At 35.6% G+C, this 72,089-nt stretch overlaps 1 protein-coding gene across 1 annotated transcript; it reads right to left on the bottom strand.

The window, feature by feature from the left end:
* Positions 1-22,096: 22,096 nt before the first annotated feature.
* On the bottom strand, positions 22,097-48,715 carry LOC140171846 (RYamide receptor-like). Its single transcript, XM_072195175.1, is given in 4 exon segments — positions 22,097-22,615; positions 47,478-47,636; positions 47,638-47,721; positions 47,724-48,715. Coding segments are annotated over 4 exon segments (1,209 nt in total). The 5' UTR covers positions 48,237-48,715; the 3' UTR covers positions 22,097-22,162.
* Positions 48,716-72,089: the final 23,374 nt, after the last annotated feature.

Here is a 72,089-nt window from a genome sequence, read left to right as displayed (position 1 = left end):
ACAGAAGAAGCAACGAGGACCTCAAGTGATATAAAGCTATATAAGGAAAAGGCATTCTACAACCCAGATATGAGCACAAGTCTTAATGCAGTAAGCTGTGAGGTAATTTGAACATTACATAGACTACATAAAATCAAGAAAAACAGTAAAAAGTAAGCTTCAAACGTCCAAGTTTGTCAGAAAGTTGAGCGAGGCAACTCAAAAAGTAAATGGGATTGACATCTACATGTAGTCATATATAAAGGCAATAATAAGTATTGATATGAACCAGAGAGCACACGTATATGTATTAGAAGACGAGAGGCAAATACGTAAAGAGGTGGATAGTCAATGGCACCAAAGAGCAAAGAATTGCATATAATAGAATAGAATTTGACGAAGGGATCCTCTCCCTGCAGTGTATTGAAATAAGCTAGACAGAAAAGGTTAAATGTTTTGTTACAACGACACTCTTATATACCATACCGTTCAAATCCCTAGGGCATTCGGATGTTATATATATTAAATGAAACGAGCATACAAGGGCATACTTTGCTTTGAGTGCTTAAGAACGGAAAACGCCCATGAAATTGACGTTTATGAGTTGTTTTGTATGGAGTGCAGGTTATCAGGAAGGAATAAGTATACTTAGAATTGCTCATTATATGGGTATTATAATCAAGTGAAAGATATCAATATTTGATGTAGTCAAAGCATCTGGGTTTACATTAGAACCAAGATGTATCTTAAATCTATATTTGAGGTTGATCAAAACACTCAAAACACAGGATTGTTGCCTTTTAAGGAGCTGAGCACATATGAATCAACAGCAGAGTGGGAATAACTTGCTACGCTAATACTCGTATAAGATTAATGCGATTAAAATGTGCAAACTAGCTCTAAGAACAATGATGGTAACATCTTTAAGACAATCTGGTGAGCTGCTCAACAAATTCAATTATCTTTTCATAGAATATTCCATATTCAAGATTAGAAACCATAATAGTGTTATACATGTAGTTCTCATCATATTATATTTTCGGATATAAATGTTGGCAGGTTAATTGTTTTTCAATAATTTAGAAATTCAATATGTTTCAATTATTGTTGTCATGAATTGTAATGTAACTAATTTGGTGTAATTTAACATGATAATAATTTGTGAACGTTTCTATAGGCAGTAGAGTGAGCGTAAAGAGCAGGCAAATATTCATAGATTTACCGAAAACATAAGGCAAGGATTTGTTGTTGATGAGAGAATAAACTATATTAGAGCAATCCAATGTTAGTACACCTTATACAGGGTGTCCCTGAAAGAACTGTATCGTCGAAAACTTATTTTTTGGCCATAACTCCAGACTGATTAGTCACAGGTAGGTCGAATTATATATTTTCTGAATCCTTGTGAGCTGAGAAATATTTTGGAATAGTTTGTAGTCAAATCAGAACAATTTTCAGTTTAGGCCCATGTGTAAACTTCGACCCTGAATGTTTTGGAATGCTCAAGGGTACCCACTGCGCATCCGTTATATCCAATGCACCTCAGACTTCAATATTACAGCAAAACATGTTAGTCATATACCGTAAAACCCCGTCTACAAGCATATATAGTTTTTTTATTTTTTTTTATAAAAGCTTAATTAATTCGAAGCAAGCGTTAATATACCAATACAATAGATCGATCTTAAAACATACTTGTTTGTATATGCTTGGATCCGTAATTTATTTGCTCAAACTCCATAATGGCGACTGGATTAATGTAGCTTTCATCAGAAGCACACTATATGCTTGTAGACGGGGTTTTACGGTATATCCCTTGCCGTACCCAACTTTACACTCCCAAGCAAGTTCTACTCGATTATAATATGCACCGTTGAATATATTTATGCAAATCGTACACGGACAACGTATCTTTATGGAGAGTAAGGCTTTTCATTTCTTGGTAAAGGTGTAACATAACTAAAGTATAGAAAGATTCAAAGAAGCCGAATATATAACAGACACGCGGACTTCGTTAAGTATGGAAGATCATACACGATTTAAACGATATGAGGATATAGACAAAATCGTGCTGCTATTCTTATTGCGTAGGTTAGTATTTTAAGGTTAAAGCATTCACTTTTATTAATGAATTTCTAGCGAGACTGAGAAGGTATAAAGAATTGAGCCATGTTTACCAACTTGATGTGGGGAACCAGACAATGAGAAAGAAAGATAAACACTGGTATAGTATGTAAACCATACAAATCTATACATCCGACGTTTCGAGCAGATATTCTATAAAAACAAAAGTCGGTTATATTCATAGTACAGACTTGACATTTATTATGGATTATTTCTTCACGAAGTGCCAGGGCTTATCTGAAAGGGGTCTGCATAAACCGCACAGTTTAAATATTTATTGGGGTGTGTCGAGAGATGTATCATTTAATTTTTGATAGAAAATGTGCTTTCCATGAGTCTACATTATGGTAGTGAATTAGTCTAAAATGGCACACCGACACACTCAAATAATTATTTAACCCGTGCGGTTTATGCAGACCCCTTTCAGATTAGTCCTGGCACTTCGTGAAGAAATAATCCATAATAAATGTCAAGTCTGTACTATGAATATAACTGACTTTTGAGTAAATTTACGATGTTTTGATTAACAACTAAAACGTGGCTGTTTAATCGCTTCTTTTATAAAGAACAAGAAGAATACTATAAATATGGCAATAGTAATTTGACAAACCAATTCGTGTCCAGGTACGACTGTTATGGAAAGTCACGACTCAACATTAAATAAGATCACTAACCGTTACTAACATCACCAGCAAGAAACACATGAGCATATTATCACCAATTTCCGTTCCAGTCTCACGATTCAAAGCTGTATTTATGAGGCATGGACAACATTAATGAGTAGTTGCAAACACAAGTGGGATTTTCTTAGGAATAACATTCTAAAGGATTTAGTTTCGCGTCTTGATACCTGTTCTCACAAAATAAAAGGAAAGTCGGACATTTTTAGTTTGACTTATGTCCAGTTTTATATTCTTTGGACTCACTTGGTCTTGGAAAGTCAATATTTCAATGAAGGATTCTTTTTTTTTAAATTTAATTTCTTCCCTTTACTTTACCCTCATTTTGTGAGAATAAATCTCATTTGGTCTATGCAGTCAGACGAAGCCCTGAATAATTTAAATAGTTTTTGTAATAATATGCACATCTTATTAAATGATCTGATGCAAATGAAACTCCGGTGTTATGGTCATTAACTTGCGCAGTAATTTGAGTGTACTGTTAAAATCAGTTTATCCCTACCATCCATATTGCTGCAAACATAAGTGCTTTTATATTGTGAACTCTTTTCTTGTGTATTTCATTAATTTACATATTTTCTCTTTATTTTTGCCTGTTTCTCATTTTTTACACGAATGCCTCCTTTGGTCTAGCTGGATCACGGCCGTGATTTGGTATTTTGAGATAAATCCTTATAATGTAAGGGTACTCTTTCAATAATGTGATGAACTCCCCAAATCAGCTCAGGTCTCCAAATCAACTCAGTATGGCGACAGCGAAACGCCTTAATGATAAAACGGAAAAACATTCTCAAGATAAGCCATTTTACCATATTAATGAGTCTTCTTATGTTTATTTTTTGTTTCGAAGTAAAACAATCCAACTTCCTAAAAATATTTTTATTTCAAAAATACAATACCAAATTAGCCCGCTTTGTGCAAATAATAAGATTTATACATTTTCTAAAATATTAAATGTGTTTAATAATTCATTTGATTCAAAAAGAAAGAAAGTCAAGTATTCAAACTATAAAGCTTTTTTCTCGAAACATCGATTTTCAAGTTAGATCATTTTACCAATTCAGGGCCGAGTCTGCATATCGCGTTACATATGGAAAAAAGTTGTTTTAATATTGAATAAAGGAACATTAACAGAAATGCGATCTCTATGTGCAAAATCAATAGCGTGGTGCTGTCATTATGTCATTTCTATTTTACTTAGACCTCCATACATAATATAAAGCCTTCTTTGTTTCGTTTCTGTCTATTATATATTATATTCGTACAACTTAGACTCACCGGTATTATGTTACGCCCTTACCAAGAAGTGTGAATCTTACTTTTTATAACGAAACGCTTTCCTTTCACGAATTGAGATAATAAAGTTGAATGCCAGTTCATTTATCCTATTCAAGTCAGCATTAACTATCTGTTGAGACTCTCTAAAATAAACATTACTGTTGGCTCATACATGTCTATTTATTTTAAGAAGAAGATAATGCACTTCAAGGACTGTGGTAGATCAATCTGTGCCAATCTAGTACCTGATCACTGTTATTTACTATGCAAGTACAAGTCCTCCTTAAGCCAAGGATGTTGAATTTCATATTTTGTATAGTTTCGAGTGTTCAAAAGTACACAGCATAATATTGCGGTTGATTTACACATTTGAATTACAGGTATGAATTGTTTTATACCTAAAAAATGCGAGTATCGAATAAAGTAATTATTTTTTTGCATTCTGTTAAGAAGCACCCTACAAAAAACTTTTCCCGTGATTGACAGGAGGGTAATAGCTCTGTAGTTGGCTGGGTCCAGTTTGTCGCCCTTTTTGTACACAGGGGTTAGGCACCAGGAACAAATTTGTTCGATCTTTGGATCGACCGTCGATGCTGCTTCGATGCTTCTTATTAATGAATTATCAACTAATTAATCAGAATTAACACTAAATTTATATTAGCCAATGTCACTACAGGTACAAATTACTATTTAATCATAATTAACAGTAGTAAATTAATTGATTTCATAAATAATAAGGATCGATCAAGCATCGATGGTCGATCGAAAGATCGAACTAATTTGTTTCTATTGCCTTATTAGACCGTTACTCCAGGCTGTGTTGATGATCTTTAACAACATTTGTTTCAACTTGGTTCCTCCTGCTTTCAACACTTCTGCTGAGATCTTATCCCAACCACAAGCTTTGTTGTTTTTAAACTTCTTGATGGCCTCTTCAACTTTATCTATAAAACATGGCAAATGTGCTGTAGCGGTGATGATAAGCTCCAGGATGGAGTTAATCTCTGGGGAATTCTGTATTCAGATGTTTACAGAAATATTCCTGCCAGCACTTCATTACTGCCTCTGGGGCTGTTTTCAGTGAACCATGTTTTGCCGTTGGCTACAGATTCAACTTTGAGTTTGTCAGCTGTTAGATTTGTAACTGTCTTGAAGAGGTCGTGGCTTATGTTCTTTGCATGAGCTTCTTCCATTTCTTGAACATCTTTTTCAGGAAGCTTTCTTTTCCACTGCTACACTTGATATTTGACCCCGTTGTTCAGCTGGGGGTTGTTTAACATCAAGACTCTGGCTTTTCTTCTTAAGTGGCACATTTCCCTGACTTCTTCATGCAATCCCTTCACTTGGCGAGCCTCCTAATACCAAGTGATTCTTCTGTAATTTTGTTTGCAGTGTCTATATGCTATATTCGTACAACTTAAACCCATCGGTATTATGTTACGCCCTTACGAAGAAGTGTGAATCTTGCTTTTTATAACGATACGTTTTCCTTGCACGATTTGCATTAATATAATAAAGTTGAATGCCAGTTCATTTATCCTATTCAAGTCAGCATTAACTGTCTGAGATTCTCTACGTGGAAATAATACAAATACTATCTACCTATTGATGTGCATCCTTATCTTCAATATATCTAAAGTAAACATTACGTTTGGCTCATACATGTCTATTTATTTGAAGAAGAAGGTAATGTACTTCAAGACTTCGGTAGATCAATCTGTTACATGTATTGGTGCCAATGTAGTAAACAAGGTATCTAGTTATATCTGATCACTGTTTGCTTTGTAAGTGCAAGTCCTCTTAAAGCCAAGGATGTTGAATTTCATATTTTGTATAATATTACACATTTCATCAACTTTGGGATTCCGGCATGTAGTTACTAAGAAATATAGCGTGTTGTTTTTTCCCAGGAGATTTTTTCCTCAATTTAGTTAACTTATTACGGTAACTAGGTGGTTCTTGCAGCGTAAAGTGTGTGGTTGGTTGTTTTTCGTGTAACATGCCTTGCCATGCTCTCACAGTGCCAGTTTCTGAAACATATATACTGGCAGGACCCTCATTCACATTGCAGTACACGTTTGGAATCAACGCTCTGCAGGGTCTATTGTTCTATTGTTTCCGATTAGAGCGCTGACATATTGGAAAATGTTGCCAATCAATATTCATGAGAGTGTACATTCAACGTCCAGTTTGCGAAATTGGGTGAGTTGTGTTTGGTAGGTGTGAAATACATCTGACTGGGCGTTTTAATTACCGTAACGAATAAAGGCATTGACATCGTCGAATGGCTGCCCAGTGCTGTTATGTGTTTAGTTATTATATAGGCCTAATAATAATTATTATAAATGTATTCATCATTCCTTTCTTTTCCCTTCTCTGTACTTATTCTTTCCTAGGCCTACATTTTATCACTCCCTCGCTCTCATTGTCCCCTCTCACCCTCCCTCTCTCATTCCCATCATTTTCCTTATATTTCTATTTAACTACTTGTCTTTATTATCCCTTCCTCCAGCCCTCTCTCATTCTCATTCTCCATATCCCCTCCTCCCCTCTTCCTCCCAAGACTTCTCACAGAGGTGAAGCTGTCCCTCCCCAACCCCCTCCCCTCTCTGGGTACGCCACTAGTTCTATACCAATCTCCTTCTTAAAATAAAATTAAATGGACATTTCTTAAAAACAACCTTTATAGGCCTATACTTTATTACTTACATGTATACGTATAGCGATTACCATTATAGTGTAATATAGATATATGGACTGGAAATGGCAGCCTTCATACATTCTAATGTGTAATCGATCACCAAGAGCATTCAATTTATTTAAATGAAACACCTATCGTCAGATGGGTGGTAAAGATGATTGCATCGACAGCTAAAGCCTCCTTATAGTCTTCAGACCCACACAAGCACACATTTGGGATACATTGAGTACAATGGTACCACTTTACACATGACTGCCCTTACACATGACTGTAGTGTGGTCACTTATTGATACTCGCCTGTTGTGTAGAGCGTTAATATGATGTCGGATCAGTGACCAATTTAATGGCGGAACCCCTTTATTCGAAACAATGGTACCACTTTTATGAATAGCCTGTCGCAACTTCTAATCGGCATCAAACGAACAAAAGATTATATAATCTATTGCGACTCTATTTCTATTTAAAAGCTCTTTGTTTGGAATAGCCTACCAGATGACGTAGTCGAGGACATTTCTGACAACGGCGCACCATCCTTCAACAGCAGAGTGCATACGCATCTCATTTCATGTGTCTGATGCTTAAGTTATTGTACCCCTTCACTTTTGAACAGAAGCTTAGGAACAGAAGCTTAGGAACACCTAAGCTTCTGTGAACCACTGATTGGCCCACGTGGTTGTCTTTTATAGTGCTTAGGTGCCTATCATACTCATAGTACAGTTACGTCCACGGCAAATTCACCGTGACCTTTCCAGCCATAAACCCGCTTTTTGCAGATTAAACCGATATATGCAGTACTAAACCATTATATAGTAATCTATTGTCCAATGCAAATTTATTACCACCTGATAACATTAATCCAATGAGCGACCGAATTGTCCGCTACGGACGACTAATCCAATCAATAATGACGCTATTGACATGTACGAGCGGAGTTTTGGGGTATTTTTCACTGGTTTGCAGCTGTGTGCTGTCATTTACTCATCAAGGCGGACCACCGTTATTATAAGGACTATATCAATTATTTAAAGATTGGCATGTAGAGAATAAGCCATACTTGATTGACAAAAAGTACTAAATTTGTACCTATGACGGTTTTATGACACCAATCTTCAAAATACGACCCAAAAAAAAAGCTGCCCGGTGAAGCAAAATGTGCATTGGAATAACACGGCGAGTTTGGATAGATGGTAGGATTTCTTTTTAATAAAAATGTATGTTCCCCCGTTATTAAAGCTTGTACCGGATTGAAGATTCAGATATTTGGAAAAGAATAAGTAATTGAAACATAGAGCAAGTACTAAAATCATAGCTTTTATACTTTTTGATATATGATGCTAACTAGTTCATCCCCTATAGCTACATAGCTGTGCATACATGTAGTTAACAATAACTGCATGATGTATAAGTTCTTGACTTGTGTCACTCTTCGTGGTCATATTTTAGGTGTCTGATGCTTTACTGTACCCCTCCACTCTTGTTGTTCCTAAGCTGCTGTGAACCACTGATTGGCCCATGTGGTTGTCTTTTATAGTGCCTAGGTTCTTGACCTGTGTCACTCCTAGCATTTTATATATAAAAAAGTGATAACATGATAGCAGATAACAATTTGTTTGCAATACAATGGGACCTAGTTCATTTTAAACCGTAATTATTAACCTAGATTTTGCTAAAAGAAGTTACTGATACACAGCGTCATCATCCCTATATATTCTTGTCAAAAATCGCCGTGATAGTAAGGCGAATCGTCTCGTTTTTCAAAAGCTACGCATGGCGATTTTGTTCGAGATAGGCCGAGCGACTCAGGCTAAGCATACCATTTACACGATATGAGATACCACAGAGCCTGCCGCAGAATTTCTATTCTACGATTTGCGCATGATCAGTAACACATATGGTGTTGCCACTATAGAAAATTCGATTTGTTGTCAGGGAAAACGCAGGTTTTGTTTCCAATACACTAACTCGAAATGCAATACACTAATTAGCGGGGCCTTGCTGTTTGCTGTGGATATATTTAACTGCATTACTCTGTTTGAGAAATGAATTATATAAAGGAATCCGTGTAAGATCCAGGTGCTGTATCTATAATACAATGTACATTATTGACACACTATACCACTTTCTTTATCTGCGTCAATAATAGAATATTGATTTCAATCGAATTTAATACATGTCTCCATTTTCAGTTTGTACTCCACCACTGAGCGATCTAGCGATCGATTTCTAGCCAATCAGATAGGCCCCCTTTTCTTGTGTTCTGTGAAATACCAATCGCCCGTCGCTCACCAATTTATAATACTGGGTGTCGACACTGTGTAATATATGTGACCCGGCAGCACAAATGAGCCGTAAATTCCCTAAATTGCATTCTGAGTTATGGTGTAAAATGTGTACGAAGGTCATATTCATCGGTAACTTAAGCTGGCCCGACATCCGTCTCATTTCGATAGTCAAAACTAATCAATAATCCTATTGTTGAAGTGGATAATAAGCTTCTACCTTAGATGGCTATAGAACTTTTAATAGCTCCGGTCTTTGTTTGCTTATATTGCTAAATCCTGTTCAAGTGGTGGGTGACCAGGCATGGTATTTTGTACAGGTATGCATAACCAACAATTAACAATGAGAGAACTTTCTTAAACCTCGTTGACTTGGGGATGATTTGAAATGACCGCCAATTATGACTGTTTGATATTTATTGCCAACAATGTGGAAAAAGAGACACATGTAAAAACGTAAAAGTTATAATTTTGTTGAAGGAGCAAAGTTTAACAAACCATAACCCCGCTTCTGGATATCGTTTGAAGTCAAATGATATACCATTTTTAAGTTTATGATGTTTATTTTTAAACGCGAAATAAAACAAAATTGACCGGGGGAGGAATTTACGGCTCATTCGCCGTGGACGGTCACATATGCCCAAGTGATCTTGCCTAAGATAAATACTAATTACCAAGAGCCTGACTGTATCATTTATCTTCAGTGAGTATTTCCCCAGGTATATGTAATGTGTTTTTTATAGTCACAATGGGTACGTGATCTGGGTATGTTGCATTGTGATCACTTATGATATTGTGTACATGTATTTTGAAGTTGCACTTGGTCATATTCGAGAGGAAGCTGCGTTGAGGAGGAAGCTGCAGTAAAAGCAAATAAAAACAAAATAATAAAAATGTGGTATTGACGAGAAGACAAAACACACACTCCACACATACACAAAGCAAAAACAACAACAACAACAACAACAACAACAACAAAAACAACAACAACAACAACAACAACAACAAAAACAACAACAAACAAAAACACAACCCCCCCCCCAAAAAAAATACACAAAACCCAAAACAAAACAAAACAAAACAAATCAAATAATAATTATTGTTTTTTTGTTGTGATTGCTGGAGTGTTCCTTTAAGACAATCTTATGGGAAACTTTCATTTTCTTAATCGAACGCTTGACGCCAGCTGTCAGTAAGTAGTTTTACGCCGAGGTCACTGAATCTGGAATATGTTATTTTGAATCCATCAATTCTATAATAGACGTGATAAAAGTAAAACTCTTCAGATCTAGAAGCGGGTGAAGCCACATATGCGTAAAATCACGTTAGCTGTTATGTACAGTGCAAAATTGCAACATCGATATGACACTCGTACATAATCGTTCTAATTTATTGGGTGTTCGCCTAGAACTTTATCATATCAAATTGGATACTGAATTAAAAAATCGACCAAGTAGCCGATTTCGTTATTCTTAAATTTACATTTGCAAACTTCTCTATTCCGAAGAACCAAATTTACTTCGAACTTTGACGGCTTGTATAAATCGATAGTATCGTATGACGCAGTTATCAATAAGTAGGAAAGGAAGAAGTAGTTAATAATTCTATTAAGAAGATATATATACTGCGCCAATAAAGTATCCTTACACTTGGAAAAATAACAACAATTTCCAAACTGAACAATATTGGAGTAAATTTGTTTTTTTAATAGATGCACTATCTAATCCTGCACATTATGACAAGAAGTAAAGTTACAAGCATTTGATTAGACGAAGATCCTGTTTCAAAAGTGACAAACTGGCCTATTCAAAACTCCACAGACCACAAATCTGGTTTGAGAGTTGTGAATGGCTAATTTATGCGTTTGGCTTTAATTTAAAACAAAAGGAACAAAAGAAAACTGAAACAAAAGAACTGACAAATAAAATGAAAGTTATGAAAAGTACAGAGAAGAAAAACTGAAATAAAAACTGCTTTAAATAACGCTTCATTGAAGAAACTGTGTTGTCTCTTGCGTTTGTTGCGTTTGTTGGAATCTTTTCTTGCCTTGTATAGGCCAGATGTTGTTGAGTGAATAGGCAAAAATCATCTATCACAGACATTCACAAGTCAGCTATCACCGACCACGTAGCTTCTTCTAATCATTCCAGCAATTTGGAGGACTCAAAAGTTATCGACAGGGAAGCTGACAAGACCACCAGATGGCTAAAAGAGGCTATCTGGATACGCCGAAAAGGAAAAGACACTCTAAACAAGGATGAGGGGCCTATTCACTCAACAACATCTTTGACCAACTCATCACGTCCTCAACGGCTACTGTTGACTATAAAAGGAAGCAGTCAAGATGTGATGAGTTGCAGTCTGAAGAAACCACTAGTGTAGTGGGGAAACGTCACTGAAAATGTGAGTAGATCAACATCATTTTGCACTGGAATTGTTCAAAACGAACCATGTTTACAAATAATAGGAATCTTTGAATGATATGAATTAATGGCATTCTCAGATTACTGAATCCTTCATGGATCTTGTATTAAGGTTAGATATCATATTTAAAGCTTTTGGATTCCATTTACTTTAGCCATTAAAGGTATGTTTAAAGATTAAAGATTAAAGATAAGTATTATATGCATGCTTTTGGATTCCATTTACGTTAGCCATAAGTCATTTAACTAGTTAAAAGGGCATTTCGTGATTCACAGCCTCATCCTGGTGACATGCTGGTACAAAAACAGTCTACGAAGGAACGTTTCTTAAACATTAAAAACACAACTTGACGTGACTTACTTGACTAAGCTACACAGGACGTTGTGCCCCCGTGCCCCTGCCGAATAAATCACCTCCATTCGCTTTTGTTCGCTGTTTATGTCGTTGCTCGTTGCTCGTTGGTCTTTCTTTTTTTTTTTTGCTGAAGTCATTTATAGGCTTGCTGGGGAAGACGATGTTGAGGCATCCTGAAGACATGCCCAATCTCCGGCAAATAACATCTTCTGAGGACACACTACTACCCAGAAGGAAGGACAAAGTTATTTACTTTGTTAATGAACATTTGGTTCAGCATGATATCTCTAGGATCGTTAGGCATGATCTTGAATTTTGTTGGGTTAATTCTCATTCCTCAGCTGCGGCATGAGTTTCCAATTTATAAGTGGAGATTTGCCAGTTCTCAAAAATCCATATCAATTAAAAAGCGCAGTGATTTATAGTTTATACGCACAGGCGCAATGCCTAGACGTTGATCCACAAGCCTCAGCACATTTTACAGGTTGTCACTGACCACTATGGCCCCACATCATTCCATACACCAATTAACAACAAATCAGGGACTTTGCTGCTACAAGAGCGCACATCCTAGATATTCCACAAATAACCATCGCAACCAGGATCAGCTCCCCGAGTTTCGTGCGGGTTACAACGAGACAATTAGCAGTAAGTTCCTTGTCCAGGGGAATTTCAAGCTAAGTAAATTTTTCGACGAGAGCATACTAGGCACCGCCAGGGTTCGAACCCGCAACTTCTCGCACCATAGTCGAACGCCTTAACGATTGAGCTAACTTGACCACCATTAGGGTGGTAACATCTGCATATCGGAAGTTGATAATGCACATGTCACCCATCTGCACTCCGGAGCCTAGATTTTGAATGTCCTTCATGATATAGATTGAAGAGGCATGTTGAGAGAAGAGACCAACTAGGACTTGGAACCAATCGGTGATCTTTCTATTTACCACGACTGGGCATTTGGGTTGTTCGTACATTCTTGCAATGAAGTTCCCCAGTTTGTTGTCTACTCCAACTGATCGCAGACATTTCCAAAGGACCTCCTTTCATAGGGTGTCAAATGCTGCTATGAAGTCTACGAAGTTCCAGTGTATTGGTATGCGTCTTTATTTGGCCTTTGTAAATACTGTAAATACCACATCTGAGGTGCCTCTGGAACTCCTGAAACCACATTATTCATCTCTCAGATGGTTATCCACCGTCTGTTGTATTCTGTTAAGAACCACCCTGCAAAAACTTTTCCCGGGATTAACAGGAGAGTAATTATAGCTCTTATCGCCCTTTTTGTACACAGGGATTATTAGACCTTTACTGCAGTCTTCGGTGATTTGTCCTGCTTTTAACACTTGGCTTTTAAGCTTCTTGATGGCCTCTTCAACTTCATCTATAGAAAATGGCAAAATGCTGTAGCGGGGTTTATAGGCTCCAGGATGGCGTTAATCTCTGGGGAATTCTGTATTCAGATGTTTACTGAAGTATTCCTCCCAGCACTTCATTTCTTCCTCTGGGGTTGCTTTCAGTGAACCATGTTTGCCTTTGGCTGTAGATTGAACATTGGCTTTATCACCAGCTAGGTTTGCAACTTTCTTGTAGAGATCGTGGCTTTTCTTTGTATGGGCTTTTCCATTGTTTCACTTCTTATTTGACCCCGTTGTTCAGCGTCCATTAGTGGTTCTTGTTTTGGAGCTGACGAGTTGTTTAACATCAAGACTTTGGCTTTTCTTCTCAAGTAGCACGTTTCCCTGACTTCTTCAGGCAATCCCTTTACGTGGCGAGCCATCCTAGTACCAACCCAACTGATTCTTCTGACTCTCGCTCTGATTGGTTCTCGCTATCTTAGAGTGTATGATATATCGGGAACTGAAATACTGTATGTAGCAAAAACTTATTTTATGTATATAGAGCGCAGCTTTCTCCTGCGCATTTTGATACCTCTTTTGTTGCTCTACGATATCATTCGGTCGAGTTATGAGCGCTGGAGTGGCTTCAAGTCAGATTTTGAAAGTTGCACTTAGCTCCTATTCAAGCCAAGGAAAGATAAGACATCTTGTTCAGAGCATGCAACGACGAATCCAGGCAGTGATAGACAGTGATGGTGGGCACACCAAGTATTGAGATGTCAGCAGAAAGAGTTCATGAGATAAGTCAGAGATAAGTAAAGGGTAGCAAATATTGAAGTTGGAAGTCGAAGGAGTAAAATAAAGTATAAAGTTCATGGTTAAGTAAACAGAGCACATCGGTGTCCTTTGTCTTGATTGTGTGTGTGTGTGTGTGGGGGGGGGGGGGTGAGGGTGTACACGACGAACGCATTTGGATTGGATAGACAAGCAATGAAAACAAATAACATGTATGTATTGAACACATTGTATTTTATTAAACAAAAAACACAATCAGTCTGAAACACAAGAATGCAATTGACAAATAAATGCTTTTCCCCCATTTAACGTGTTTAATGCTCACCAATGTCCTTTAACTTTGTTGACCATGTAGTCTAGCAAATAACTGAAGAAAGAATTAGATCGGAAATGATGGTATTTTTTTACAATCTCTATTCATTCTTTAAATCTAGGAGACCACGTCATTTGATCTATATACCAAGTGATAGCATTCGACATTTCATTCTAATCAAATATTTGGTTATAAAAGTACAAAGTATAAAGGCAATGCAAGTATGACGAAACAGAACCGTTAAAAAAGAAAGAAAAAACAGAACTCAGCGGTGAGAGAGATAATATAACGATTGCGAAGGATGAATATATACTATGTATAGAAAAATAAATAAATAATGATAGGTATAAAAAGAAATATAGCATCGCTTCATTCATAGCAATATTTCAAATTAAATTAATAAGTTCCCCTTTCTATTTTTATAACAAAACGAACCAAAAATTACTGAAAAGGTACCGACCAGAGCTGGGTACAACCTTATTTGCACTACTACTGCTTCCGTTTATTATGAAACGGTATGCGTGTTTGATGTGTCTTTGTTCAAATACTGAGTCTCTTGGGACAAAAAATGAATTGTTCGATTCTTCTTTTGCCAATTTTTGTCAAAATCAGACGGATCTGGGAGCCTACATATTACTGCTTCAAACAAAAGCATAGAATAGGTGCCCGTACCAAGACGCAGTCAATGGCGCAAACATACGATTCTACAAAATGAATGAAATGCAGGGAAAAGCAATCAAATGCCTCGATTAAGAGCCAAACAGGAATAGAAGAATGAATTTGAATAACCAATATGTCAGCGCTAGTCCCGTCTGGTTTTGTAAGAACGGGCCACATATGAAGTGTCAAATCTCTGATCTCTGATAATCGTCTTATAAGTACAAACGCTTGTATTAATTTGTGAGAGGAGACGTTAACGCATAATTATTTGAAATAACTTCTCTTTATTCTGTGAATCTCCATAATATACAATTTGGAACACTAAAAATAATTGAATATAGCTGAAATTAATGCAACATTTTCTTGATAACCATTTTGAAATAAAATTAAAGTACACGTACAGTAAATAATTCATTTGGTATGTAAAATATAAGGACATGAAGAAAACGTCTGCAAATTTGTTTCATCGAAAGAGAAATAAGATAAAGAGGTGAAAAAAATCGATTAAAATTATTAAAGCAATTGATAGGACTGTTGTCGACAAAGCTGTTGTGGAAATATCGTCGACAAAGCAATTTTACTGATTGTCAACAAGCATGGACTAGGCCTAACTGTCGACAAGGATTCGTCATTCAAATGTTACAGATAAGCTTAAGATCAGCATTATTTACCATTTTTACCATGAAATACAGTAAAAAAGTAATACTTGCATACTGCACGATGATAATGAGGGTGGATTAATAGACTTCGTTTTGTAGTGGTAAGTAACCAATTTGATTACGTGTTGTTGACGGTAATATTTTGATGTAAAATAAACGACGGTAATATTTTGATGTAAAATAAACGACGCATAACATGGTCTCTGAATTTAATATTTGCATTTTATTGATGTATTGCTTTGTCGGCTACTACCAACGTCGGATCTTGAGATTTGAGTGTCGACAATGAAAGTTCTACTAGACAACAGCCCTAAAAAATGATCACAAAGTTATATGATCAACAGAATTGGCATACATCCTCCTTGTGTGTCACCAATTCGGGAAACAAAAACACGTTTGCCAATCTGGACCTTTTGTGCAATTCCAGGGATCCAATGCCGAAATTTATAAAGGGTTCAAAATGTTTTCAATTGTGTTTAATCCTATTCCAAAGTAATTCTCTGGATTTGCAATAATAATTCCGACAAATATTTCGTTTTAATTTCCTACAACTTATCAGTCTGGAATTACTAGCGCCAAGCTTTAAGGTCCAACAATTTTGCTGTAATTGGTTAAAAACAAAACATTTGTTAGATTTTTATAACAAATTAAATTAGGAATTCAGTCCTATTGATTGGGAATATTTTATTGTGTTTCGTAGGAAACAGTGCAGATTATTAATATATCTTTTTTAATTCTGTTACAAGACAAATCATTTGAGACCGCTCTCTTTAAATTCGGAAAAATGTTTTAGTTTTGCCCTCCGTTTTCACTTATAACTAAGAACTGATGAGTCGTATATAGGTTCCTTTTTCTGAATCAACATATGACATTTCTGACTGAATCAATATATGAATAATCAGCTGCCCCGCCAAGCAAAATACATTATCTAATATTTTGTTTTATTTCCTTGAAGATACTACGATAGCTATACTTTGGCGGCATACTAAATAAAAACCCGTATTTCAAAGGCCAGAAGAGTTGTATTCATGACTAATCTTTACCGAGCTTAGACATCATGTGGTTGAGAGCATAAAACAAGCTAATTCATAATGGATTTTTTTGCAAACTCTTGAGAGCATGGTTCAAATAAAATAAATAAGTAGAAAATATGAGATTCAATAATAATTGACGACATATTGGGTGCATGGTGTGGAATGATGAGCGTCTTAGCATGTTTTATGCATTTATTCATCCATCTTACAACGTACAGTATAAATATATTGTTAAATATAATGGATTCTGTAGTAGAAACTTGTTCTCTGTACAAATAAATATCATTATGAATATAACACTTGATATCATATTCAAACGTTTTATATATACACTCTTAAATTTATATAGAATCATGGTCCTCACAGTTACTGTAATATATAATACACATAGTATAAAAGCATTTTGATGAGCATTGTAAAGGCACATTGCACTGACGTATTATTTATATACACAATTGTACAGTTCAATAAAGCATAAATCAAGCATCAAACTTCAGTATTGACGAGTATAGTCGGAGGAAAAAGGAAACATGGTAACTAAGAGAAAGAGAAACGAGATGTTAAGAAAAGAAGACAGTCAGACGTCAGACGGCAGACGGTAAAACGAAGACAAAGATAGCGGAAGAAGAGGGATAGAGAGTGTCTTTGACAGAGTGATAGAGAGAATGACACGGAAAGAGATAATTGTATGGTATATGTACACAATGTGTACAGAGGTGGTACGATACCACAACTACATTTGCCATTTTCTTGTTCAGTGTTGAATCCCACATATGTTGCCAAACATTATACATACCTGTGTGCTTTATTTTGTATTATCTTACTAGTGGTAATCTCATTCTAACATTGTTGTCTTTGTATATTGTCTTTGTATATGATTCAAAAAAGTCCAAAATTTAAAATGAATCCCACGAAGTCCCTGAAATGCTAATCGTCATACCTAATACAGGTTAATCCACTCATTTGCACGTAAAACTTACCATATTGACCAGGTAAATCTAACGGAAGGAATTAAAATGATACACGGGTTTTTCTCTCAAAATAACTTCGCATGGACTTAGGTGGCTTTTGTATTCATGTATTCAATTACTTAAAGGCTCATTGCTTTGCCAAATAAACATTGAAGTCAGCGATTCACCATCGGTGGCAATTAGGCCGGATAAAGGGTAATTTCGAAACCATTGTGAACATTAATAAGACATTAAGCTGAATTTATATACGCAGTTGATAAACATATTTGATTGATATTTGAAGAGGCTCGTTTATTCCAAAGCAGTGTAAAATGGTCTACAATATTAGCCCGCAATTAAATCATTCGTCAGATTTAGGACCAGGTGCCCTATCTCGCCGATTAAATCATCGGCGTGTCCGAAATCAAAGCCGCAGACCCAAACCGCTACAAATATGCAGATAAATAAAATACGGTTGCGATATGCACAACACAATGTATACCTGCCCGATAAAAAGCCATGTTCAGTCAACCGTTCATCAGCTTCTTCGGCCCAACTCCTGCATTTCTCGCAACTGGATTTTAAAACTTGACAATAATACATTAACAAAGTACTGTGCTTGAGTACATTGATGACCAACGAATTATATCGACCAAACCATAAATTACTCACGGCGATTAAACTCAAATAAGCAGTAGAATAAACATTAATACAAAGGTTTCGGTTAATGAATGACAACCCGCAGAGCAAGAGGTGGCAACATATTGAATACTCAATGCCCATAACTTCGTCGGCGTGCTGCGTCTTGAAACTGCAAGCCGCAGGAGAGTCATCGAAATGCTCCGAGACACCGTTGACTTAGGCACCAGAAACAAATTTGTTCGATCTTTGGATCGACCGTCGATGCTGCATCGACGCTGGTTACTAATGAAATAACAACTAATTAATCAGAATTAATGCTAAATTTATACTTTTCAATATCAATACAGGCAAATATTGGTATGTTATCATAATTAATAATGGCCAATTAATTGACTTCGTAAATAATAAGGATCGACCAAGCATCGATGGTCGATCGAAAGATCGAACTAATTTGTTTCTCTTGCCTTAGTCGGCTTGATTGAGCACCTAGTCCTTATTAATAACTGACAGTGAATTTGAACTTTATGATGATAGAATATGAGGTCTGCTACCAGAACGATTCCGATTTCATCTCTTACGTGATTTTGCCTATAACAATTATATATGTGACCTGTTACCATGAAATGAGCGTAAAGTCGCAAGTTGGAAGTTTCGAGACGCCTGGCTGTTGGTGTTCTTTGTTTCTTACGCACCTGTTCAAGCCAGTAGTATGTCTATAATTATGTCCTTTGTAAATGGGACACAATGGGCCATTTTAGAAGGACATATTACTGCCATGTACAAGTGTGCGGCAAACAAAGAACATCAACTGAGTCAGCCAGGATGTCTCGAAACTACCAACTTGTGACTTTACGCTCATTTCATGGTAACAGGTCACATTATAGGCAAAATCACGTAAGAGATGAAATCGGAATCGTTCTTGTCTATTCAGCCGGACTTTCAAAATGTTAAAGTGCTTATCATATACAAACAACCAAAGAATTAAGATACTAGTTTTTATCACCCCTTTATATTAAAAAAAAACCGGGTATTTTATATTTAGAACCAGTAGCCAATAATGCATCTTTTAGCTTTGCTTCAAGACCTCATTCGTTGACGTCAGTCTGGAAATAAAGATAAGGTGATCCAAAGGTGATCCAAAATCCCAATGAAGATACAAACAGGCAAACATGTTCACTTGTTCTCAAACAAGCGAATTAGAATGCAACTTTTGATTTAGTTTCCTTGTTAGATTTTCGATCACATTTCTTTAATCTCAACGGATTTCAACAAACGAAATCTTAAATCAGAGCCAAAGGGTACATGTATTGGTTGTTTGTTAGTGTAAGAGCAAAAATAATATTGATGACATCAAAAATAATATAGCACTTAAAAATAGAATAAAAAATTAGGGCACCTTTAAGTTTAGACTTATAAAAAAAGAACAATTACACAATTTTAAAAGGAAATTCAGTAAGTGTGGACGATATGTGGAATAGTTTGAATAAAAACAAACATTCAACCGAAATGCGGGTACAATACTTCAAAAGCAATATGTATATTAAATAGAATAGCAGGCCAGTGTGGTTTCACTTTCACGCCTTTTGTACTTTTATTCCAACAGAAATAGTTATTACGGATATCGTGTCAATACATCTAGCATTGGAAATCTGATATGAAATTTAAGTGTAACATAACATTATGCTTCATCGCTAGACTGGATTTGACAAGAAAATTGAGTTTGAAAAAACGACGTAATAAAACACCCCAGGACTGGCATTGTTACAATTTACTCAGCTTATGTAAAGGTAATGATGACTGGTGTCAAATTATAATAGAGTCAGTAATATTCAACACCACACCATGCTACCCATCCTGAAGCTATAACTGAAGGCAAAGATAAAAAGACTAGTTTACGTCTGACGCCACTGTCAATCAAATTTTCTACGATCCTTGATTGGTTAATTAGCGCGTAAAAGGAAGGTCGATCGGAGAAAAGGAATAGCAGTGAATGGCGAAAAATTACGTACTTTTACAAGGCAAAAAGCAACTTTTCTAGGCATTGTTGACATGGTGCCTTCGCGAAAGAAAGTTTCCTAGTATAAAGGCCTAACTTTTGAGATGGTTTGTATGTTCAAAGGTGCAAAATTAACAATAAGGCGCCCGGTTTTACCGCCGTGTTCAGCAACTCATATCATCACGACACTTGTAAACAAACCGTGCTCGACTTTGATTGACAGATGACGTCAGACGCAAACTAGTCTTTTTATCTTTGTCTTTCATTATAAGAATATCGTGAAACAATACATAATGTGTATAATCATCATACTCGCATAACATTCTTCGCGTAAGGCACCGACCATCTCTTCATAACAACGTCCGGTTTGGAAAAGCCGTCCTGTCGGTGTTATGACGGATTTAGGTGTCAGATTACTACAAGATGGTAAGCTTTTGAATCTTGATAAGTCTTTCTGTCAGATCGGGGGGTAATAAAGAAGCGCAGTAATCTATATATCACACGGATATGTTACTATTAAAGTACAGATATGCTTCTTAAAAAGGGCATGAGGCAATTGGAGATCACGTTTCTTTTCATTGGAAGCGAACAAAGTAATGCCTTTCAAAATGTGTTGTTCATTTAAGCCAGTTCATATGCTCGAGCAATCTAATAAGCCCATTTCCTATTGTAACTGCGCATGCACGAAGTACAGGTCACGGTAAAAAATTAGAGATAATGAAAGACAGAGATAAATTTTTTTTCGCGTCTGACGTCATCTGTCAATCAAACTCGAGCACGGTTTGTTTACAAGTGTCGTGATGATGACTTGCTGAACGCGGCGGTATAACCGGGCGCCTTATTGTAACTTTTACCTTCAAACATACAAACCATCTCAAAAGTTAGGCCTTTATAGTAGGAAACTTTCTTTCGCGAAGGCACCATGTCAAAAATGCCCAGAAAAGTTGCTTTTTGTCTTGTAAAAGTACGTAATTTTCCGCCATTTTCTGCTATTACTTTTCTCCGACCGGCACCAGATAAATCGGCATTCCTTTTACGCACTATTAACCTGTGTAAACCAATCAAGGATCTTAATTGACAGTGACATCAGACGCGATAAAATCTTTTTATCTCTGTCTTTCATTATGTCAAATTTTTTTACCGTAACCTGTACTTCGCATATGCGCAGTTACAATGGGAAACGGGCTTAGTATGGCAACACATTATTACCATTTGAATTTCTACTGTCAGGCGAGTTGCACACGTACAACTTACGACGGCAACGGACCTTCTCTGGTCATCCAGTGTCTTTTGGGGGATATGGACATCATGCTGAGTCAAGTTTAACTATCAGCAATGGCTCAAGACCGATGTAGCTGGAGGAAACTTGTAGTCACCCGCTCCGCAGCCGAAGGATGATGAAGTAGTTTCGTTGAACTTTGTCGACTGGTGACGGCACATGTTTTTATTGTTTCGTTATCGATCAACTCAACTCAAAGAGTCACGATTTGAATATATAACCTTAACAACACACACTCTGCATATAATCCGCATCTTAAAGAAATATTGTAACATTTGCTTGGGAGGACGCCCTCAATGTTTTTGTTTCAAAATTATGAGTTTCACACGAGTATGACGTACTGTAATAAACTATCATACCCTGTAAAAACCAAAGAAGGTGCTGTATTTGTGGCAACATCTGAGGTTTGTAATAAATCCGTCATTTTATTCATAAGATCGAAATAATATTAGTAGTCGCACACATAGCCGATGTTCATAACACTGTACGTACACGATCGACGGGGTGACAGAATTGGCGACATATGCCCTGGAATCTAAAAGGACATATCTGATTTTTTTTTATTTCTTAAGAAAATGTTACAATGTTGCTTTAATTAAAGCTCATCGTTATTATTTTGTATTCTAATTATATTTGTGTTGAAGCAGCACCACGAAATATCACGCTCCTCGTAAATTATAAAAACGACGACCTTTCTCCAGAATCCACTGCGCCGTGCCCATTTTGCCAGTGCTTCGGACTTTTACCGTAAGCTCTGCTGATGTCCGTAGTCCATCGTACCCTGTCGTTACATATCCGTGACGTCATAGATACATTTTCCGTATTTGTATGAAGTGTATCTTTCCGTTTCAGTCCAGTAAAACTACTCCAATCTGGATCATAGATAATGCACGGTAAGAATCGAAACACACTACGAAATCCATTGCGGAATTTGTGATTCATATAGCAGTATATGAATGGGTTATAGATGCAGTTACTCATAGCGACGAGGAGGACGACAAGAAAGATGATCTTAATGAAGGGATAATACAGAATTGCCGGATAGACGTCTTGGATGATTGTGAAGATGTGGATTGGTAGGTAACATAAGGCGAACAGTAGAACCACAGTGGCAAACATCTTGACGAGCTGTAAATAATAGAAGAAATAAAACATGTTATTGCTTAAAGAAAAAATACATTTTTGTGACACCAACGTTTTGAGCCAGCTTTTCATGTGCGAACACTAATGCATCACCAAAGCGATGTATTAATCCATTACTAATTTGTACATCACAATCACTCTAATGGGTGTCTAAAAATGTGACATTAATAGAAAAAAAATATATCCACCAAACTACTATTTGATTTCCGTTCAATCTGATATTTAGAGTTATAACACAACTTCCCCAACCAATGCAATGTTTGGCATGCTCAACATTTTGTCTGGCCCACATGACGACCATATTCAAGATTCAAGATTCAAGATTCAAGAAGAAGAGAATAATACCAATAATAGAGTACGACATAAACATCATAGAACCGTATATTAGGCTCTTTTATTCTATAACATTGACATTTACCAATTTTCAATTACAAAGGCCCAAGTTAACATTGAAGTTTCGAATATTCAGACAATATGAATTTGGAAACGCTGACAAGATTTTAGTTCTTGAAGTTTAAAAGTCGATCACATGACCTCGGTCGGAAGCAGTTGACGAATTTATAAAGACAACGACGAGGTCACTGCATATGGAATCAGTTATTTTCAACGACACCATCTGCCCCGTCTACTAACCGGTCATCAAGTCACGTGAGTTTTCCCGTGAGTCACGTGAGTAGCTTTACCGATCCTAGCACAATTCTGATGAAGTCCCTCGGATATGGTGATGAAATATTAAAGTAAGTCACAATTTTGTTAAGAGAGGACTGTTTAAAATATTCATTCTAACATCAATCCATCTATTAGTCGTTAATTCGTGGCACACTTAAAAAACAAAACACTTTTCAGGCAGATAAATAGAAAGCTTTCATGTTAAAATGTTTTGTTACAAAGCGACTGTTATATACCACACAGTCCAATACCTAAGAGCGTTCTGATGTTATATCTATTAAGAAACGAGCATACACCGGCATACTTTGTTTTGGGTACTTAAGAACGAAAGACGTCCAAGATATCGACGTTTATGGGTTGTTTTGTATAAAACTCTAAAGTATTAGCAGAAAGTAATGACTATTAATGTACTTCAAGTTACTCATTAGATGGGCATTCGAGTGAAAAATATAAATTTGGTGAAGATATTCAAACCAAAACATTTAAGCTCACATAGAATTCTCTGAAAATAGCCCACCATTATCGTTTCCGTTCCAGGTAACACAAGTATAAAAATAAGAGGGCGAGATGGCCGAGCGGTTAAGGCATTGCACTGTCGGCCGGGAGATACGATCGACGAGAGTTCGAGCCTTGGGCTTGCCTTAGGTGAAAATTCTCCTGCCTCCCAAAGAGTTCCTATATGGTCGGGAATCCTTCAATAAAGTAGTGTGTTTGCGATGTCCGTGGTTCGGAAGTCACGTAAAGCCGTTGGTCCCGTGTTCAGGAGGATTCATCCTTGTGCACGTTAAAGTGTCAGAGCTAATCGAAAAGAGAAGGGGGACCATCCCCGGTTCTTATATCTGCAATCAATCCTAGGTTCCAGGATCAAGTGTTGACGAAATGTGGCATATTATAAAGTCGCTCTGTCGACCGAAACCAAGAAGAAGAAGAAATACGAATTTCTCTTATTCGTATGTTTATACTTGTGTTACATACAACGAAAAACGATCATAGTTGGCTTCTTGGTTTTTTCTTGTTGAAATGAAAACGATAAACGATCATAGTGGGCCTTATTGTTTTTTCTTGGTTTAAATAAGACTACGAAAAACGGTTATCCGATCATATACACGGACGCAGCATGCTGGTATGATGCCTTCAATTCAAAAGAAATTGGCATATCAGAATCAACCATACATTATATAGTGGAAACAGTTTAACGCGCTATTGCCTGTATGCATTGTAATCACACAAATGTAAATAGTTCTAAGAAAAGTGGAGATAGCATATATTATCGACAATACCAGGTGAGTTGCTGAATAATTTTCCTGTTCATATACCTCATTTTTATAGATTACCTGCAGATCTAGATTCCTTCAAAGATTATAAACGGTAATAGTGGACTATTTGGTAGTATTGTTGTGTACAATTTTAGTTTGAAACAGCCCAAAATTGGTGTAATGAAGACCAAAATTTATTTATGCGCATTTTGACACCTTATTTGATACGATAGCTCATAAAACAATAAAACAATTTAATGTAGTGAGGTCCTGATTTGAAAGTTGCACTTACAACAATACTAACCACTCAGATATTATTACACAGATTTCCTTCCATTATACTGAATACAAATCAATAGAATCTACAGCAACTTTCAAATCGTGGGTTACCTTGATTTAAATGTACGCTGTAGCAAAAGCGCAGAAATGAATTCTGCTTCCAACGCTTGTTACAGATTTGTAATACAATCTCCCGTTGTTGCGTTAGTGCCATTATTTAAGGGGTAGTTACTTTTTTTGAAGTGTTTATATTTTCAACGCAGGGAAAGTAAGGGCTTTTTCAACACAGGGAAAGTATTAAAAAGTATGCGTCAAAAAGAAAGGACACGGACATTGTGAGAGAATCAAGTAAAAAGTCATTTATTAAAGATGAAAAAGAAATAAATGTTGTAAATAAATTTAAAAAAATGAAAGAAAAAAATTAATAAATCGATTTGGAGGTATTGTACAAATACAAGAGGTCAATTATATATTCGAGATAGGAAAATGGAGTGGAGAGAAGGAGAGTTCGAAATAGATCAAACAGAATTGACACGCATTAAAGTAAGAACATGTTCAATCAATCATTTGTTGATATACGGACATATTATGAAATGAAGAGTTCTACAATTTGCACATATTCTATGTTAATGGTATGATGCAATAAAATATAGAGATTTGATAATGTTTATTGCTTTCTGTTTTTCCTGTTTTCTCCTTTGTATGTTTCTCAATCCGTACACATGTATCCTACGTGAATCATATCGGGTTACATATGGGTCTGTTTTCTAAATATTAAAAAAAAGTTATGTTGCAAGAGCAACAGCGCGGTGCCTCTATTTGCTCATGAACCACCATACACAATATGAAGCCTGCTTTGTACCTGTTTGGTTTATTTCTAAATTCGTACAACGGGTATTATGTTACTCCCGTACCTAGCAGTGGAACTCCTTGCTTTCCATGCTTTCCATAAAGATTATCCCTTGAAAGAGTTAAATTGAGATAATAAAGTTGATTGCCATCTCATTTTATCCTATTCTAGTCATTTGTACCTATCTGTACCTATCTACGTGGATATTTTGCAAATGATAACTACCTGTCGATTTGCATTCATAACATCATTGTCTTAAATGCATCGGAAATGAACATTACTTTGTGCTTATACTTTATATTATTTTGTTTATTTTAAGAAGAAGAAGATAATGCACTCCAACAAAATTATAGCGTAGATCAACCGTAATACATGTACCTATTCAGTAACATGGTTAGAACATGTATCAAGTTAAAACTGTATGATCTCTGTTGTTTCCTCTGCTTTGCAAATCATCCTAAAGCTAAGAATTGGATATTTTGTATAATATTACTTGCTTTAATTACCAACTTTGGGATTCCGGTTGAAGTCAGATTTCCAAGAAAGTGCATCAAAATGGGACCTAGTTCATTTTCAAATGTAATTTCTAAACTCATTTTGTTGGTGAAAGACATTACTTAGCCAACGTGATTTCGTCTATAATGGATCACGACTTTATCTTTCTTTGTCTTGAGTAGGCATTTTCCCAAGCAAATTTAATGTGTCTTTATATTTATCATGTTTATATGGTGGATGAATTTAACATGTGATGAACATCACACTAACAAAACAAACAAAAACACACCTACAGACAACCCCCGCTCCCCCCAAAAAACAAGCAAAAAACAACAACAAATAAACAGACAAAAAACACCCCCAGACAAGGGAAGATACTACCTGCCCCCGTCTACAAACCAGTCAACAAGTCACGTGACTCCGGGTTTCCCGTGAGTCACGTGATTAGTTTTACCGCTCATGTCACAATTCTGATGAAGTCCCACGGATGTGGTGATGAAATATTAAAGTAAGTCACTATTTTGTTGAGAGTACTGTTTAAAATATTCATTCTAACATCAAGTCCATCTATTAGTCGTTAATTCATGACACACTTAAAAAAGCACTTTTTAGGCAGATAAATAGAAAGCTTTCATTTTAAAATGTTTTGTTACAAAGCGACTGTTCTATACCACACAGACCAATACCTTAGAGCATTGGGATGTTATATCTATTAAAGAAAACGAGCATACACCGGCATACTTATTTTGTTTTGGGTATACTTAAGAACGGAAAACACCCACGAAATCGACGTTTATGAGTTGTTTTATGGAACTCTAAAGTATTAGCAGAAAGGAAGGAATGACTACTAACGACTTCAAGTTACTTACTACATGGGCATTAAAGTGGAGTGAAAAATATAGATTTGGTGAAGATATTCAAACCAAAATATTTAAGTTTACATAGAATTCTCTGAAAAAATGAGGGTGAGATGGCCTAGTAACGTTACCCTGTCGGCCGGGAGATACATGTACCAATTCAGTAACATGGTTAGAATATATTTCAAGTTAAAACTTTATGATTGCTGTTGTTTCCTCTGCTTTGTAAATCATCCTAAAGCTAAAAATTTGATATTTTGTATAATATTACTTGCTTTAATTACCAACTTTGGGATTTCAGTTGAAGTCAGATTTCCAAGAAAGTGCATCAAAATGGGACCTAGTTCTCTTTCAAATGTAATTTTCAAACCCATTTGTTGCCAAAAGACATAACTTATATAGCCAACGTGATTTCGTCTATAATGGATCACGACTTTATTTTTGTATCTTGAGAGGCATTTTCCCCGGCACATTTACGTAATGTGACTTTATATTCACATGGTGGGTAAATTCAACATGTGATGAACATCACACTAAATATACTTACAAAAACATCCTACACAAAAAATTATATAAAAACCAAACAGACAAAAACACACCCCACACACAACCCCAGACACAAATCTTAAACTATCAGGTAAGCAAGTAGACAGACATCAACGACGTGCTCAAAAAATCGAAACGAGTGGCAAGTTTTATTATTCTACACTGCAAAAACAAGTGTTTATATTTAAACACCATATTGTGTTTATCAGAGCAACACTTAATAAACACATAATTCATAATGGTTAACACTAATGTTAATGGTTCTAACACTAATGTTCATAAATTAACACTTGGTGTTATATTACAAACATTAGTGTTTGTAATATAACACCAAGTGTTAATTTATGAACATTAGTGTTAGACCATTAACATGAATTATGTGTTTATTAAGTGTTGCTCTGATAAACACAATATGGTGTTTAAATATAAACACTTGTTTTTGCAGTGTAACATTTACATTTGCCAACTTTTTGCCAAATTGACATTGAACTTTGAAATATTCAGAACTATCAGACGGGAAACTTTGACAACTTGTAGTTTATAAATCGACTGTATGACGTCAGCTGACAGTAACTAGTAGAATAATCTATAAGAAGCTTGCTTAAAACTAAGAGGTCACTGCATCTGGAATCTGTTATTTTGAATCCATCAATATAGACATATAGGAACACTGCGAATACGGAGCCGGCGAACCCAAACATGCGAACATCGTGTTTAACTTGCACAGCCGATGACGCTCGTTCATATTCGTTCGAGTTTATTGAAAATGTTTAAAAGGCTACAACTCCAAACATTCAGCTATCATACTCGAGCTACGCTTTATGTAATCATGTTAATGTTCTTTTCAGTGTTACTTTTAGCAATATCGGGAAGGGGTTTTGAGACTATGGCATTGACAGGAAGAGTGCCACCCGTGGTCTTAGTATGCAAATGATGGATGCATTTACTATGCTGCACATCACACTAACAAAACAAACAAAAACACATACACACAAAAAAACCATAAACACACAAAAAAAACACACACACACACAAAAAGCCGCAAACATCAAATAAACAAGTAGACTTACATCAACGACGTGTTCAAAAATCGAACCTAGCAGTATGCTCTAATATTATTCTAACATTTACATTTGCCAACTTTGAAATTCCAACTTTGAAATTTGAGCTTTGTCACAACTATCAGATGGGAACTTTGACAACTTGTACAATGTAGTTTATAAATCGACTGTATGACGTCAGTTATCAGCAAGTAGTACATGAATCTATAAGAAACTGGCTTAATACGAGGAGGTCACTGCATCTGGAATCTGTTATTTTGAATCCAATATAGACATGAGGAACACTGTTCAGATACCGTGAATACGGAGCCGGCGAATCCAAACATGCGAACATCGTGTTTAAAACTTGCACAGCCGATAACACTCGTGCATATTCGTTCGAGTTGATTGAAAATTCGTAAAAGACTTACATTCAGCTATCATACTCGGGTTACGCTTTATGTAATCATGTTAATGTGCCACTTTAGTTGTTAAGGCGTAATTGAAGAGTGGCAAGATGGAAAGGACAAGGAGAGTCAACACAAAAGAAAGCCAGGAGTAGAATGAGGATACCACTGTGCAAACAATCCCTTGTTTCAACGTGTCAACATGGAGTGAATGCAAAATCATCGACAAAGTTGTTTGTACCGTGGTTACAAAAGATCTTTGCAAACTAAGAAAGCGGAAAGACATTCTGCCTAGACAGTTCTGAGTACTTTTGTATGAATGTTTAAAAGGGGTAGACATATTCTAAGGAATGCATTGGTCTTGTACTTCTCAAGCTATATTCCAAAGGTTCATAATTTAAAAAGTTCTCAGATTATTAAATGCTTTGAAAATCTTGAATCTTATATTAAAGTTAGATATCATATTTGATGTTCACTGGATTCCATTGTGTTAGTCATTAAATACAAAAACAAGACAAACAGACAAACATAATAAATCGATTGTATTAATATGAATCTACATATTTTTGGATTGTATTTGCTTAAAAAAATTATACAGACGTCTATATGAGTCACAGTACTTAATGCTCATAACCGACACACTAAGAATACATAAAGCCCATTCCTATTCTTTCCACGTCAAAAATCCCAAGACGCTGAAAATGGCCTGATGATCAGAGAACTCATTTTGAATATCTTAATGCAAATTGTGCAATGTCAACGCCACAGAAAATCATGACATCTGTATTGTTTGATACCATTTCATACATCCCTAAGCCTCTGAAATCTCTGAAGAGCATACTGATGGGCAATGTGAACTGAGGATACCGTGGGTTGTGGTACTTTAATGCATACAAACTGTCCTGGGAGTTAGAGATTTATAAGGGGAGAATTGGATGATGGCATAGTGCCCTTACTCTAAGCTTATACACTAAAGGTATCCGTACAAACAAAACAAAAGCGATTTATTAAATCTTAATTATTAAACGTACATTACCAAATAAAGTAATCAATTGGTGAATAATTTTGCTCTATGTATTGTGATTCTGTACGATGCGACTTTATTCCTTTCAAGTCATACCAACTGGAATGAAAAAAAAGAAGATAATATCGAAACTGACACATTAGGATATTTTACCTTTCAGGGGATTCCTGCCCATAGACATATCACTTAGACACATGAATGGCCGTCCCTTACCACGGCGGAAGGTGACGCCCGTGTCCATGGAGCTAGGCGCGAAGAATTATGAAAGCGTGATATGACTGGGACTTCCAACACAGTAATGTGCGCGCAAAAACTGCGTGTGTAAAACAGCGCAGACGCAAACATTATCTGATTTGTTTGCGTCCTGGTTTGCATCCTATCCAGAATTGTTGCTATTGTCTAGGTGCTCGTTTGTCTGAGTTCATGCCGGCCTTTATATAATAACCATGTTTTGAGAACTAAGTCTGTGTAAATTGGGTCACTTTTGAAATGCTCTCTCTTTTATTCAAATTGGTAGTAAATCAAGTCGCATCATGTTGAACAATGTATATAAAAATGAAAAAAAAAAAAATGGGGACAAGCTATAAAGGGTTTCACACAAAAAGTAACAACACGCACTAAAATTACAAAACATTTGGCTGCATAGTTTCAAATACATGTCGATGAGGGTATTGGACCAGACAATAATCTCACACAATAATTAAGGTTATGCATTTTACTAGCCTAGATTCGTGAGGCAGGACAGGAAATTGAAGATATTTTGCTTACGTGATTTGCTGGTGATTTTAGTGGTCTTATTTCTTGTCTTGAGTCGTGACTTTATATTAACAGGCGAATCTGGACACGAGCTACATGTAGTAGGTTAAATTACTAAAGAAAAACATGGCGGGGCGGTGAACTTTCATTGCAAAAACGAAAAGCCACTTCATATTGGTTTAATGCAGTCCATACACGTTCAATTGTATTAGACAATATCAAAGACCTTAGATACAAAATCTACTATTTTGCACTGTACACACGATCATTAATAGTTCACAATGGTAGATGTTGTATCTAGGGTCTGTGATATTCCCCAGTGAAATTGAATGTGTATGGACCGCATTAGTCGAGGCTACAGGTTGTAACCAAACGACGTTTAAGCCTTTATTTGTTTGAGGCATAATTCAATTTAATGACTACAAGCAAGTGACAACTTCAGAGTAGATGCTAGTTGCTATGAATTAGGCTATTCATGATGTGGATTATTATTGTCTTCCTTGACGTTCCAGTTCTCACGGTCGGACATCCAGGAACATTGTCCCCTTACCCCTTTGCACAAGCGCGCATAGCAACCAGCTCGAGGAAGGAGAACTGCACATGCGCACACTGGTTTTACGAGGCTCTTCCACTGCGTGACGTCAGCTCGACCAAGAGAACCAGAACAAAAGGCATTGTTATGAACTGTAATGTGACCATGCATTATCTTTCTTAGAGATTCAGTCATTGTTTTTTAAATAGTTTGCAGTACAATGAACCGAGAATAAAGACTAGCTGGCTGATTTACTTTGGCGCCAGCAGAAAAACGCACTTACAGCTCATTAAAGGAAATATATAAACATACTTAGAACCGCAGCCTGTAGACCTGTTAAAATATTTGCAGGCCTTGGCAAACTCTTGTGAAGATATTATAGTCATTTTAAATAGAAACTCTTTATTTTTGATATCTTAAACAAAAACAATTACAAGTCAAGTGAAATGTCGGCGTAAAAGCAATTGTGCTTTTTTAGCTCTTTAAGCTCTTTAAACAAACCATTAATGTGTTATGCTAAAATGTTAAATATTGAAGATGTTATCTAACTATGCTACGAAGTGATAATTATAAAAACAATTTCAACAGTCTTCTTCAAGTCTCTGTCAAATATTATTGAACAAAAATCGAAAACGCTTATTATTGTATTATTTTTGTCTAATTGAATTTCAACATAAATGGGCAAATGGAGGTCATGAGCATATTGTATTTCAAACTATACAATTTATGACGGCGCAGGGTTATTTAAAGAGAAATCAAACATTACGTGACTCACTGAGGTTGACTGTATTGATGTTACAGTGTGGCTCTAGCAATTTATATGCTTTTTGATAGAGAGAAAAATCAATACCACCAGATAAATGATACAATTTGATACTTGGAGAACTTTGATACTTTTGACAGTTGTCAAAATGCTTGTGTCTCATAAGAGTTGCTGATTATTAGTAGGACCACCAAATAAAGTCCAGACGCAATTTGACAAATATGGATGTGGAATAAAACTTTTCACAGCATAACTACAGTGTGCCATACTCAGAAAAAAAAGGAACACTCGGATAAGACCAGTGAAATGAACTATTGTATCTCCGTATAACAATGATAAAATCTAAGATACGAATTCCCATTTAAGGATGATTACCGTGTATTCATTTCAATTTGTGCATTCATTATGGATAACAATAATTCTTAAAGTTCCTATTGCGTATTCCAGACCAGTATTGGAATTTTGAGGAAACAAATTCCATACTAAATTTACTCTTTAGTATAGAGACTGGGTTGATAAACTACAAGACACTACATGTGGGTTAGCTTTATGTTGTTGTTAGAAATCGATATGTTTGTCGTAAAATGCAATTAAAGGTTTCTAAAAATAAAGTTAATAATACTACACAAGCACACATCTTATGAAAATAACAATGTGAAACTTTAGGCCTGTTATACAGTGCTCAATATTAGCACTTTGGTAGAGATACTTGGTTGATAACCTACAAGAAGACACTAAACATGTGGGTTAATAGCTTTATGTTGTTGTTAGAAATCTATATGATTGTCGCAAAATCCAATTAAGGATTCCTAAAAAGTTAATAATCCTACACAAGCACACATCTTATAAAAATAACAATTTGAAAGGAAAAACAATGGTTGTTTTTATTATTTGTACAGTTTGTATGTTTTGATTTGAAGAACGTCTACTTCAGACAGATGTTAAAAGTTATGGACATTATCGCTGTTGTTTTAACAATCACTTAGTCTTTGACATTTCAAAAGTTTGATATTGAATTAACTAGAACATGAGATATTTAATAAAGGAATGATGTTCTACATTCTTTTTACGGTGTTGAAGTGACGCAAGATGTGGTAAACATTCCTGTAAAGAGTGGTCATTGAAAACACGGTGTTATTATCATTGAGATATCTAGTCTCTGACATTTCAAAAGTTTGATTAACTAGAACACGAGATACCGTATTCACTCGATAGTTAGCACATGTGCTTACTATCGAGGGCTTTTGAAAACGTGCAAAAACGAAAAAATATGAACAGCGCCATCCACAAAAGTGACAAAAGTGTAAAGGGTTTTGAGCAAATCATCGATACACATAGCTATATACGAACAATTAAACCTACGAATTTGTGTGTTAACTACATTAGCTCAGTTGGTAAAGCGACAGACTTTGAATCATCTTAAGAAGAGCGAACTGAACAGGAGTTCGAGGCTCGTTATAAACTTTTCCGTTGCTTTATTTTTATTTTGGGGTTTGAGCTTTTCTTGATAAATTTAATCTTTGTTTTTCATTTTGTTTCTTTATTGTTTTTTATTTGCTTTATTTTGTTTTGTTTTTTCTTTTCTTTTCTTTTTCTCCTTTCTTTCTTTTTTGTTCTATTCATACTGGGGTCATGGGTTATTTATTCAAAACATACCTATATACGAACAATTCAACCAATGTATGTCTGAACTAGACTCGCTGAGTCTCATGGACGCCGTTCCTATGTCCATCAGACTCGTATTTCCCATTTTGGATGTCAATGGGAAATACACACTTAACGCTTTGCGCCGGTTAAAAACTTGAAAAAAAATCTTTAAAATTTTATCAATGTATATAAAAGTGGTACCAACCGTATTGTGCTTGCTAATTTAAGACTCGGTTGAAACAAAATTAAGGATCGAAAGCATTTTAGTGTCCAAAAGGGCAAAATTATCGTCAAAGTTCTGCCGAAATCGGCACCCTTGCGAAGGGTTCAGAATTCGAATCGGGAACGAAAATATCCGATCTTTGCGATCAAAAACACAAAATTACAACTTTAAACATACTATTGGCAAAATACATTATTACCAAACAATACAGAATAGAAAATTTGACATCATTTTCTCAAAATATTGAAAAAATTTGCTCACTAGACATCGAAAAAGTAGGCAATCCAATTCCCGTTGAAACGCGTGGGAAACTGAAAGTGCGATAATCGTGACTAGTCTGAACCCCATTTGCTCAGTTTGAAAAACGCCGGACTTCGAGACTCGATGAAGTTCAAATCTGTTCAGTATTTCACTATTTAGATTTTTTCTCTGCCATGTTTGTTTTACAGGTCTTTTTTTAACTACGAATATAGGCCTACATTTGACAATTCTTGAAGGTTTGTTTTTGTGGGCTTTTTATTTATTTATTTATTTATTTTTACCAAAGGAACAATTAGAGATCAGTTGGATTAAAGTGGAGTGGTTACATGACTCCTTGGTAACTGGATCACGCACCTTTTTGAAGGCAAATAAATACGCTCATTTCGTTCTAATAGACAAAGTGATAATCGGATTACACGTAACACTTCGCTGGCGAATAATTGGATCAACTTTAAAATTTCACCCCTACATCCAATTTCATGCATTTTTACAGCCATGCATGCTACACCTCAATGGCAGACATAGCTGCTGGGACACAATAGAACAATAAATGGCGTTGAATGCCATAGACTTTGTGTTGCGATCATATCGATCGTGGTGCAGAACTCAAAAGCCTGATCCAGCTGACAGTGATAATCGGATTAAACATAGTTCTTGGGTATACATTTGAAAAAAATCCCGGTGTTAAAATTAGGCACGACATTGTTTCCTGTTTGATTTTGATAGGACTCAGCTTCACATAGACTGCGAAACTTAGTCCTCAATGATAGTCAGTCATTTATCTTTGGGTCGTTATATGACTATCATGATACATCTCCGAGGAGCAATTTCAGACAATTGCTTGGGATTACTGGGGCAGAGGTTAATTGAATCCTTTCATGACCACTGATGCAGAGTCAAGTCTGACAAGGACACTCAGCACGAATTGAAAGACCATGTCACTCTCGACAAAAGAATGCATGCATGTCAAAGGTCATACGACACCAATTGGTGTTTGTTATGCTCATCGAAATATGTACAGTAGGTCCCTTCATTGTAATGTCCTTCCATACTTCTCCAACCCACTTGGTGATCAGAATTCGTCTTTGGCTTGCTGTTATGTCATTGTTGGCGTATTTTTGGCCATAGGGACTGGAAACAGATTATTGTCAAGCTATTGTTATCAGATTATCTTTTCGACCTTCGATTGTATGCGAGTTGCGCCGAGTGCGCTATGTTTGAATTTTATTATTTACTCATGTTGCCCTACTAAATATAAAAAAACATCAAAATATTCCAATATCTTTTTTAAGTTATGTAAAATGTCTATCCTTTGTCGAACACAATTTCTGTGTAGCATGGAAAATCATTTACATAGGATTTTGAAGACAAAATGTGATAATTTTGTGGAGATACAGAATGCTAGAACAAACAAAGTTATATTTTTTCTGGAATGTGTACACCGTACGCTTGGTATTCCTACTGATTTCGATACTGAAATAATTCTGAAGATGATGTTCTTTGAAGATTTATGTTGGCATTTCTAGAGTCTGTCATTATAGGCAAACATGTAGGCTCATTTCGCAATGTACAAGACAAGCCACGCGCTGTGTTGTAACTGTGCTAGATTCGTACCAGGGTCTATTGATATCAACGTATTATTCATGCTTGCTCAACTGAGGATAATTTGTAAACCAGCAACTCGCATGGTACAATGGGTGGAAGCCGTTTACACAGTCCCTCCATATAGAGGCCTTGCATGTGACGTATCATCCCGTAAATATGGCGGACTACTCAAATGCATTCAATAAAAGCATGATTGCAATCTACCGTGACAGTTCGTCTCACACACATAACCCTGCACTACGATCAAATAAGTTGATGACAACATTTGATTGAATGGACTGCATTCTATAACTACGGTGAAGGACACCGGTTCAAATCCTTTGTCTGGAGCCAATCGATAATTTCATGCAGGGCCTCTACACAAGGTCCCTGATTCAATAAAGCACACAATGTAACAGGCACAATTGAATCGGAGCGGGATTTTACATGTTACACAATGAGCGTGTTTATAGTGAGACAATCTTTCCGTTATTTAGCTAAACTACCGCGCAGTCTAGATTTGCAATGGTTAGTAAAACATAAACAAATATAGATTGCGTGGCAGTCCAGCTAAATACCGCATAATCTGGTCACTATAAACATGCTCTTTGTTTTTTTAATTTTCGTATTGCACAAAATCATAAAAGTATAATGGATAAGGTTAAAATTATAAAATGCAAAAGATTTCTTTGCGGTTAAAAAGCATGTCCATATCACGTTTAAGTCGCAGTTATTGTGTCCTTCTTGATGTAAAACGAAGTCAGTGTTTTGAAATAGACTGCGGAACTCAGTCTTCAATGATAGTCATTTGATAGAAGGGAACCATCATCAGAGCCTTTGAAAAATATGGAATTTCTGTAGCGTGTAATGGCAAAGAGGACCATGACCACCTCATTTTAACATTGAGGGCATACCCAACTACATTGTTGAATAAACAGCCCATGACCCCAGTATGAATAGAACAAAAAAGAAAGAAGAAAAAGAAAAGAAAAGAAAAAACAAAACAAAATAAAGCAAATAAGAAACAATAAAGAAACACAATGAAAAACAAAGCAAAAAAAGATTAAATTTATCAAGAAAAGCTCAAACCCCAAAATAAAAATTAATCAACGGAAAAGTTTATAACGAGCCTCGAACTCCTGCTAAGTTCGCTCTTCTTAAGATGATTCAAATTCTGTCGCTTTACCAACTGAGCTAATGTAGTTAACACACAAATTTGTAGGTTTAATTGTTCGTATATAGCTATGTGTATCGATGATTTGCTCAAAACCCTTTACACTTTTGTCACTTTTGTGGATGGCGCTGTTCATTTTTTTTTTTCGTTTTTGCACGTTTTCAAAAGCCCTCGATAGTAAGCACATGTGCTAACTATCGAGTGAATACGGTATTTAATGAAGGAATGATCATATATTAAGTAACTTTTTCTGACTATGTATTGCATTTCATTTACGGTGTTACAGTGACGCTAGATATCATTCTTGGGTTACATTAAGGGTAACGATAGAGGTATTTTTATTGAGATTACGATCTTAAATCAGTGAGATCGAGTTCAGGTCGTTTGTATTAAAACAAAGCCGCATTACATGTTACAAGTAGATCTGTCAATAGAACATTTACTTTACAGAGTTTACCTGAATTGAGAAACGTCAAAGAATATAGTTCATGCACGATAAAAGGGCAAGACGTAGTCAGAAGTGAAATGGAAAATACATTCTACTCTTTCAAAGAATTGATATAGGCTGGACAGGTAGTTAGATCTAATAGTGAATGCTTTGTCACAGACACTTTATACCACACAGTCTAACCCCTTAGGGCATTCGATTTTATATTATAGTAACTGAAACGAGCATATAACTGTATACTTTGCGTTAAGTGCTTTAGCATGTTAAAAGCGGAAAATATACCAGGAAGCAATGAGTCCTTACGTTGAAAGTTACTACTTTTAAGTAGTTCAGAACATATGAAGCAACAGTGCAGAGGAAATAGCTTTATACGCCAATGCCAGTATCATACAAATCTACTGCTTAGTGCCAGAAGTGGGTAAGTGCAATAGCTGCCCTGTGAACATTTTGCAATTTACACACAGTATATTGTACTCATCTACACATACCAGCTACATATGTCAGCTATTGCACTTAAGCACTTCTAGCACTGAGCAGTTGAAATATTCGTTTAGTAAAACGGTAATGGAATTTGACGGGTTTTTCCATATTCTTTATACGCCTGATTTGGAATCGAATTGCAAAAGTTTTCTTCATATATGTTTCCTGATGTAGCTACCTACAGCTGAAAGTTTGATGTTAAACATTCATATATATTACTGCAGAACCGTTTTTAACTTGCATCCAATGTGATTGTTCCGATGCAATTTACATAATAAATTAAATATGCGATTACATAAGAAGTATAATTCATTAAGAAAGAGCAGCTAAATATTCATAGCGGTAGCGACATCCGGAAAAACACAGAATGTATATTTTTCATCCCAAATAGCTCAGCTCACGTCACTTTTCAAACATGACAACCAGGCAAAATGAAAAGATCAGAGTGCGTTCCTCCCAAATTAATTTTCATTCCATTCTAAGTAATCCTTAATGATATCAGGTTTAGAGAACATGATGTCAAAGTCTTTCCTGATCCGTTATATTTGAATTAGCTGTCAGTTATATTTTTGAATCGATCTTGTCACGTTTTTGAAAAACGCTCTTCATAGCTGTCGAAATTAAGTTGTATGACATTTATATACGGTAATTGACAACTCATCCCGCTATGTTATGTCATACGGCATCATTAGGCAAATTATGTGTGCCAGATCGTCTCATGTTAAAGAGACATCATCCGATTGTTAACATAACCGTTAACCTGTCAACAACTTATTAAAGGTTTAATATTACAATTCTATATTGTAGCAGAACAATTGTATAAATGCTGCCATGACTAATGGATTTGCATGAAATTTGCGTAAAATTGTTTTGATATAATTTACATCAAAATTGGTATAGACGAATCCAATTTCACGCCTTCCTACTCCTCAATGGCAGCCATTAGCCGCGACGGGGACCCAACTATCTCACCTAAAATGTGAGACGATGCGGCCTTGAAGGGTATTATAAACTGTTACGCGTAGACAAAAGACAGTTTACAACACAAAAGAATCTTACATCGAATTTTAAGCGGGTTTAATCCACCCAATTGGGCACTCAAAACACCTGTTTGGTGCATGCGGGGACCCTAATATGGCCGACCAAATCCTGACCATGACTTGACTCGTTGGATTAGTCTATACGCACTCAAGGAAAGTAATTTGTTAGGATATCGTTGTCAAGCAGATGAGGCTTAAAAGCATTCCTACAAAGCACTATGATTGGGAAATTTGATCAATATAGCCTAATTTCAAAGGCAAAGTCCCCCTTACCACACACACAAATTGGTGATTTTAAAATTGCAGCCAATAAGTTAATAGTCAAGACTTATCGAATTAAAGTTTATTTTCTTATAGATAACATTCATATTGTCTCACTGCATTAAATTTATTCATAAGTCTCAATGTTTTGAATGTTAAATAAAAGGATGAAAACACCAGATATTTGCACACAATCCCAGTGCAAGGTATGGTCAACTGTGCCACAGGTGTACAAAAGGCAGACATACCAAGGTCAGAAACCCCATTGGGTTATGGGAATGTCTTAAAACATCCTCTGGTTGTCAAGTGTTATAAGCTGGTTGCGAGAAATGCAGAAGTTGGGCCGATCAACCCGATAAACGGGTAACCGCTATTATTAGGATGCGCATGCCTGTCAATACGATGCGAATCAATACAGTTGGAATCACGTGAATGGACCGGACATTGGTGAAATTGAATACTTCCGTGTTTCTTGGTGGTGGTCTTATTATTTGGTTTTGTCATACCTTCCCATCAACCTGATCACCATTTGCGTATTTCTTACCAACTGGCACAAACTACACGACAGTTTCTTGGAATAGATAAAAGTAATTGGTATAATGAAGATTGCTTTCATTACGGTACCAATTATAGTAATGGCTATATATTAATCTGACTATCAGCAAGGTTTTCTCTAACATGGCATTGAAACATTGTCTGTCATGTAGTGTATGTTATTACTTTTTCATCATAGCCGAGTTTAGCCAAGTTATTAACAAAGGAACTATATAGAGCTTGACTTTTAGAAGCTTTTATTCGTTTTCTTGAGGCAAATTCAATTTAATTTCTGCAACAAACGTCTCGTCAAACTAAATGCTTATTGCGATGATTGACTATTATTGCTTTTCATAAAGAGTAAAGTGCGTGGCTAAAGGCCCTTGTCTTCGGCAATGTAACAATGTATACTGTTACAATAACAACAAGCTTTTGTGCAATAAAGTGGGGCCTATGGTTAGTTTTAACTGTCATTTACAAACCTATTTTGTGGCTGATGAGGTACGTTAAGATATTTAGTTCTCTGAAATGTCAAAGTAATCTTTCCCAAAATGGGTTTATCATCATCACTTAAAACCTGATTTTAGTCACGTTTTTGGAGTAAGTATTGTTCTGGCGTACAAAAAGTATGTATTTATTATTCATCTTATAAAAGGGCGCGTGAAACTGTAACTTTATCTTTTATTACTATTCTTGTTGTTACGATATATACATAATTTTGTAATATTGCGTGATGAAAAAGTTTGCTTTGCTGCTTTTGATATTATTAAATCCAATTTTGTCGCCTCTTTTACGTTCTTCTGGCATTTAATAAAGTTAATAGTTAAGGTCTTTCTGATATATTTGACAAACAGATGATATTATATTGAAAACGATGTGGTACCTAAAATTAAAGTACATGTAATTCGAGAGGCTTTAGCGACTCGAATTCATGGTAAGTGATGGGCTTTCAGCCCAAATGCCATCGACTGACCTTCGAAGTTATTAATGCTCTGCGTGCTACCCATAAGCTTCAACATAAAAAGTCCAAGTTTTGAGATGTTTTGTCGAAACATCAAGAGCTATCTTAAGAACCATTGAACCAATACCAGGCTTGTTTGTACTCATTTTAATGCATTTTTCATGCTGATTCCAAATATGGCCATGAAAATTTACAATTATGAAATATTTGAATTTTGAATTTTTTTAAAAACTTGTCGTCTGCAGTTGACACCAGCGTGGAAAGAGTTAAGCTTTGGTCACAAGTATTTCTTCAGGACTATAAAATCAAGATATCGCAAAAGAATGTTAAAACTTATTTTTGCGATCCCTTAAGACATTAGCTCAGTCGGCACAGCATCGGTCCGGTGATCCGAGGGTCCCAGGTTCAAATCCTGGATGGTCAGTGAAATTGTTTCACTGGCTGTCATTTCATGATTTATGTATGTGGAGACTTGTGTCAAAAACCTTTCTCATATTTTAAGCCATTCTTTCACAATCTCCTAATATCATCAGTTGTAGAAGTTACAGAATAATACTGCAAAGTCTGCAGGTACAATATATAATAATGTAAAATTAAATCGCAATATAGATATGGATTTAGACGTAAAGCAGTTATGAAAACATAAGCCACTTGTCGGCATGAAGCATTTTTTCAAGTAAAGTGTATTTTGCTATATCATACTGTAAACGCCGCCAAGATTAGAAGATTCCTGGAATATAAAAGCATTCATGTTATTTAAAACAATAAAATGCAAAGCAAATAAAATATTCCATAAGACTATAAGCTGTGCGTCAAAGTAAAGGTTACCGGCAATCGTCTCATTTTGCGTGATTGCATGACGTATAATCTCATCAGCCTTGTTGTCTACTTTTGGGGTGATGTTGACGGTGAAATGAGGCAGATTCATCCCTCGTTGACTATGGAGTAGGACCGATATTGAGTTAATAATTGGATATAAGTCATAATGCTAGAATAGTTGCCCACAACCTTATGAACTGCAGGTCAAAAGAAAATAACGTAATTGACACCTTGTTCTAGTAATTGGACCTCAATTTACTCGATAACAAATCGGACATATAATAATGATTGTTCATCCATATCATTTAATCAGCATAAAATTATCATTAAAGTAGGTCAGACACCAAGAAATTTAGAAAACTATAAGATATTTGAACGCGGGAATAAATAAATTGCTCTTTATAGATTATGGGTGTTGTATTATAGATGAATCAGTTCGGATTGAGAAAAGTTGTCGATGTTTAGCTGTATTGAATAAGGATATAAGAGGCTTATTGCTTCAGACTACATTAAATGTAGATGCATGAAAAAGGATTAAAAAACATTACATTCGAATTGATTTGTGCTTAGTAGCGTAACTTGGTGTTCATGTAGGTATATACTAAGAACATAATTGTATTTGAACAAGATAACTATTTATTTTGGTCGTGTGACAAGCTATGCAACTCTAGCAAATGGCAACATTTTTTACTTTAGCAAGAAAGCGTAGAAAAAAAAATCTAGAGTTCTGAATTAGTTCTATTTACGTTGCTTAGTTTCACAAAAGGTATATAGGTCATAATAGTAACATTATATCGAGCAACCGTATCAGTGGATGTATCTGAAGCTGCGACTATATAATAAAAGTTTATAGTTATTTTAGACTTGCGTTATGTTACTCTTACATAAAGACCCATTCAGTGATCCCAGAAAAAAAAAAAAAAAAATGTTTATGAATTGCCTAAAAGTGAAGGATAGGTAATTGAAATTGTCATTTGGTAAAAAAAAAATGAAAAATGTTGCAAAAAACGAAGAATACATGTAGCTAATTTATATACTTACAGATTCATGTAAAATGTCTTTTTTGTCTTAAATACACGGTTTTCGGCTGAAACATTAGCAGGCTATGTTAGCACATCTATGACGTTGACAAAGATATCAAAATCGGGATTTTGATGATTTTTACGATCAACCGGATGAGCAAATCACTGAACGGGCCTTTTAAATAGATCAAAAAATCGGAATCAATATAATAATTTAATGTTCCTTTATGCTCATTTTTGTGTAGATGGTCTTTGCAAAGTAATAATCATGATAATACGGAATTTGATTTACGTATTCACCGATTAAACTTATTAATAGCTTCATTTACTTCACTATTCACGCAAAATGCTTGACCCACTTTTTCAATTTAATGGCATTTGATGAATTTGTTCCTCCCAAATTAATTTTCCTTCCACTCTAAGTAATCCTTCAACGATATCAGGTTTGAAGAACACGATCTCAAAGTACTTCCTTATATTTGTTATATTTGAATTATCTGCCTGTTATATTTTTAGTAGATCTTGTCACGTTTTTGAAATCACCTCTTCATATCCGTCGAAAATAAATCGTATTTATGACAGTTATATGCGGTAATTGACAAGTCATCCGCTATGCTATGGCATACGACATTAGTATGCGAACTATGTGTGCCAGATTGTCTCATGTTAAAGATGCATCATCCGATTGTTAACCTAGTTACAATTCCCCCCAAAACATTAAGACAGAGAATACCAGTAGAAAGGTTTGCTTGTCTCATTCACCATGCGAAATATCAAGGTTATGAATGGGCGTCACACGGGGTTGGGGTGGTCATTCGGCCCTAATATTGTAAAATCATCTAACCTAAAAAACTCTCACCCTGCTGGTGGGGTCAAATAGATGTGACTCCCTGTACGTCTGTTCTGTGTTCTCGTCCTACCCCTTCTTAATATCCTCTTCTATTATCCCTTTTTCATATTCCATACATGGATTTCTCCCCCTTTTCCCCTATTTTTTTTTCATTTACCTACTACACTACGTTATCGGAAGCATAGTTTAGTTGTGAACCACTATTATTTATTCATAGCAGAATGCACTACTTGTGGTGTACATAGCTCTGCAATTTCCGTATCCTTCACCCTAGAGCAAATATTATCCTACAAACAATAACAAAACCGGTGTCGGTTGAAAGACGGTGATGGCGATGATTTGAAGAAACCGGACCACTTAGGGTATAGATATGGTTGTTTGGTGACAAATATAGCGCATAAATCCGTCATTTGAGATGAAATAAGATAACTTGTTTTCATCTGAGATGCTAAATGTCAAATTGTACTAATATTAGATTTTACGCGTTGAAATTTTGATTACTCTTTTGAGTTTTTGAATTTTACGAGTTCTAGTGGTAAGTAAGTGGTAGTAATATAAACTGAATTATCTATATATATAGCAATATAATGGCTTATGAATGGGAGCTGTACGAATCATAATAAACCGAAAGGAAAGGAAGGTTTTATTTTAAACTCTAATGGTGAACCGCAGTTTAAATTGCTATAATTTATATTTAAACACACTTGAACAAACACAATGCAATTTAGCAGGCAACAGCTTAAATCAGCGCCAATATTGCAACATTGAAACAAACAACTATACAAACATCCAATCCCATCCCATCCACCGCAGGCAATGAGGATAAAGTGCCTTGCCCAAGGACACAACACGTTGGCACGAGCGGGTCTCGGACTCGCAAACTATGGATTATGAGTCGGCCGCCTTATCCACTCGGCCACACGTGCTCTTCAAAATAATTAAATTTAAAAAGTACTATTCAAAAAATAATTATTTAACATCTGCTATAAACTTAAGCAACCCCCGGCCCCACAAACAAACAAACAAACAAACAGAAAACAAACAAACACAAACAACAATTACAAGAACATATGTGATGCGATCAAGCAAAATCAGTCGGAACTCGGAAAAAATAAATTTTCAGATTCTTATAGGATAGTAAAAAGCATTTACAAAGCTGCATTTTGCAGAAAACCGTATTGAAATTGAACAACCAGATCCAAAGATATTAGCAATTAAAGAGTGTCCAAAACAAAAAGAAACAAAAGGAAATATTTCCTTTGTGTGGCTGTATCTCAAAATCAATATTACCGAGTTCCGACTGATTTAGCTTGATCGCGTCACATATTGTGTACATTTTGTGTGAGTAAAAGTTCGAAATCGATTTCATTCACCTGTTTAACGTATGATTATAAACTATTATTTTAAGCGTATTTGCTAACGCTGACTCTCATAGGTATTGAATAGGTAACTTAACACTGAAGTTGAAGTCATCAGGAAAATGTCTCCATGCCCTCAAGCCAATCTGTCAAGATCATGAAGATGCCCTTGTTATTAAAACCTGATTCCTTCAATATGAAAACTGCCTGAACTATCGATTGAGTTGAGAACACCCCCATAAGCAGTTACACCTGTGAAACACGCGTATGTCAGTATATGATAACATTACACATTATTCAACATGTTATCCTAGGTGTTACAGCCAAGCTCTATCTTCCCATCTAATAATAAACACATTAAAGGTACATTTTTATGTCTTTATGTTCAACACACACCTTTATCAAGATGCAGATTTCCGAGAATTTGTATTCAGTTTTGTGTTTCATGAAGTGTCACATGTAAGTGTAATTTCCTCAGAGGCCGATATGTCTAATTACGGTCGGTTATATAAAACCAGATGTTTTATATTTTCATAACTACAATTCTCTCATCAATGATAGATTTTCAAGATTAAAATACATTTGCATATATATATAGTTTTATCTGCATCTTACATTCGACTTGATTCGAAGATCTTAATCACCTGGGACACTTGCGTTTCTGGATATGAAATTCGAAGCTCGAAGAGTACACATATCTCTTTCGTTATTAGACATTGTATCTGCAAAAGTATCTTTATTAATTTAGAGACCTGTTTTTTTATGTCAAGTAGATTGGAATATATCTGGTACAACAGGTGAGATAACGTTAGTTAACATGCAATGCGCTACAGACATCTTCGACCTCCCGGAACTCGGGCCGGAACTAAAACGCATACCGCCCCCACCCCCCACACACACATAACATACACGAACATGAAGTCGGTTATGTTATAGACAATCCGAACTCCTGCAGCAAGTTTATATTACTTCCTTCACCATATATCGGAAAATTATATTTTCAGTATCAAATGGGACGCATTTTGTTTACTATGTAGCAACAATTCTGTTCCAAAGTTACTGTCATAACATTACAAACCTTGAAAAACATGGAGGGCGCTATGCAAGTTCCATGGTCATGTTTTGACGCCAGACGCCAAATACCAGATTTTGTTGTTGTTACTGCAATACCATTTGAATACTTTTAAAAATGCTGTCTTCCCTAAAACGTATCATGAGATGTATGGAGGCTAATAATTTCAAAGGATATTATCACCACCACCATCGAATCACTAGATTATTATTCGCAGAACTACTGAGAACTATGTATCGTACATCATCTGTTTGCAACTTCGTTCGTTGTGGCCGCAACGGGGGGCCGAAAAGAGCACTATTCGGCATTTAGAATATTTTATGTTTTCACGCGATTCTAATGTTCTTGTCTTTAAAGACATTCCAATTGAATAAAAACACAGCCGCCGTATTTGACTTGCTTGTTCATGCGATATGCATGTGTTTGCGTCAAGGTCGTGTGAAAAACTACTTGATGTACTTGGAACGCGAGTAGATATATCAGGTAATCAGCAAGTTTCATAGCATTTAATCTCCAATTATTTTCAACTACAACTCAATGCTACTGGCATCACAGATATTCATCTATCTTTTGTGGAAACTGCTTTATGAATGTGCTGCATTTTAAACCACTAGAGGAAATTTATAATGAAAAATCTTTCAAAGCGATGAAAATTGCACAAAACTATGAGAATTGATCATTTTCTTATTTCTATGAAACTTTCTCATCCAAATGAATGAAACATACTTATTGTTATTTTTCATTTAATACAATGCGACAGGTTGTTGACACGTTGATTAATATTTCTCATTCATTTGCGTGAGAAAGTATCATAGAAATGAGAACATTTTCAATTCTCATAGTTTTGTCCAATTGACATCGGTTTGAAAAAAAAAAATCTCATTTAAAATTCTACTAGTGAGAGTATATTGATGCATCAATTATTCAGCAAGCTGCACTGCGTTGGGATATTGCATATAGAATTTACATTACTCCTGTAGAAGATTTTGGAAATATTTTCCACAGGGGAAGTATGCTTTGCAAATGTAACTGGTCAGGGTTAATCATTTTGAAACACATACTCTCCCTATTATGGATTCATCTATGATTTTCACAACTGGAGTGAGTATTTCAAATGGAAGTTACAAAATTGTCTATTCTATTCAAAACTCATGCTCCTTCTGTGGAATACTTTAGCTAATTTTTTACAGGGGTGGATTTTAAATGGAATAACCTCGCATTATTTTTAACTTGGCTATGGACATGATAGAAACTATCATCCTTTTGGCACAACCTTTTTGGATTTTTTGGATTCCAAAGGCACAACATTTAGTCGATTAAAGGATAATAGGATGAGCATAATATCACTTTGTGTTCCATTCCTTAAAAACAAATCTTTGTTATAAAGTTCGTGCGTGTCTCATGTTGCTCTTACGGTGAATGACCGTAGCTTTCCGTTTCTCCCAATCTTTCGTTCCTTTATCTCTCTTTTTCTACCAAATTAAATGACTGTTCGAAAAATATACAAAACGTTGGTGAACTTCCATCATATACGCACCATTAAGGCAACCTGTATAGTAGCTATGCTTGGTAAATTACACCGCTTTGGATACTTTTGGGTAATCTTTATTTTTCATTCTTAGTAATGTGTTGTCCTTACCTTAGTTTTTGATTCGGTCATTTTCCTGTCCCTTGAAGCCTCGCCTTCTCCCGGAGTTCTTCTTGCCCAGATGGTATGTCCAATTCTTCCATACGCAAATAGTAAAATTGTAAGTGGTAAAAAATACTGTGTTAGCATGGCTATTATACTATATACATAGGCGTGCTCCCCAGTTACCTTCTGTGCAGAATGAGTTAATACCACCCTCGCAAACTGTGGTATACATGGCTGATGGTAAGGCAAAAAAAGACCCGCTAAGACCCATATGAAGATCGCCACCAGGATAGTACTGGTAGCCGTCATCCTTGGACTTAACGGGTGGATTATGGCGGTGTATCTATCCAGAGATATGGCCACTATAGTACATATGCTAACAGAAACTGATACAGACTGTGTGAAAGTTACAATCTTACACATAAGTATACCAAACGGCCATTTTAAGTACAAAGTTGCATAAAAAGTAGAATTCACACACATTGCTGCCATTAATGCATCACTTATAGCAAGATTAGCGATGAAGTAATTTGTGACGGTTCTCATTCGGCGATTTCCTAAGACAATATAACAGACGATGACGTTCCCGCCAATTCCTAACACAGTAACAATACCAAAACAGACGATAAATATCGTCTGCAACCAAACGGGTTCTGAATAAAACATTTCATAGTCGTAATATGAATAGGAATCGTATAAATCATCTTCAGCTGTTGCATTAGAGCATCCACTATGCGTTAGATTTATAAAATTGGAGCAATTCATGATGTTTTGACGTTGGTATTTTCATGCGTAAATTGTAAAGTTCTAAAAGCACTAGTTAACTCGTAAACTTTGATGCGCAAAAATCCTCGCCTTAATCCATGAGTTGATCTTGGTTATACTAACTGTTTTGGAAATCCATACTTCCTTCTTTTTGTGCGAATAAAATCAAGTTGATTTTTTGTGAGTGACCAGAGCAAAGATATCGTCGAACAATTGAGATGTAGTTTAAAGTATCAGTTTAAAGTCAAGAACTGATCAGACTTATGTCTTTACGTAAACGCACATCACTGGCTGACAGAAGTTGCAACATAAATCTATCATTTGGGTGACAAGTCTAAGAATAATCAAATATTCATATTGATTAGATAGGTTCAACATCATTGCATATGCCAATAAGATAACCAAACCATATCAATATTCCAAATTTGTTCGTACAGAAGAGATAGATTCATATCAGATCAATTCTCTGCACTGAAGGACAGTCATTTACCTCCTGCAAATACGCATATGAATTGACAACTGGCTGTGATTTTATTTGAACAAGTGGGAGATGCTTTAGTTTGATCACCTTTCCTATCACGTGATATATCTACACGCATGGGCAGAGAGCGTGGCGTGTGTCAATAAATACCTCTTCTAGAGCTAGAACATTGCGCCGCACAATATTTGATCTTTATTTCAATAGCAATTTCGGTACCAAGTCAATTTTACATAAATTGGTGACTACACACTTTCCAATGAGAAGTAATAAGTCACGTTGCATTAGTAGTAATGTTACCTTTATAATAAATTCTGATAATGTGGATGAAAAAGTAATAGAACAATGCATTTATTGATGATAATGTCACGAATAAATGTATCTTTATTGATGAATTTGATACGAGAAACACTGGAAGGAAAACAAAGAGAAAGAAACATTTGATTAAATAAATATAACGATACCGATTTAAATAACTAACAGCTTGCATAAATACAACACTTGAAAGTATCATTTTAAATATTCGAAAGTGTTTGTTAGAATTATTCAAGGCCAATTGCTCACGTTTACCACGTTCCCTCAAGACAGTGTTACACGATTTACAAAACATTCTAAGCGAGCGGGGCTGTACCAAACACATGAATATCAACCCCCTATACATAACTAATAATTAACCTGAAGCTATCATTGTTCTCCTTTGATACCATCATAAGGGGTGGGGGGTGGGGGATATTATTTTCTTCGGAAGGAGGGGGTCCCAAATTATACAGATGGGGGTCATGCATTTTAGAAAGACAAATGAGGTGGGGGTCATAAAATGTTGAAGACCAAATGTAGGGAACCACAAGATGACCACAGATATAGTGTTTATTTTATTAAAAGAGACTGGTTTCAATACAATTTAAGCCTGTTTAGGGGTAAGGTGTATCGGTGGTGGGGTATTGACGCCGACTTTTTGTAAATTTGTGACCCTCACCTTCCGAAGAACATTCTAAGTACCAAACTTCTCATCATAGATAAATCTAAATATAATATGAGAAAAAAATATCAGTATACACTGTACAGTATCTAAATTATTTTATAATTTTTGTATAATTATGTAAAACAATCAAGCAAAATAAATATTGAAAAATAACACTTTGATGTTTTGCAAAAGTTCATTCTACAAACCATATACTTTCAAACCATGCATGATTTATCGTTGTTAATGAGTTATGTACGTTTATGTGAGTGTTGCAGGTGTTTCAACCCTCCTACAACATAACTCAAGAACCACAGGACCTACAAAAGTATATCTGTGATATTTGAATTCTTCTACACACATTTTGCCAAAGCTGACTACCATTCGCAAGATGCCGTGAACTACCAAATCGCAACACTTTAAAATAGTGTCAAACCTTAAAGAGAATTGGCCATTGCTCATTCTAGTGACGCTAGTGTATGGACAATATGAGTGTGCCTTTTCAGTTAATGACATAAAATTTGAAAAAAAAGGAACACTTGAGGTTTTGTCTTTTAAAACCTACATTTTGGTCAAAAAATATGACTGGATAGGTAGTTTTCAACAGATTTACCACATTTGCATTGCTATAAACATTGAATTGCGTTATTTGTTGACCTAGTGACGAAAAGTGTTTTTAGGGGAAGTGTTAGCTTTCGTTTGATATACAAAGTCTGATTGTATGAAGGGGACACTTGAGGTTTCGACAAACACCAATCAAAGATGCCATTTTCAGCTAGAAGCTCTACAGCTCTCACATTGCTATGCACTCAACCGTGTAGTGTAAACAAAGTGTGGTGGAGACATTCACTGCTTGTTGTTCTCTGGTTGGAAGCTCTTGGACGAAAATGTGTGTAAGATAAATCATTTTTTGTATAGAAACTTTTCCACATGAACAGGATAGCACCACCCGTACAAATAGCCAGGACAGCAAACAGTTAGCACTAGTCTGTTCACATCAAAAGAAATGGGTTGTAATAAACCGCATTCCCCATCCACCTTTGATCACCGATAAACGCAGGAATGGCCAATTTTGGACGACAATTAATTTCTCAGGCATGTCAGGCAACCCGTATTCTCAACCTATCCAGTTAAAAATTAATAAGTCTAGATATAACATTTGAGGTTGATATATGTGATGCGATCAAGCAAAATCAGTCGGAACTCGGCAATATTGATTTTGAGATATAGCCATACAAAGGAAATATTTCCTTTTGTTTCCTCTTGTTTTGAAGTCACTTTAATTGCTCATATCTTTGGAACTGGTTGTTCAATTTCAATGGTGTTCTCTGCAAAATCCAGATTTGTAAATGCTTTTTACTATCCTATAAGAAAATGAAAATTTTATATTTCCGAGTTCCGACTGATTTTGCTTGATCGCATCACATATGTTGATTACTATCAATAAGGCAATGTGTACGTGACAAAGTGGATTTTTCAAAACAGAAAAATAAAAAAAAATCGATCACAGTGTAGAAAGCTATTAATCGGTTCATTTGGATATTGTTAGGTGACATTGACGACTGAAATGTGGTGAGATTTCAATAATGCATCACCATCATCATCCTCATCATCATCATCATTAATAACATCAATATCATCATCATCATCATCATCATCATCATCATCATCATCATCATCATCATCATCATCATCATCATCATCATCAATATCATCATCATTATCATCATCATCATCATCATCATCATCAAAATCATCATCATCATCATCATCATCTTCAACATCATCATCAGCATCATCATCAATATCATCATCATCATGATCATCATCATGATCATCATCCTCAATATCATCATCATCATCGTCATCATCATCATCATCAATGTCATCTTTATCATCATCGTCATCATCATCATCATCAATGTCATCTTTATCATCATCGTCATCATCATCATCATCATCATCGTCGTCATCATCATCATCAATATCATCATCATCATCATCATCCTCATCATCATCAATATCATCATCATCATCATCATCATCAATATCATCATCATCATCATCATCGTCATCATCAACATCATCATCAGCATCATCATCAATATCATCATCATCATCATCATAATCCATTAGAGAATGAATTTGGAGAAAACCTGATAATTACAAACACTCGCTGAGCAGCAAGACCTTCCCTCTAAGCTTTTAATCCGATAAGCTGATTATCTATTTGTTTTCATGAATTGGAAGACATTCTTTGATGTATTACTGAGCTCAATCATATGAAATTACTGGAGCGTGAGCCACCCAGGCTGGTGGCTCAGCATAGTATTTTATTAACAGAAGGTTTTCTCCAAATTCATTTCCTAATGCGTCAGCTAAATATATAAAATAAAAACAAGAATATCGTTGATGCTTAAAAGGTTGAGACTATACGGTATGACTATTGGAAAGTGATTACAAAAATACGAAGAGTGAAGTAATGTCAACAAGAATCAAAAAGCTAGTATTTGCAATTTCAAAAGACAAAGCATTTACAAACCTTTTAGGAATTCTCTGTATCATAAGTAGAAACAATTAAGTATCAAATGGTATAAAACATATTTTTAACAATCCATTGGTTTCAACATGTTAAGATTTTGCGGACACATTTAACAAACATCATAGAAACAAACAGACAGACCGACGCAAACAAACCTGCATATCAGCCTACAATAACATACACTATAACATAACATAAACACCATCAAACCTACCAACACACCCGACACACCATCCACCTCCTACACACCCCTACGTGAAAGCCCATTGAAAGCGAGAGCGCCCCACACTACCTACCTCACTAAAAAGTTCTGTACCTATAGACGAAGTCATTTTCACGCATTCCCACACTTCAATGGCAGCCATTACTGGGTCCCCTCTTAAATGATGTGGCCTTGGCGGGGATATTAAACTGCATTCCATCAAAGTTTACAACACAATACAATTCAACATCGATTTTTAAGCGGATTTAATCCACCCAATTGGGCAGTAACCACACCAGTTTGGTGCAGACGGGACCCAGTAATGGCCGACTGAATGCTGACGATCACTTGGCTCGTTGGATTCGTTTATAAGGCGAGGAAAGGTTATAACTGTATTTTTCATAAACCCCATACCAAGTGATGTCTGCCTATAATACTGTAAAAATCCTCGCTTTGAATTCCTGGCTCATTCCTCGTTTTGTCATTCCTTGGTTTGTATGTGTATTTCTTTCACACATCCTAGCTTTGAATGGGGAGTCCAACATACTAGCTAAAGTTTAACGCTCGCGTTTGAATTAATTTCATCTTATCCCTTTCTTATTAGGATTTATTCAACAATCATGTCATGCTATACTATCAATGATTAATGTTTAATGCCACATCGCCATAAATCGGATATATCGAAAAGATCGAATTGTAGATTTCTGTTTTATTTTCGACGACAAGGAGACGTGATTTACATTTTATGTAAGATAATCAATATTACCATACGCAATTACGGACAAGAAGAAGAAGAAGAAGAAGAAGAAGAAGAAGAAGAAGAAGAAGAAGAAGAAGAAGAAGAAGAAGAAGAAGAAAGGAATAAAAAAGGCAATGGTCAGATGTATAATATCCCAGCAAACACAAAATGTTTTCGACATCATTCGCAAAAGGTTATAAAAGGTTGTCAGAAAACGTTTAAATGTCGGGTTATATAAAGGGTATATTAAGAGTATAAAACGTTTTCATGACCTTTAAAAACATATTTTGATAATCTACTGCTCAACAAACAAAAATGTTTTACAGAAAACGTTTAAATGTCGGGTTATATAAAGGGTATAAAAACATTTTAATAACATTCCAAAAACATTCTTGAAAACTTGATACAAAACATTCTAAACAAAATGTTATTTTGGGGTTGAAAAAATATTTTGCGAAAAATGTTTGCCCAAAATATTTTCAATAACGTTTTAAAAACGTTTTCATGACCTTTATATAACCCGACATTTAAATGTTATTAAAAGGTTTTGAAAAAACATTTTAAGAACATTTCTGTGGTTGCTGGGTTCAAATATTTTTACATAATGTTATTTAAGTATTGACACAATATTTGGCAAAAATGTTTGCAAAAAAATAGTTTACAATAACATTTTTTGAAAACATTTTGAAATATTGTTGTAGTGTGTTTTTATACAAAACGTTTTAAAACGTTATCATGACCTTTATATAACCCGACATTTTAATGTTATTAAAACGTTTTTACCTAAACCAAAAGCCAAAATATAACTTATTTAAAACGTTTTTAAAACGTTTTTGTGTTTGCTGGGATTCCATCTAGAAGCGTTATAGTGCCTCTATATAAGTGTTTTGACGAAAAGACAAAAGGCAGACACTCTCCACAAAAACATAACAATATACAGGGCTTACAACAATACATGTTTGTACACAGGTTTGTGGTTTTTTTTTCGAGGTGTCCTATATAGTGCTACATCACTAGCAACAACAGTCTTCAGAGCAATAACATCCGCTGACGACGCCGGGTTGTATAAGTATAAGTATAATTGTGCTTTCTACTCATATAGAGGCATTATGCTTTTAGATGGAATTATACCGTAGTCGGCCCTGACACAGGGGGCGATAGATCACTTTATGGTCTGACCCTTATGTTATAGACAATCAGCCTCGGTCCAAAATTATGGTTACTGGTATCAAAGGGAATAATGCGCATAGCGATTTTTGGCAAGGTACCTAGACATCTAGAATTTGAAAATATGTGATAGCAATGAAGCAGTGGTAGCGTTTTGGGTGTTTTCGCCCTTTTTTCAAAATGGCAGCCAAAATGCTTCTTGCCACGGATTTAAGGAAAACATTAATATTAGTATTGGTATGACCTTGGTTCTTCTGAAGTGGGTTTACTGTGCTGAGTTTACTGTGCTCTCCACCTGGTTGCCTCCTTGATGAATACAGGTTTCAGCCCTGGTCGTCATTGCATTAATTGCATTGCGTACCCTACTTTTGCGCCCTATACTTTCGAATGCAGCAATAATACGGTTGCAAAGATGTTGGGGGCTAGCTGGTGATCCTTGCTCATAGTGAATGCGTTCCAAAGCCGAATGCTATTATCTATCCATGTCATTAATCGTGTGTATCGTTTTAATCTTTGATATAGCCAAACCTCATCCGTGGACAGAGTAAAAAACGAGTACATTTCTTAAAGAGGACATAAGCTTCAAAAATTGCGAGCCGATTGAAATAATTGTTTTGGTTTATTAAAGCTAACAATTTAAGGTTTCTTTACATATCAAAATCAAAATATCAAAAATAGGAGAAAAAGAGGGCGCAATGAGGGTTCTGTTTTATTGGGACACTCTGTATATCAAGAACGAAGCGCATAAATCAAAGAATAATGATAATTATAAAGAACATAATAATCGAATATTTGCAATGGACAAAACTGCTCTTTCAATTTTGAAAACGTTAGGAGATTGAGATAACGGGATATTCCGTAGCTCCCCTCTAGAGAGTACTTTTTTCATTATGTTATTAAAAAAAAAGGCGTAGTGATTTATAGTGCGCTACGCACAGGCACAACGCCTAGACGTTGATCCACAAGCCTCAGCACACTTTACAGGTTGTCGCTGACCACTACGGCCTCACATCATTCCATAAACCATTAAACAACAATTCAGGGACGTTGCTGCTTCAAGAGCGCACACCCTAGACATTCCACAAATAACCTTCGCAACCAGCTCCCCGAGTTTCGTACGGGTTACAACGAGACAAATTAGCAGTAAGTTCCTTGTCCAGGAGAATTTCAAGCTAACTCAATTTTTTCCACGATTTTTTCTCAATTAATACGATCTATTAATCTATGAAATAAACTGGGGGTGACGAGGAATTTTCGTCTGAGTTACAAAAATCCAGATTTGAGGAGCATACTAGTATGAAAAAGGGCGGCTAGAGGTTGATATGATTTAAGAGGTTCAATTGTGCTTGGCTCCAATTGATACCACATGTTTTTGATATATATGAAAATAATAGAACAAACATGTATGCATGGAATGTTCAATATCCATTAAAATACAAACGACTCTCGTTAATCTATGATATAGATATTAGCGGGCAAATATGAAGCAAAAAAATTGTTGAATGAAACACATAGTACTCCTCCAAAGTATGCAGGAATCATGACATATGTTTGGTAAAGTACACTGTATGTTATTCATCTGGCACTTTTCCCGCGTATGGCGTAGAACATTAACCTCGTAGATCGTGCAATCATAGTAATATTCATGTAACAAATACATAATTAATATTGAAAGCACTAGCGATAATGTTTAAATCAGCTGTTTACGATCATATTTTCTGAGGCGAATACCGGCATGCAGGCGGAAGCGATAAACTGCGTGCCTGGTAGTTACAGGTTTGCACTATCGAGTCACAAAACTGATTAAAAGCAGGGTTAAACAATATGAATCTTTCTTTGTCGAAGATCACGTGTCAATATACCTAGAAAAATTGTTTTTGACTCATACTTAACTGTATATCTAGCTCAAAATGGTCAATTGCCAGGTACCATGTAAATCATATTGCTAAAAGTCTTCAGCTGATTGAATTTCTTTGCTGGTGGGTCTTTCGCTAATATCGCATCCTTGAAAGGATCCAATTCCATACGCACTCATCAGATCAGATCCCTGTGGACTTTCTTTGCTGTAGAGATGCTTGCGAAGTCCTGCTTCTCTGAGAATGGGTTGATCCACTATTGGCTGAAGTCGATGAATACTGACACTGCTTCCTAATCTTTCTGGAGTCTTAGCTGCTGTAGATCTGCATGGTCGAGTTCTAGTTTGTTACTTTGCACAATATCTCATAGCTGTCCCAAGAATGGGCTATGGTATTCAGCTGTTATGCAGTCTACGTATCTTTATTGACTGTAACCTCAGTGGTCTGGTCCAAGGGGTGGTTGCTGGTTTTCACCGAGAGCTGACCTTCCGCAAAGGCTAGATACACATCATGGTTACTTTCAGGTAGATTTTTCATCAGGCGAAATACCATTGAGTTAGAGTCCTTATGGCATTGAGATGCAAGTCCTAGTTGCCCTCTTGAGAAGAATATGGAAGACCAAGCTCTACATTTTCTCTAATGTCTATGTAGGGTATCCAGTATCCTGATAGCTCTCCATTGTTGTGACGAAGGTGTTCCAGGAAGTCTCTCCATAGGATCATCAACTATCAAAGAATGGACTATACAGGAGATTGGTAAAGCTTTCTTGATCAAAATCATTAACCATGCTACTTACCTGTTACTCACCTGCTCTGAAACAAACTTGATCACAGCGCTCTCTTCATGTATAGTGTCCATCCATAGCGTGGACTCTCTTCTCAAGGATCCCATTGATGAACCTCTCATCAAGGAACACACACCAAGAGCATGAAGAGTTTGCTAACCAGCTGTAAATAGAACTAATAGAGAAATAGATACATGGGTTATGACGCGACGTACGAGTGTACGACTTATGGATCACCCTTTAAGAAAGGACATTCTTTTAGAACATTGGTAGTAAAGACAAATACTTTAGCCCTCATGTAAATCTATATTGTCTTAGGTAACCTATGAAAATTAATGATAATTAATAAAACAACTAAGAATAGTTAGATATTTGATAAAGGTATACTGGAATGGCATATATCTCGAAATCCCTAACGGTATACAAATCCAGGTACTATTTCCGTGCAAACTGAGTGACATTAAGTTGTGTACCTAGCCGATCAGCAACGTTATAGTAACCCATTGATGCTATAGTGTAAGATTATGTTATGCTGCGGCGTATGACCTGTGGATCACCTTTAAAAAAAAGTTTTCTTTAAGAAAATTAGGGACTTCAGACCTCTTGTCCAGATAAAATGTTTACGATTTTGTTCAACTCTTAAGGATACTTTTCTTATACAATGTGCATGTGGGAGGTGATTTATTTTAATATTAATTTCATTGGTACAACGCCAAATAATTAGTGCTTTACACTAATTAATTAGTCGTTAACGCCAAATAATTAGTCTTTTACAATATGCCTCTTTGCTTGATTCTAGTTGTACGCAGCATGAGGTAATAATTAACTCGCTCACGGACTTCGTTATTAGCTTATTTTTCACTGACTGCCATCTGTTTTTATATGTGGATTTTTTTTGTAAAACTCATTTCACATCGCTCCGGTTTTAATGTACTAATCATGTTAATGAAGACGAGCAGATCAAATTAAAACAATTATCAAATTAATGTTATGAAACCCATTGACGTCATGATTTATTAATAAGTAAAATTAATGTCTAGATATTACTATAGTCTGTATAATACTACCTCGAAGCTGTGGTTGGTCAAAATTTAGCACAATTTAGCATCATTTTCAGCAATTTACTGTAATTTTCAGCAATTTTGCAGATTCTAGCCGTTTGGCCAAAATTTGAAACAATTTTGTAAAATTTACCTCAATTTGCTGTGATTTATCAAAATTTAACACGATTCATAGTGATCGGTCACAATTTGGCATATATTCTGGCAATATTCTCGATATTCTATCGACTATTTGTGTCAAATAGGCAGGTATATCTAAAGAAACAACTACTGATTTTCCTACCAAAACCATACTTCGCATGCGTGTTACTTTAGATGAAAGAAATAAAATAAGACCAGAGGCCACTTCAATGTTTTGCTTAAATCCAAGATGGCTTCCAAAATCTCATCAAAATTCCACTAAAATCGCTAAACAATATAGTTTACAGTCTTATAATGTTTATGGAAATATGTCATCTTACCTTCAACTTAAAGATACAGATATCGGCTAACATAGTTACGTGCATCACAAAAAATAGGTAATTTACTTAGTTGACTCAGCATTGGCCAAAAATGACCCAACTCAATATCACTGGTCAATAGTAGGTCAATTTACAAATTTATTCTTGCCAAATGAGCAGCAGCACTAAAATAAACTGAATATTAATATTTTGTTTCAATTTCAGAAAGGACCAATATCAGACCCCCGTGCTGTTGAACAAAATAGTGTCCCTTTTTCACAGACCAATGATAATATTTCCATGCTATTAAGGGTCCTTTAGTGCTCATTCTTATTCAATGGGTGCGTCTTGTAAGGAATTCACGTACTTTGATTTGTTTTCTGGTGTATGATATCTCACAATAGTTGATAGTGATATTAGTCAGGGCGCGCGCCGCCACGCAACGGCGGCACGCTTGTTGCTCCTCATCGCGCGCGATATTGCGTCCGCGTAATACACGTGCGAGAACTAAGAACGCGATTCGGCGGCTTAGATGTTCGTGATGGTTTCGTTCATTTAAAACAACGGGGATGTCCTCACAAAAGTAACTTTATTTTTTTCTGAAAAAAGGCAGTTTTTCTCGCAAAAATTACATTAAAACTGAATAAGAATGAGAATAAAAGATAGGATTTTGTCTTTTGCCTATCCAATATCGTGTCATAATGGATGGGCTGGCCAATATTTTGAGTAGTGGATGCCGGCGCATCTTTTATTCTCTAAAAATATGTTAAATACCTGTCTATGATTTAGTAAGAAAACCAACCACACTCCCCGATGACTCACGCCAGGCCACTGATAGAAAGTGAACAATCACTTTAACAAGACTGAAGCAATTATGTGACCGTACACCCTTAATGATCCGTAAAGGCGGCCCGGTCAATTTTGTTTTATTTTGTATTTAGAAAATATATATCATAACCCTTAAAATGGTATATCATTTGACTTCAAACGATATCCAGAAGCGGGGTTATGATTTGACGAACTTTGCTCCTTCAACAAAATGGTACTTTTTTCGGTTCTACATGTGTCTCTTTTTTCGCATTGCTGGTAATAAATAGCAAACAGTCATAATTGGTCAACGAGGTTCAGGAAAGTCATCTCATTGTTATTTGTTGGTTATACATACCTAGACAAAATACAATGCTTTGTAACCCACCACTTGAACAGGATTTAGCCAAAGCAAACAAAGACTAGAGCTATTTAAAAAGATTAACAAATCTATAGACATAGGTAGAAACTTATTATCCTCTTCGACAATAGGATTATTGATTGGTTTAAAAGGTGTTTGCCTGGTGCTATTAAAATGAGATACATGTAGAACGAAGTTGAGGTACCTATGGATCCGACCTTAATGCACATTTAAACACTGTAACTCAAAATACACTCGCATATAAGAAGAAATGGAACAAAATACAGCGTTAAAAAGACACCTTAAAATAAGCACAGTCATGATTTGATGATAAAAATTGTATTTGCATCCAACTTCTATTTCAAGATTGCCAATAAATTAATAAGCGGTGATATACAATATCAACTAGTGTAACAGCATCGCATACTCATAATCTTGAAATAGTATCATTGATGAAAACACGAGCCGTAAATCATCCGATTGCGATGCACTTTAAATCACCTAATGTAAAAGAATAACATAGAGCTTGGAAACAATATCCATGAAAAAGTAATGAAATAACATGTTTTTGAAGTAAATTTCCTCTAATGGTGGTGTAGTACCTTAAGAAAATTTATACAAAAGTCAAGTTCTTCAGATCTCCTGTCCAGTTAAAATGTTTACGACGTTGTTCTGCTTGTTCAACTCTTCAAGGATAATGTTCTTATAACAATGTGGGAGGTGATTTGCTTTGCTTCTTTTTTAATATTAATTTTAATAGTACAACGCCAAATAATTAGTGCTTTGCAGCAATTAATTAGTCGTTAACGCCAAATAATTAGTCTTTTACAATATGCGTATTTGCTTGATTCTAGTTGTACGCAGCATGAGGTAATAATTAATTAGTTTTTCGCAGATAAATCCCCCACGGACGTCGTTATTAGCTTACTTTTCACTGACTGCCATCTGTTTTTATATGTGGAGATTTGTGTAAAACTCATTTCTCATCGCTCTGGTTTTAATGTACTAATCATGTTAATGAAGGTTTTGCAATTAATCAGACGCGCAGGATTAAAATAATTATCAAATTAATTTTATGAAACCCATTGACGTCATGATTTATTAATAAGTCTAATTAATGTCTAGATATTACTATAGTCTGTATATCTACCTCAAGGCTGTGGTTGGTCAAAATTAAGCACAATTTAGCATCATTTTCAGCAATTTTGTAGATTCTAAGCTTTCTTAGCAATTGTTTGGTGAATTTTTGGCGAATTTAGCAATTTTAGCAATTTTGTAAAATTTACCTCAATTTACTGTGATTTGTCAAAATTTAACACGATTCATGGTGATCGGTCACAATTTGACATATTTTCTGGCAATTTATAGTAATTTCCAGCAATTGTCGGTTTTGGGCGATTTACCGCGTTTTCCAGTGTGACATGGGGTCTTATAATCTATCGACTATTTGTGTCAAATAGGCAGGTATATCCAAAGAAACAACTACTGATTTTCCTACCAAACCATACTTCGCATGCATGTTACTTTAGATGAAATAAATAAAATAAGACCAGGGGCCACCTCAATGTTTTGCTTAACTCCAAGATGGCTTCCAAAATCTCATCAAAATTCCACTAAAATCCCTAAACAATCATGTTTACAGTCTTATAATGTTTATGGAAATGTGTCATTTTAAAGATACAGATATCGGCTAACATAGTTATGCGCATCACAAAAAAATAGGCAATTCATTTAATTGACTAATCATTGACCAAAAATGACCCAACTCAATATCACTACCTTGAAAAGTATGATGAAATGACACTGGTCAATAGCAGGTCAATTTTGCAAAGTACCCTTTTCAAAAGACAATATCTCAGCAACTGAATCAGCTAAGACCTTCTCATTAAATGGGGCTAATAACCAGCTGGTCATAAATGAGCAGCAGCACTAAAAAAACATTTTGTATCAATTTCAGAGAGGGCCAATGTCAGACCTTCGTGCTGTTGAACAAAATATTTTCCCCTTTTCATGGACCAATGATAATATTTCCATGCAATTTAAGTGTCCTTTATGCTCAAAATACTTATGTTAAATACCTGTCTATGATTCAGTCCGAAAACCAACCACGCTCCCCAATGACTCACGCCACGCCACTGATTGAAAGTGAACACTCACTTTAACATGACTGAAGCAATATGTGACCGTACACCCCGAATAAGCCGTATAGGCGGCCCGGTCAATTTTGTTTTACGATATCCAGAAGCGGGGTTATGGTTTGTCGAACTTTGCTCCTTCAACAAAATGGTACCTTTTTTCGGTTCTACATGTGTCTCTTTTTTCACACTGCTGGTAATAAATATCAAACAGTCATAATTGGTTGTTTGAAATCATCCCCAAGTCAACGAGGTTCAGGAAAGTCATCTCATTGTTAATTGTTGGTTATACATACCTAGACAAAATACAATGCTTTGTAACCCACCACTTGAGGTAATAATTAATTAGCTTTTTGCAGAAAAATCCCCATGGACGTCGTTATTATCTGTGGAGATTTGTGTTAAACTCATTTCTCATCGCTTATTGTTGTTGAACCCCCCCCTCCTGGTTTTAATATGCATATCATGCTAATGAAGGTTTTGCAATTAATCAAACAAGCAGATTAAATTAAAACAATTATCAAATTAATTTTATGAAACCCATTGACGTCATGATTTCTTAATAAGTCTAATTAATTTCTAGATATTACTAGTCTGTATATCTACCTCGAGGCTGTGGTTCGTCTAAATTTAGCACAATTTAGCATCATTTTTAGCAATTTACTGTAATTTTCAGCAATTTTGCAGATTCTAAGCTTTCTTAGCAATGTTTTTGGTGATTTTTGGCGATTTTAGCCGTTTGACCAAAATTTGAAACAATTTTGTAAAATTTACCTCAATTTGCTGTGATTTATCAAAAATTAAACATGATTCATAGTGATCGGTCACAATTTGGCATATTTTCTGGCAATTTATAGTAATATCCAGCAATTGTCGGTGTTGGGCGATTTACCGCGTTTTCCAGTGTGACATGGGGTCTTATCATGAAGTCAACGAGGTCCGGGAAAGTCATCTCATTGTTAAATGTTGGTTATACATACCTAGACAAAATACAATGCTTTGTAACCCACCACTTGAACAGAATTTAGCCAAAGCAAACAAAGACTAGAGCTATTTAAAAAATTTAACAAATCTATAGACATAGATAGAAACTTATTATCCTCTTCGACAATATGATTATTAAGTGGTTTAAAAGGTGTTTGTCTGGTGCTATCAAAATAAAATACATGTAGAACGAAGTTGAGGTACCTATGGATGCGACCTTAATGCACATAATAAACACTGTAACTCAAAATACACTCGCATATAAGAAGAAATGGAACAAAATACAGCGTTAAAAAGACACCTTAAAATAAGCACAGTCATGATTTGATGATAAGAATTGTATTTGCATCCAACTTCTGTTTCACGATTGCCAATAAATTAATAAGCGGTGATATACAATATCAACTAGTGTAACAGCATCGCATATTCATAATCTTGAAATAGTCTCATTGATGAAAACACGAGCTCTAAATCATCCGATTGCGATGCACTTTAAATAACCTAACGTAAAACAATAACATATGAGTTTGGAAACGATATCCATAAATCCGTTCGTTGAAATAGCACACCATAATTACGTTAACACTTGCAGCTTAATATAGAATAGATATTGTTATCTTGAATGAGATGGTTCTGTGTATTAAAATTTCATTGTTTTTCCAGCGTTCAGCGCCACGCAATAACTGCATAGAAAGAGTTTTGTACACGTTACGATTAACTTCTAAAGTGATCCAATTACCTTTAAAAACGCAATATGCTGAAAGCAATTTGGGCAAAACGAGACAAAAAAATAAAGGCAAACGAAGCCATGGAGGTATACACAACAGAGCATGACTCGCGTATGTTTTCTGTGGTCTAACGTGTTCAAGTGTTACTTGTAGCCTCAAGGTTAGCAACTATTTTAAACTGTTGTGATTTGGTAGTTCACAGTATCCTGCGAATGGTAGTGAGCTTGGGCAAAAAGTGCATTAATCATTCCATAGCGAGTGCTTAGAAGAATTCAAATATCACAGATATACTTTTATAGGTCCTGAGATTGTTGAGTTATGTTGTAAAGAGGGCTGAAACAACAACACTTTTGTAAAATGTACATAACTCATTAACAAAAAATAAATTAATATGATTTTAAGGTGTCTTTTTTAAACTGTTGTGATTTGGTAGTTCACAGTATCCTGCGAATGGTAGTGAGCTTGGGCAAAAAGTGCATTAATCATTCCATAGCGAGTGCTTAGAAGAATTCAAATATCACAGATATACTTTTATAGGTCCTGAGATTGTTGAGTTATGTTGTAAAGAGGGCTGAAACAACAACACTTTTGTAAAATGTACATAACTCATTAACAAAAATAAATTAAGTTTTCAAAGTATATGATTTGTTTTTCAATAATATATTGACTTAGATCTAGATAATGAAATTCGATTTTTTTTGGCTGCTTGGACCTAAAATATCTAGTCTACCCTTAATGACCCGGTGCTTAATCTCGCCGATTACCTCTGCGTCGTCTCGCAGCATTTCGCAGTTTCAAGCCGCAGCACGCCGATGAATTAATATAGTGTAGCCATATACCTGGTTGCGAATTCGCGAGCAGTTGGCATCGAGTTCGCAACATCTTGCCATCTTCTTGCTCTGCGGTTTGCCATTCATTACTCAAAACCTTTATATTAATGTTTATTGTAGTACTTACTTGAGTTTACTCACCGTGAGCAATTTGCGGATCAGTCGATATAATCCGGCAAAGAATATACATCGAAGGTCATAATGATATCATCCAAGCATAGAAATGGTATAAAGCACATTGGTTCTGCTTTAAAGAGTTCATAGGTTTTCATTTTTTTTCTCTCTTTCTTTTATCGGTTTCACTATTGTTTTATATAAATTATATATAGGATATAATTATATAGCATATATATTTTCCGTAAAAGGTTCTTGACATCATACATTATCACTGATTATTATTTTTTTGATTAAGTAAACATTGGCCTCATTCATCAACGCACTCAATCCCTCATTTCAAATATATAGTTTTGGTTTCTCTATTGTTCAGAAACCAAAAATCAAGGGATTAAAATGTGGAGAAGAACTGGTATGCAATCATAACACTATTGTGCTGGGAGGACACAAGAGGGTATATATAATCAAAAGTATAATGGTCTATAACCATACGTATATAATAGCCTATTGTGCTAACATATTCATTATCGATATCTATCAACGCGGGCGACTTTTGCCGTAGGTGCCACACTTCCATGACACCATAAAATTACACCCGAGTTGCGAGATTCGTTTGATAAGTTATGCATAGACATCGTTGAGACACAAATGATGGATATATACGAGACCTAGGCCTACATGTAGAAATCATGTGCATATATTGAGGGGTGGGGGGTGTTTTGTTTATTTGTCTGAAATATAAACGATGCATGATGATGTAGATGATTTGATTATGAATTAGATTATTCCCCGGAAAGCATAACCCATACCTCTTACCTATGTTCCCTCCGCCACCTATATATAACCTCCTCCTCCCCCTCCCCACACTCGATATCGACTCTTCCCTATTATTCCACTCCACTCTTGAGCCCCCCCTCCCCCTCCTTCCCCTCCCACCTCCCATGCCCGCTCCCCTCTGTTCCTCTTTTCCCTTCCCCCGCCCCCCCCCCCTCACACACACACACATACCCTCTTTCCCTGGCGATCTCTTCTATCTCTCTCTCTCTCTATTCTCCAATAAATAAATTGAATAAAAGTTAGTTTAAACCAGCTTTCTATGATATTGATCTTCCGTCATGCGACATGCACATAAATAGAGTTATGTATAATAGTGTTGATATCAATGAAGTCATAATCTGTCAAGTGGCTATTGTAATGTCTGTGGAAATATTTCGATGGTCTATATATTTTCACAGTGAAATCAGCTTAGGCTAATTCGTAGTCTCAAGTCAATGCTTTCAAACTAAATCAATGCTTTCAAATGTAGACTGCTTTGTTCGACATCTCTGCTCGTGAATATTGCACTGCGAATTTTAAACATTTCTTTTGTATACTTAGAGTAGGTAACTTCAAATCAAATAATTTTACGATCCACACCACTTATAAGAAACTGAAACCAAAACCGAAACTGACTGACACAAATGTTCGGTTTTAAACAAAAGGTAGAAACAATGAGTTCGATATCTTATGATTCAAGTGGTTAGGCAGGACAATAGGAAACCACGTGACCAAAACCAAAACCAAAACTAAAACTATATATTTGAAATGAGGCAATGACACTAATTTGTTAGGGTATTGTTGTCAAGTGTTATAAGCCGGTTGCGAGAAATGTAGGAGTTGGGCCGATCAAGCCGATGAACGGGTGACTGAACATGGCTTTTCATCGAGCAGACACACATTTTGTTAGTGCATATCGCAACAGTATTTTATTTCTCAGCATAGGCGCATCGGCTTGGGTCTGCGTCTTGGGTTGCGGGCACGCCGCAGACTTAATCGGCGAGATTAAGCACCCAGGCCTAACCTCATGATTATAATGCCCAGTGGTGTACTAAAATACCACGTGAAAGACAAAGCGTAGCAGATCCCATTACGTCTGTTAGAATACAACGGGGCTATTCAATAACAACTTGACATGAAATACACCCGTGAGTCAATGCATCAATTTTGCACAGGATAATTTGCTCGAGGGGCGTGTTTCCCCTCCAGTTTCTGAAAAAAAATCACTCAATTTGGTGATACATTTTTGATCTCAACTAGTGGAGTATAGATTTCTTTTTGACATGGGGGATGACGGTCGCTCGAGGGTCGTTTTGCAATCCATCATCCAAGTGGTGGGGAGGCACACGCCGTATGTATCAATGCGTCTAAATCCTTCACTGACAAACTGATACTCTATTTCTTACTTAAAAACATTACTATAATAAGTCGGCATTGAAGACCAGTGGATGCTGGTCGCAGGCCACCAACCTCCACAATGTAAGTCGTGAGAACTTTGTTAAATTTGTACTTTCCCGATATAATGATATTATTATTTAAGTATAACAATATCTTGTATAATCAGCAGAGAGGATAAATTAGATCATTCTTCGTGTATTTATTCAAAGTTTATATTCAATAAATAATAGGGGTCCTGGAATTTACTCTCCAGTACATCACAACTTGTATTCTAAAATTTAAGCTTTAAAATTAACACAATTATTACCATTTACAATTTGTCCAAATGTTTGCGTAATATCATCATAAGAACAAGTTATTGTTGTTTCTATGAATATTTTTTTCACGATTGGCACAAGTAAGAATATTTCAAATAAAAAAACGTGTTATCCAAACGGCTCGATTCTTGCTGTTATTTGCAGCTCGATGAAAGTACACGTCTGGTGCACTAATGTCAAGTTGAATACCGGTTTTCAAAATGTTAATCAGAATTCAAAAACGCATACAAAGTCTACAGAGTTGCATAAAATGCACACAGGTGTCTACAATTTCATCAAATTACAATATCTGTAAAATTTTAATCAGAAGAAAATGTTTATAGAGTTATTTGCATTTAGAAGGGTAGGTTTTCATTTTAAATGTAAATCCCTTTAATTGACTTTTTACAGCTTGATAAAAGTACACACTTGGTTCACTAATATCAAGATAGTCACGCCTGTTGCGTATCTACTCGCCCTGAGACGTTGCCAGAGGCATTGTAAGGCAATATTTGCCTAGTTATTAATTATGTTCATAATATCAGGTTTTATTGCGAGATCAAGCAGACCTGTACGGCAAACTCGATGGAATTTGAAATTGAAATTTATCAATTGTAGCTTCCGTCTGTTTTGTTTAATCATTTACCACCACTGATGTCACTAAGAAAAGATCCTTGCGCACATTGTGGTACTGTTGATATGCGAAATCTACCCCTTACTTCCGCTGTGGGATCATGTTAAAAAATTGGCACCTCATTCATCATTGTGAAAACTGCACAGGCAAGGAACATCTGATAGAGAAAGATCAAACTTTATAGACTCTCATTCATCTGGGTATGTTGAAATTTAGATTTAATTTAAATTTGGTCAACCAGACATCAGCGCTCGAAATAAGGCGTGTCCTTGCGTCAAATACCCATGAATGTAGGCGCGGACCCGCTAATTTCCTACGGTACGAAGCAAAGAGCAGAAAATCCCAGTTTTGTTGTTCCACTGAAAAATCTGATTCACATAATACGTAAAGCTCCCTGAGTTTTCAACCCGAATCGCTGGGATATCCGAATCGCCGGATATCCCATGCATACGTAATTTCACAGTGATCGTGGTAATAACTTTTTATTATGTCAGTATCCATATGTATTTTATCATAGTTTTGTCATTGCCTATATCTCACTTTTACAACTGCTAACCATTCAATCTTTTTTATCTGAACTATAGTAAAAACACAAATTATTGTATTAATAGCTGTAGGACATCTACCGATATTTCGTTTGTTCAATTACAGAGTCAGGTGCTTTCCTCTACAATGAACAAATACGCAATGTAAATATACGTTGCATTCTTACTCTTTTGTTACAATATCTTATAATGCGAATTATCCTCATATTTACACTCAGAACGCTACTGAATCGATGGCTATTGTTATACGAGACTCTCTCAGTCATTTAATGAGGCAATACAAACGATCGAATTTCGTGTTCAAATGAGCAACATTTCGAGTTACACCTTTTCACTGTAAAAATAATTTTCGCGGCCAAATGATAAGCAATACAATAAATGTCAGGGAAAAAACTATGTTATGATATATTTATTCATTTACTTATAAAGCGCATTTCCCATGGACCAATGCGCTGTACAAATAAAATAAAAATACATTTATTTTATTTGTACACCACATTCAGTTAGCATCCTGGACAACCGATTCTTTTGTTATGCAAGGCTCACTCAGTCATTTAATGAGGCAATACAAACGATCGAATTTGGTGTTGAAATGAGCTAAATTTTTAGTTACACCTTTTCGATGTAAAATTAATTTTCTCGGCCAAATGAAAAGCAATCATTTTCATTTTTTCAGTAAATGTCAGGAAAAATTGTAGTGCTTGATACTGTTTTTTTTCAAATTCTAGTGTTAAACTTAGGCGTGAAATTTAGTCATTTAGTGTAAGATTTTCGATTTTGATAGGCTTAAACTCTGCCCGCGAGCCTTTTTTTGGATCAACCTTTTAGCTTTTCAAAGTAAGAAAACGCACATCACCGTGAGCGATATATCATAGTTTTGTCAGAATTTGCGTTTTCATTTCACCATTTTTACTGCCGGCTGACCATTTTTCAAAATCAACGAGTGAAATCTAAGGCTAATACTAGCATTGTGGATCGATATCCCTGGGTTTAATAGGAATACCGGCATGGCTACAGTGTTGCTAGAACTTCAATATAGCAATTGGGGATTTGGGCTACCAAATCGCTGGTCGGGCAATTTGCTTTCAATGGAAAATTGACCTGGATAAACAACAAAGGAAATATCGACTATTTCTGCTGGTTGCTCTCGAGATAAAAGTACTGAGTTAGACATGTTCGGAGCATGAAGGGAAAAAGGGTAAAACAAAAACGGAAATTCTGACAAAACTATAATAATATAGACCCACACGATGTGCTTTACAGAGGTGAGAAATATCTTTCTTTAGCAAACTATATTAGTTTGAGACGCTAAAAAATGAATTCCGTAAAAAGCTCGCGGGCGAACTGAAGGCCTATAAAAATCAAAAATATCACACTAAAAGACACAATTTGATGCTTAATTTTAACACCAGGATTTGTAAAAAAAATGTATATCCAAGCACCAAGTTTTTAACTGACATTACTGAAGAAAAAAAAATATTGCTTTATATTTGACTGAGAAAATTAATTTCATAGCAAAAGGTGTATCTCTGAATTGTGCTGATTTTAACATGTATCGATCGACTTTTAGCGCGACTAAGCATTTCTAAAGAATCGGTTGTCCAGGTTGCTAACTGCATTGGTCTATGGGAAATGCGCTTTATAAGTTCTTTGAAATAATAATAATAATACTCAATTTCTGGTATTAAACTTAGGTATGAATTTAGACTTCTAGTGTAAGATTTTCGATTTTTACAGGCTTGAACTTGCCCCATGAGCTTTTTGGGCGGTCAACGTTTTTGCTTTTCAAAGTAACATAATTCGTTAATGAAAGATATTTTCCAACTTTCTATAGGGCTATTATCATAGTTTTGTCAGATTTTCGGTTTTGATTGCACCATTTTTCAATTTCGACTACCAATTTTGTCAAAATCAACTCGCGAATGTACCCATGGATGGATGATTTTGCAAGCCACAATAGAAATATCGATTGTTTCTGCTGGTTATATTAGAAATGAAGTACTGAGTTGGACATTTTGGCAGTCGCAAGTCACGGTTGTTTGATATGATCATTAATTTTTCTAACAAAGCATTTTATAATGTTCAAGATCTGAATAATACCAACAGCTATCACAATAATAAACTGTATATATAAATAATAGTTTGTACCAGTTTTTAACATAGATTTTCGTTTCTATATCAAATTATTCATATTCTGCTGCTTTATTGTGGTAATTTTAAAATTTGTGTGCAAATTGAGGGCGCTATTTACATTATTTTAAATTTAAATTAGCTAAATAATATGAGTTATATCATGATAAAAAGTATTTTGAAAATTCCCTTGTGATTTGTTAGTTTGTTTGCTAATGTCTAATACCTTTTTTACAAGTGTACCCCTTGTAAAGATGCAAACAAGATTTTAGATAAATAGCGCCATCATTGTTCAACTTTTCTTTAAAATGACTCAGTTTTACATGCCATCAAATAACCGTGACGTGAAAAAAGGTGAAATCAAAACGGAAATTCTGTCAAAACCATAATGTGCCTTATAGAGGTGGGAAAAATCTTTTTTTAGCGAACTAAATTAGTTTGAAACACTAAGAAGTTAACTCCAAAAAAAAGCTCACTGGCGAAGTTGAGGCCTATAAAAGTCCAAAATCTTACACTAAAAGACACACTTCCATGCCTAATTTTAACACCAGAATTTAAAAAAAAAGGTATATCACAGTGCCATGTTTTTATCCGACATTACTGAAAAAAAAATCAAATTATTGTTTTTTATTTGACCGAGAAAATTAATTTCAAAGCAAAAAGGTGTATTTCTGAATTATGCTGATTTCACATGTATACATAAAAACAGAGGAAGCATGGTCACTGGCGTACTGAGTGTTTTTAAATAATACAAATCATGTTGGTCTTTGCGGAATTCGATACAACTATATGTGATGGTTCTTTGTGAGGAATGGTCCTCAACGAAATCGCGACTCAAATATTATTCGATTTTTGTTTGTACTGGCAACCATTGTCTAGTTTGCTGCGTTATTTGCTTTCTCCTTTTCTAGAAGAGATGTCTTCGCTTTTTATGTTACCAAGGTAATGTACATACATGACTCACCACAGTTAATGTGTTTACTAGCTTCCTGCAATTTATCAACTAACCTTAGTGCACTGTGCCTGGAAATTAGTCTCTTCTCTGGTCGATACCCAAGCTATGCGTATGCCGTTGCGTCTCCTTTTCTAGCAATATAGGTTACGAACTTACTTGCTTTTAATAAAGGTGTAACCCGATTTCATTTTGACTGACACAGTCATTTTACAATACTGCATCACATTTATGGACAGCCTATTTGATTATTGCTAAATCGAATATGGCTTGATATTCTGAGGCCTCGCCTAGCTTATACAATTTGTTAATGCACATTCAAGTTTACTCGACTAAAATTAAATATCATCCACTTTTTTGACAAAGTGAGCGTGAAAATGAAACCTTGAAATTGCTAGCAGCTAAGTTTGCTTTTGACAGATACAAAAATAACCGCACGTGATCAATCACTTATACTGCAAATAATTGGATTATCAGTATACTTTTATATCACATTTAAAGAAAGTGAAATTAAATCCCTTAAGGTTTATACGTTTATGATTTTGTGAGGTATTTTGACATTTGTATGAAATCCAATTACTAAAAAACTGTTGCAATCAAACAAACAACAGGAGGCAATTTGAGAAATTGAATTATGATCACAATATTGTTTAAATTAAAACTTATCTATAATCAGGTGTTATATCACTGAGATCCGCACACTTTCAGTATACTTTATTTCAGTTTAATCATGATAGGTAACCTAGTAACCTTTTATCATTTTATTGTGTATGGTAAATTTAGCTTTGTTCGTATCTTTGCCTTCACTCCCGGGGGTTTCACTCCCATTGTGGCCTGTACACCATCCGCGATAATCAACTTTTGAAAAGCACCCTAAACAAGGATTTAACCCT

This window comes from Amphiura filiformis, chromosome 15 (assembly GCF_039555335.1).
Source record: "Amphiura filiformis chromosome 15, Afil_fr2py, whole genome shotgun sequence".
NCBI lineage: Eukaryota > Metazoa > Echinodermata > Ophiuroidea > Amphilepidida > Amphiuridae > Amphiura > Amphiura filiformis.
Note: the sequence above shows the minus strand (reverse complement) of the source record. Positions and strands in the feature narration are given on the sequence as shown.